General features: G+C 33.9%; 6 protein-coding genes and 3 long non-coding RNA genes across 13 annotated transcripts in view; 2 read left to right on the top strand and 7 right to left on the bottom strand.

Annotated features, from left to right (window-relative positions):
* Positions 1-127, bottom strand: part of LOC116020994 — a 957-nt gene extending 830 nt beyond the window's left edge. Inside the window, exon 1 of the mRNA XM_031261584.1 lies at positions 1-127. This exon is cut by the window's left edge and continues 830 nt beyond it. The gene's annotated coding sequence lies outside the window, so the exon portion shown is untranslated.
* An 8,384-nt stretch (positions 128-8,511) lies between these two features.
* On the bottom strand, positions 8,512-12,320 carry LOC116019947 (glucan endo-1,3-beta-glucosidase-like). The gene is made up of 3 exons (XM_031260347.1): positions 11,184-12,320; positions 9,380-9,653; positions 8,512-8,907 (listed from the first exon to the last, which is right to left on the bottom strand). Exons 1-3 carry the CDS (start codon positions 12,261-12,263, stop codon positions 8,879-8,881), a joined length of 1,383 nt encoding a protein of 460 aa, XP_031116207.1. The 5' UTR covers positions 12,264-12,320; the 3' UTR covers positions 8,512-8,878.
* Positions 12,321-21,185: 8,865 nt separating this feature from the next.
* LOC116018915 lies at positions 21,186-21,997 on the top strand. Its single transcript, XR_004098627.1, has 3 exons — positions 21,186-21,229; positions 21,316-21,392; positions 21,634-21,997. It is a non-coding gene; the product is annotated as an uncharacterized LOC116018915 (long non-coding RNA).
* A 3,625-nt stretch (positions 21,998-25,622) lies between these two features.
* LOC116020717 lies at positions 25,623-28,338 on the bottom strand. The gene is made up of 4 exons (XM_031261213.1): positions 28,219-28,338; positions 27,561-28,065; positions 26,625-26,841; positions 25,623-26,479 (listed from the first exon to the last, which is right to left on the bottom strand). Exons 2-4 carry the CDS (start codon positions 27,798-27,800, stop codon positions 25,992-25,994), a joined length of 945 nt encoding a protein of 314 aa, XP_031117073.1. The 5' UTR covers positions 27,801-28,065; positions 28,219-28,338; the 3' UTR covers positions 25,623-25,991.
* A 7,157-nt stretch (positions 28,339-35,495) lies between these two features.
* Positions 35,496-40,529, bottom strand: LOC116021207 (DNA replication complex GINS protein PSF2). Of its 2 annotated transcripts, none has more exons than XM_031261820.1 (9): positions 40,322-40,529; positions 38,339-38,592; positions 38,166-38,240; positions 37,946-38,060; positions 37,353-37,449; positions 37,244-37,274; positions 37,063-37,158; positions 36,089-36,238; positions 35,496-35,768 (listed from the first exon to the last, which is right to left on the bottom strand). In XM_031261820.1, the coding sequence occupies exons 3-9, from the start codon at positions 38,214-38,216 to the stop codon at positions 35,748-35,750; spliced, it is 561 nt and encodes a 186-aa protein (XP_031117680.1). In that variant the 5' UTR covers positions 38,217-38,240; positions 38,339-38,592; positions 40,322-40,529; the 3' UTR covers positions 35,496-35,747. The 2 variants fall into 2 exon arrangements, with proteins under 2 accessions (XP_031117680.1, XP_031117679.1); XM_031261819.1 differs by having other exon boundaries at positions 38,350-38,592.
* A 2,102-nt stretch (positions 40,530-42,631) lies between these two features.
* Positions 42,632-45,112, bottom strand: LOC116019308. The gene is made up of 2 exons (XR_004098693.1): positions 44,445-45,112; positions 42,632-43,404 (listed from the first exon to the last, which is right to left on the bottom strand). It is a non-coding gene; the product is annotated as an uncharacterized LOC116019308 (long non-coding RNA).
* Positions 45,113-50,393: 5,281 nt separating this feature from the next.
* On the bottom strand, positions 50,394-52,031 carry LOC116019278. Its single transcript, XR_004098684.1, has 2 exons — positions 51,385-52,031; positions 50,394-51,298 (listed from the first exon to the last, which is right to left on the bottom strand). It is a non-coding gene; the product is annotated as an uncharacterized LOC116019278 (long non-coding RNA).
* Positions 52,032-56,698: 4,667 nt separating this feature from the next.
* On the top strand, positions 56,699-61,126 carry LOC116021175 (protein INVOLVED IN DE NOVO 2-like). 4 transcript variants are annotated; one of them, XM_031261786.1, is made up of 8 exons: positions 56,699-56,980; positions 57,131-57,177; positions 57,939-58,415; positions 58,513-58,581; positions 58,858-59,075; positions 59,608-59,745; positions 59,841-60,053; positions 60,624-61,126. In XM_031261786.1, the coding sequence occupies exons 3-8, from the start codon at positions 57,947-57,949 to the stop codon at positions 60,858-60,860; spliced, it is 1,344 nt and encodes a 447-aa protein (XP_031117646.1). In that variant the 5' UTR covers positions 56,699-56,980; positions 57,131-57,177; positions 57,939-57,946; the 3' UTR covers positions 60,861-61,126. The 4 variants fall into 4 exon arrangements, with proteins under 4 accessions (XP_031117646.1, XP_031117644.1, XP_031117647.1 ...); XM_031261784.1 differs by having other exon boundaries at positions 56,699-57,004; XM_031261787.1 differs by having other exon boundaries at positions 56,702-57,004; positions 59,844-60,053.
* Positions 61,127-71,203: 10,077 nt separating this feature from the next.
* On the bottom strand, positions 71,204-71,986 carry LOC116018719. Its single transcript, XM_031258685.1, has 2 exons — positions 71,942-71,986; positions 71,204-71,803 (listed from the first exon to the last, which is right to left on the bottom strand). Exons 1-2 carry the CDS (start codon positions 71,983-71,985, stop codon positions 71,392-71,394), a joined length of 456 nt encoding a protein of 151 aa, XP_031114545.1. The 5' UTR covers position 71,986; the 3' UTR covers positions 71,204-71,391.
* Between the last annotated feature and the right edge of the window lie 103 nt (positions 71,987-72,089).

Raw genomic sequence — 72,089 nt, 5'->3', positions numbered from 1 at the left:
ACGGCGGCGGCAGGTGGCGGAAGCTCGACAATTACGAAGTGATGAAAAGAAAAAACGCCAATTTGAAGCTTTGGGGAGCAGTGATGACAACTAGAAATGGAAAAGGAAACTCCACTTTACATAAATTTCAAGATTATTTTTTATGCTTTATTAATCACATTAATAGGCCGTTATCATATACTCTAGTGCATTTAAAACTGTTTTTTCTTTTTCAAACATTTTTTTTTTTGAAAGATTTTTATACATATTTTTTAAAAATATATTTTGGTGACAACAACATAAAGTAGCAGTCTCTATTGGAGCCAACATCTTTGATGGCAAAAGTCTCGTATTAATGATGACACTAGCCTTTTTCAAACTTTTTTACTGTACTCCTCTTAAAAAGCAAAAGAGTAATATTTAATACTCCTCTCGTTTATATATATATTAGTATTTTCTATGCGCGATGATTTAACGAAACTAATTATACTGATTTCAATTATCAAACTTATAATGATCTTACTTTTCGAGATGATTCTAGTTTTTTTTTTTTTTAGTATTACTGACTTTATTACAATGCAATATCTCTTCGAGGCTATTCTAGTTTGTGAACTGTTAAGCATCTTGCTTAATTTGTTTTATCGGCCATTTAGTGAATTATCAATTGGTTCATGCTCTTGCCAAGGTAATTGACCATCAAGTTGACCAGAGTGTTTGGGTCCCACTCTTAAGTGTATTGCTCATCTTTTTTTTGAATACTATTGACTCTATTACAATGTAATATCTGTCCATACATACTTTCTCAACCAACTGAAACACAATGTGTATTTCTCATATTTTTAGTTAATGCAATCTTAATTTTAAGTTTACAAAATGATAGCAATGATATTTTTTTTACATTTAATTTTTATTTAAAGGATATTTTGAATGATCTCAGTCATTTGAACGTCTAGAATTTTGAATGATCACATAACAAATATTTTTATATTTATAAAAAGTAATTTTTGTTATCTCAATGAGGAAAATGACTTCTAGAAAATGACTTCTAGAAAATGAGTCATTTTCCGTGTTTGGATGTATCATGGAAAACTGTTTTTGTGTGTTTGGTTCATTTTTCGGAAAATGGGTGGAAAATGAGTAGAAATATATAATTATATATTTTTATTATTTTATTTAAAATATAAAAATATATAAACTAATAATATTTATTATAAATAAATTTATTAAACAAAAACAAAAACCAAAAAAAAAAAAAAACACAAGGCAGTCGACGCTGCTGCCGCTGATATGGTTTTCGGCGGAAACCAGAGCAGATCTGCTCAGGTTTCCGGCTAGGCCGGTGGCCGGAAACCAGAGCGGTCAGCGGACTGGTTTCCGGCGGAAACCAGTCCGCCGGACTGGAGAGAGACGGCGGCCAGGCCGTCCCTCTCTACGTACGTAGCCATTTTCCGGAAAAGTAGGTTAATTTTCCGTGGTCAACGGAAAATGATTTCCGTTGACCACATTTTCTGGATGCTCCCAAACACCAATAGACGAGTATATTTTAGATAGAAAAATTGTGAGTTTGGTCCCTGAGTAGTAATGATAGTGACGATTTCATTTTTAGTCCTTCAGTTATGAGCGAAGTAGCGCATTTGGTCCCCGGCCGTTAAAATTAATGGAAAAATTAAAAAAATTATTTAAAATTTGAGGGGTAAAGTAGGGAATTGACAGTTTATTCTCTTTCTGATCTCAAAACCAGTTTCACAATATTATTTTGCACTTCTTAGCCTCTTATTTCATGATTCTTCAATTCTAAAAACATTTCAATAATTTTAGTATGACTTGTTAGGAACCTAGTTCTCGTATAACAAACTTAAAATTTAGCACAAACAAAGAAACACTTGAACATTGTCTTCATGTATGTGAATCACACCATCCTAAAAGTTTATGATTTCTGTTATTAAACATCAAGGGTATCAAACCATAGCTTTTGAAATACAAGAAGATGTCAAATTTCTCAGGTTCTTTTTATGACAAATTCGCCAATGGAGTAACTTGAGATTTTTAGTGCATAAAATTCTTTCATAAGCTTTGCAGTAACTTAATCAAGAATCGTATATCATGATAATATATGAAAATTTTATTATATATATATCTATCACATCATCTGTCTTCTTAAAAACCAGAGTAATGAATGAGGAACCTAAGACTCAGTTATGAAAATTCTAAAAACGATTATTGACTAAACTACTACATACGAAATTATTATTTTTTACATACTAGAAATCTTAAGTTATTTCGTTGGTGAATTACTCATAAAAGCAACATCAGAAACTGACATCATTTTGAATCTCAAAAAGTTCTTGTTTGATTACATTTGTGGCTTAGTAATGATAAGGAATAATTTCCCCATGTGTTCAATATGTATATCAATATATGCAAAGTGTAATGTAAATTAGGCAAATGACTCTCAATTCATCCCTTTCATTAATTGTTCTTGAATCATAGAGAGAAGGGGGAGAGAGTATGCTTTCATCTAGAGAGAGGAAGAGAGAGGGGCCAAAAGCCCTTTATTCCTTAGATTAATGGCGGCTTTATATAGGCCTAAAATATTGACCGACTATAATACATTTGACCCGAATCGTTTGACTCTGACCCGGCTACAAAGCGAGGGCAATGACCGTAAAGGGAGGTCAAACTTGGGGAATATTACCTATCAAGTAGCCCCCCAGTTCGAGCCCTGACGTCGAGCTAATGAGGAAGGGTTTGGGCTGGAAAATCTAATTATACAGTCTTTGGCTTACGCCGGTTGCCTCGTTAAAACCCTTAGGCTAAGAAAAAACCCAGTGGGAAAAAATCTTAGCCAAGGAAAAAAGAGCACAACCTTAAGTGCCAATGAGGAAGAGTTCGGGCTGAAAAAAATGTGTCTGCAATTTCATCAGGTGCCTTCTTTAAATTGTGGGTCTTTTCAATTTGCTAAACATCGTCGGGTTAGTTTAAGTCCTAGAGTTCATAAACGAGCAAATGCTCATTTTGAGTTAGTTCATTCTAATGTATGGGGTCTTTATCGTGTTATGTCTAAATCTATATTTCAAACTATCAATATTTGTTATTTTTGTTGACGACTATTCTTGTATGACTTGGTTATATTTCATGAGAATTCAATCTGAATTGTTTCCTCAGTTTCGTGTTTTTTGTGGTGAGATAAAAACCCAATTTGATATCCATGTTCGTGTTTTGAGAAGTGATAATGTGAAAAAGTACTTTTATGATCCCTTTTCTTCTTATATGGTTGAACATGCTATTTTACACCAATCATCTTGAGTTGACACCTCCTCTCAAATAGACATTTATTGAAAACTGCTCGGGCTCTCATGTTTCAAATGTAGGTTCCCAAGCACTTTAGTGCTAATGTACTTTCTACTGTTTGTTTATTAATCAACAGTATACCATCTTCTGTGCTACATGGAAAAACACTTTATCATTGTCTCTTCCCACAAAAGGCTGTGTTTCCTATTCCACCAAAAACATTTGGATATACGTGTTTTGTAAGGGATGTTCGACCTCATGTTACGAAGTTAGACCCAAAATCACTAAAGTGCATTTTTTTTGGGATACTCACGTGTCAGAAAGGGATATAGGTGTTACTGTCCAACTACAAGATGATATTTAGTGTCTATTGATGTAACTTTTCATGAGGATGTTCTCTTCTCATCTCCTTCACCTTCTCATAATCAAGGGGAAGATGATGATATTCTCATCTATACAGTTACCACCACTTCCACTTCTGTACCTACTACAAGGCCTCCAATCACTCAAGTATATTTTCGTAAGCAACATTATGTTTTTCTAGAAACAGTTACCCTCAACCCAGAAACCTCTTTGGCTTCTATTCATAACACAATGCCCTCCTCATGTCCTGAGCCGGCTTCTTCGTCAGAAGATCCAGATGACTTGCCTATTACCCTTCGTAAAGGTAAAAGATCATATGCATATCTTGTTTCATCTTTTGTCCCTTATACTCACTTACCTCCTATATCATGTTCTTCTCTTACTTCTCTTGACGTCGTAACCACTCATAAAACTATCACACGAGCCTTATCTCACCCTGATTGGCGTACTGCAATGATTGAGGAAATGATGAATGCTTTAGACTTCAACGGTACATGGAACTTGGTGGATTTATGTGTAGGGAAGAATGCCTTTGGATGCAAATGAGTGTTTGCGTGAAGGTTAACCCTGATTGGTCAATGGCTCGATTGAAGGCTCGTCTAGTTGCTAAAGGGTATGGACAAACTTAAGGTATTGATTATCTTGACACGTTTTCTCTTGTTGCCAAATTGACCTCTGTCAAATTGCTTATTTCTATGGTTGTTGCGTCTGATTGGCCCTTACATCAACTAGACATTAAAAATACTTTTCTACATAGTGATCTTCAAAAAGAAGTCTATATGGAGCAACCACATGGATTTGTTGCTCAGGGCGAGTATGGTAAGGTTTGTGATGATGTATAAATGGGAGTGTAAAAGAGGGTGTAAAATGTCGTTCCGCTGAGGATTGGGGCTATGGCACGTATTGTGTGAATTATTAAATCCTAGGCACTAAAGTATTGGAATTCACTAGAATCCAAGGAAAATATGATTTAGGAATTAAAATAAAATAAAAGATGCAGATAAAATAAGGGATAAACTATATGATAAAAGAGTGGGGTCAGATTAGGGGTATTGCAATCTTGATGCTCTAACAATCTCAAAATTAGGGAAAAACAATTAACCAAGAGATTTATTGGCAATGCACTCAAGAATTCAAGTTAGCTACTTTCGTAATCAATAACAAGAATTAGGCTAAGATTGCCCCACTTTCATGATGCATCAATCATAACCTTAAACACAAAAGCATTATAAGCCCCAAAATTACCCCTATTCTCATAGTAGGAAAAATTGGGTTGAAATTGGTTAGGCTGAGTCTTTCACCCAACTTTCGTTGTGGATAATTCAACCCTTGGGACAATATAACACACAAACAATTCTTAATTTCATTAGGATAAAGAAAATAAGCATCAAAACAACTAAAATAAAGGGTGAATTATTGTACAAAATAGTAGATATTAGTTTGTCGACTTCGCAAATCTCTGTATGGCCTAAAGCAAAGCCCCCGTGCCTGGTTTGGGAAATTCAGTCAAGCGATTGAGAGGTTTGGCATGTTGAAGGGAAAATATGATCATTTTGTTTTTTATGATCATTTTGTTTTTTTTTATAAGCGCTCTAAAGTAGGTATATCCTATTAGTGGTTTATGTGGATGACATTGTCATCACAACAAGTGACACCGCTAGTATTGTATCTCTTAAAACGTTCCTTCATAATCAATTTCAGATTAAAGATCTTGTCACATTAAAGTACTCTGTTTATGTGTTCAAGCAATAATGAGTAAAAAAACTTATATATCTCCCCCAAAGGAAATATATACTTGATTTATTGGCAGAAACAAGAAAATTGGGAGCAAAGCCATGTAATACTCCAATGATTCCCAATTCACAGTTAATACCATAAGGAGAGTCATTTGATGATCCAGAGAGATACACGTGATTGGTTGGTAAGCTAAACTACCTGATTGTAACTCGTCATAATATTGCTTACTCAGTTTGTGTTGTAAGTCAGTTTATGGCATCTCCAACTAATTGAACATTGGAAAGCTGTAGAACAAATTTTGAACTACTTGAAAGGGGCTCCAGGGCATGGAATTGTATATAAGAAACGTGGAAATATGAAAATTGAGTGCTTTGCAGATGCAGATTATACGGGATCTAAGGAAGATCGGAGATCTACAACAGGATTTTGTGTCTACTTTGGTGGGAATTTGATCTCGTGGAAAGGCCAGCAAGAAGCAAATGTTGTGTCAAGGTCAAAGTGTAGAGTTAAGAGTATAGATCAATGACACAATCAACTTGTGAAATCTTGTGGATATATCACATTCTAAATGATATAGGGCTCAAGGGCTCTTATTCCTGCAAAGCCAATCCTACGGCTCTCCATATTGCAGTCAATCCTGTCTTCCATGAATGAACAAAACACATTGAAGTTGATTGTCATTTCGTTCATGAAAAGATACAAAAAGGCTTAATTTCTACAAGGTTTGTGAAGACAAGATAACTATTAGGAAATCTCTTTACAAAAAGCATTAAATGGAACCCGAATGAGTTATTTATGTAACAAGTTGGGCATGATCAATATTTATGCTTCAACTTAAGGGGGAGTGTTGCAGTATACAAAACCACCATGGAAACTATTATTGTATATGAAACTCCATGTTAGTTTCATCTCCCATAACAACAGTTTATAGGGTTTTGTATAATCTAGCATGTATATATATAGGGTAGTGTATTTCTCTGTATAATGAAATCTTAGAGAATCATTTTTCTCACTTTATTTTGTCTACATTTTATAAGGGTATTTTAGTCTTTATTCACTTTTTCACTTTCAATTCCCCATCATTCTATTCATCCTTATCGAACAATGTAATTTAAATATTCACTTCATTGTTTTCTCACGGAATTACAATTTATTTCTCTCTTAATTCCCTCATTCCAACCAAACGCTCTGTTATTAGCTAAGTGAATGCTTCTCGACCCATTGAAAACCATCTATCAACCTTCTTCGTATGAAGGGACACTTGCCCACCTTCCGCATAAGAAAGGACAATAAACTGCCATCCTAGCGAGAAAGACACTTAAATGAAGTGGAAATTTGGGCAATAAAGAGCATACTCGATATCAATCCAAATGGTTCGCTCCCCCTCTTTCTTTCCCATTAGCTATGGGAAAGATACAAGCTAGATTTTCTCTCTATATAAATTGTATTTTTATTGTATTTTCAACAAGCAATGCACATTGAGAATAGTAAGACTATTATCATTTAGCTCCATAGTGGTATAATTCTTCCAAGTTTTTTTCCTACTAAGAAAATACAATTGTATTGTGACCTTCATATTATTTGTTTCATTATTTTTAGTTATTGTTAATTGGATTATAGGCTCATAGTCCACCTATCCTAGTGGCACCCAATGTTCCAACAAAAGAGAGTAATTACGTCATACTTTTTTTAACGGTTGTTTTTTGAGTTGTTCCCTTTTGTTGATAAAAATAATAAAAAGAAAAAGAAAAAAGAAAAATAAAAAGAAAAAGAAAAATAGAAGAAAATTCAAGTTTACATTAAGTAAATAATAATAATAATAATAATAATAATAATAATAATAATAATAATAATAATAATAATAATAGTAGTAGTAGTAATAATAGTAATATTAATAATAATAGTAATAATAATAATAATAATAATAATAATAATAATAATAGTATGACTTAGATTCATGTAATAATAGGATAAATTTTGAATTAAATAATCAATTCAATCATAAAGTATTACATGGGTAATAATATACATAATAAATTAAATATTAGTTCAAAGTTGTCATTCTTTATCCATAATTAATAAATTAAATATGTCACGTACTAAAATCAGTTGTGTTGATGGATATAAATCAGAGATTGTGGGACAACATAAGATCGACAGCACCAAATGAATAATTAAGGTGGTTTTGTTGTTACGAGATTGGCATGTGACAACGTTAGTGGACCAAAGAAAGCGCTGTTTCAACTCCATGCCAACCAACGCATCCTTCTTTTTCATTATACCTGGCAAAGGTGGCAATAACATGTGGCAAAACACTGCACTAACGACACTTGTGAACATGGGATCAAGTAGAGCTTTTTCGTGTGCAACTTAGTCAAATTAATCAGACAATTAACTATATAATCACAAAATTTTAAATTTAGCTATTGGTATGAGCTTTTATTGACTTTTTTTAGTTTAAGTCGATTAACTATAGACAACAAAAATTTATTGACTTTTGTTAACTAGAGTCACCCAAAACGCAACTATGGGTTTCATTGTTATCGTACAAGTGAAAATCAACACTCCAATCTCCAGTGATAGGGTGGGAGTTCGACTACCACCAACATCTTGGAGCAAGACTCCCCAAACTAGAGTTTAAGCTCTTGGACTCCTTAAATAGATTGGAAATTAGACTCCCCAAGTTGATAAAAGTATGAAGATGGATCTCTTGTGCGTAAAATTAACGACATGAACTAATTGGGAAGTTACTTGAGGCGGCTCGTGATTGACCTTGTCAACTAGGATCACCCAAAGCGCAACGACAGACTTTATTGTTACAATACAAGTGAACATAGCACTTTAGCGATAGGTGGGAGTTCGACTACCACTAGCATCTTGGAGCAGAAATCCTTAGGCTAGAATTTGGGCTCCATAAATTGGAAATTAAACTCCCTAAGTTGATAAAAGTCTACCAGTAGCATCTTGAAGCAGAAATCCTTAGACTAGAATTTGGGCTCCCTAAATTGGAAATTAAACTCCTTAAGTTGATAAAAGTATGGAGATTAAACTTGCGATTTACTTCTATCAATTCTGTTCTGAAGGCTTAAAATTAGTTTGGTGTTAACTAAAAACATAATGTATCAAAAAAAACAGAGTGAGTAGACACAAAATCGCAGTAGGATTGTATACACGTCTCTATCTTCCTCAAGCGTACAACATAAAACGTCATTCAACAATATAATGAATATGCAAATTACAGTTATAAATTACGAGACAATGAAGGGTTCCAACTGATCTAACATCGTACACCACAACCACCGACATACTAGGATAAACCCACCATATGCATATCTGCATTTACACTACATACCCATCATCATCGGAGTATTGTATTGCATATAACCGACATCAATCGTTACAACATTAGTCCTGACAACAAATGGATAAATACTTCATTGTGTCATCAAACCTAATCCTCCAAACGTAGTTATTCCTCATCACTCTCACCTCCCCGCCCATGCATCCATCAAGATAGGTATTTGCAAGAACCGTGACCTGAAAAAAGGAAAAAAAAATCAAGAATCTATTTTAAGAAACTCCTGAATGAAACTAATTTTAAACATGGTTGCAGTAAGCGGTAGGCGCTAATCGGGCGGTAGAGGAGTACCTAGACGGCCTAGGCGGGTGATTATGCGGCTAACTAAAAAACCGTGTATATATATCATATTATATATATAATAATAATGAAAAAAATTAACATGGCCGAGCTGACCGAATTAACTTGATTAACTCAATACAATTCGGCCGAGTTAGGCATTAGGCAGCTGCCTAGGCGGTTGAGTCAGCCGAATTAGGCGCTAAGCAGGGCGCCTAGGCGAGCAACTAAATCAATTTTTGCAATAGTGATTTTAAAATCACTTAATATTATGAAAAATTAAATTGTAAATAACTTCAGTTTAACTGAATCCGACACATGAAATGGGATGGGGAGTATATAGTAAAAGATGGAATAGAGAGAATATATTACTTGGATTAGCGGAGGTTATGGCGGCGGTGCCGGAGAAGTCACATTGGAAGGGTTGACGGCCCTTTGTCTGGTAGAAAGTGTTCATAATGTAGGCGGCGTGAGAACGGACGGTGTTGGGGTTGAAGCACGCGCCGCCGGGTTGGATCGGCCGGCAATCCACGCCTTGGCTGCACACGTAGTTTATGTTGGCTTGGAGTTGCGCATCTGTTGCTCCGGCTTTTGGCGTGCAGAATTTGCCTGTTCGTCCCGGTGCTGGCTTTGGCTTTGGCTTAGGCTGCATCGAAATATAAATTAATTAATTAATTTAAAATATTAGTGAATTTTAATACTTATCTCAAACAACAACTACTAAGTCTTATCTAGTTTTTTTATCATGTGCCCATATTTTTCTATTTGATATAAATATAGAGTTATGAAGTTACCATATTATTATATATATAATAAAGTATACCTAAAATAATAAAAAGATTATAAATTCATCATATTATATTTATAAAGTACACCTAAAATTTTCAGAAAAACTACTCTAACCTACTCAAATTGGCACAGGTAGTTTGAATCTTAAGTTGAGCTTGAACAAACTTTTTTTTTTTATAAAAAGCGTTTTCAATTTTGCCAGACTAATCATCTACTTTTTTTTATCTGGGTTTTTGAATACTTAATCAATGGCTTAGATTTCACCAATTACGCAGTTGTGCACTTCGAATTTAAATCATTTATCTCAAGCATTTAATGGCAACAATGATGGAGTGATTTGATAATGTGTGTGTGTATATATATATATATATATATATATATATATAACTTTGTAGTAGGTAACAAAATAATTGGGAGTAGGGTGGTAGGTTACATTAATACACATATATTATATTATTAATGTGTATGGTTTTGAAGTGCGGCGAACACGGTTTCGTGGGCATGTGTAGTCAAAGCATGTTCAAGAATCAATATGACCGTTTTAAAGTAAAGAAAAGGGTGCGAAGATTTAGGCCAGAAAACAACATTCAAAGTAAAGCATCCAAGAATATCATAAAGTGCACATAAAGAAATCAATGGATCTCCAAAGAATAATAATAATAATAATAATAATAATAATAATAATAAAGATTTTTTATTGTCTTTAATATTACGAAATAAAAATTAATTTTGAAATACTTATGTCATGAACAACAAAATTTTCAAGAAATATTATTAAAATAAGAAAAAAAATTCAAATTAATCACAGAACTACCAAATTTAACATGTTCCTATCATTGTTGAAGTAACAATCATTCTATTAAAAATTTATTATTTTTAATTTATTTTAATAATTTCAAACAAAAACAAACAATCAAACAAAAGATAAACCTACCCTCCTTTCCCATCAGACAAAGAAAGCTCTTTGTCTAAGAGGCATGGAGACGAAGAAAGCTCTTAATCTCCGAGCCGAAGACAAAGATACAGAGGGTTGGGTTTTTTCTTCTAAAAAATATTTAAAATATTAAAATAAATTTTAAAAACGATAAATTTTTAATAAAATGATCGCCACTTGTAATGACGAGCGTGCAATGGTTCATTATCAAAGTTGTCATTTTCCAATCACGAGAATCTTGTAGGGCTCCATTTATATATCATATCATATATTCCAACCCGACCCATGTGCGCCACAACTGTACTTAGGTTCTATGTTCTATGAAACTAAACAGGGGGCATAGATCTCTAGTACCAATAACGTTAAAAATTGAAAATAAAATTATATAAAATTTGAGAAAAATGTATAAATAAATATTTAAAAAAAAAGGATTAAGTTCTATTTGAGTGTTACCTGGGGATTAGGATGAGGGCGAGGCTGGGGAAGAGCCGGAGTCGGCTGGCCTTTCAAGATGCCGACATTATAAACCGGGGTAAAATCCGGTCGGAAAAGCCCGAAGTTCCTCTCGGCTTTCGAACCGGGTTTGAGATTCTCATTAAACAAGGCGAAAATATAGGTCTCGATCTTGGACCGGGGCATCAACGGCGTACCTTTCCCGGAGGCGTATTTCCTCATCAACCCGCCGTTATACGACGCCGCATTCTCCACCGTACACTTGGGCTCGTACACCTCTCCGGCCGACGACCACCCCGTCTCCGCCGCGATTATCTTCACGTCCGGGTACCCGAGCCGCCGCATCGCCATAAAAACCGCGTCCAAGAGCATATCGAACATGTTTCCGTATGTCCGCTTGCTGAACCGGTCCACGTACCCCTTGTTCGGCCGGAATAACGCCAGATCCGCTTTATCCGGGGCGTACCCGAAGTACGGATACGGGTTAACCATAAACGGCCCGTTAGTCTCGCGGAGAAACTTGAGCATCGGGGCGAGAATCCCCACATCCCAGCCCGGCCTGAACCGGCCCATACTCGGCGGGTCGGCCCGCAACATTATCCCCAAAGAATGCGGGCTCGAAACCTTAATATCCTTAATCCCAGATTGAACCAGGGCATTATACAAGCTCCTCATAGCGGCGACGAGCCCGTTCATCATCTCCGGCGTGCCCCAGTGGAGAACCTCGTTCCCGACGGCGATTATATTAATCTTCGTGGCCGGGTAAAACGGCTTGATATTAGCGGCGACCCACTGAGCCGCATATCCACCGTCCTTCAACGGGATAATCTCGCCGTTGGGGACAGTGACGGTGACCAAAATTCCGGTGCCGGCGAACGCCCGGAGAATATCAGGATTCACGTCGAAAATCTTAATCCGGTCAATGACCGTTTTTTCCTTGAGAAATCTCGCGACATCCGCCGGCGGCGGGAGATTGTCGCCCAGGGTTCCATAGTTGACACCTATGGATCGGACGCCATGGAAGAAGAGAAAAGCAGAGACGAGAAAGAAGAGAGAGAACGGAGATGGCCGGAAAGACATCTCCACTATTTTTTTAAAGGATTAGATTATTATTATTATTAGTAATTAAGATGACGATAGAGATGTGTGTTGGGTCGTATATATAGAGGATTGGAAGTCAAAATTTGAGGTCTTAAGATGATGTCTCCGTTTTTTGTGAGATGTCGTTTTACTTTTCTGTTCCACAAACGTTAGCTGGAAAGTGCGCTGCTTCTCAATTACACGCTTTTGCGCTAATCCGCACAAAATTTTTCACACGTTTTTACCTATTAAATATTTAGTTGCCTAATTTGTCCTATTGATGAGAACTGAATATTGTATTGATTCAATTAAACGATTACAATGATGAGGAATAGGAGATATATATACAAGGGGAGTCTGTTTCTATGATCCATATTACCTCAGCACAAACATCAGCCAAGGCTTTATACTCAGCTTCCGTGGATGATCTTGCAACTGTCTTCTGTTTCTTGCACACCCAAGAGATAAGATTGGTGCCAAGAAACACGGCATACCCACTAGTAGATTTACGGTCCTCAGGACAACCAGCCCAGTCAGAATCAGAGAAAGCATGAAGCTCTTTAGAATTTGACTGAGTTATACGCAAGCCGAATGAGAGGGTGCCTTTGACATACCTGAGCACTCGTTTTAGCTGCTCCCAGTGAGACAATGTTGGAGCATGCATATGTTGACACAATTGATTGACCGCAAAGGATAAGTCTGGCCGTGTAATTGTGAGATACTAGAGAGCACCAGCCAAACTCCTGTATTTCGTTGGATCTTCATATGAATCTGAATTAAGCAATGGAGTTTTCGATGCAGAAATAGGAGTTGCGAGAGGTTTACAATCAGTCATTCCAGCCCGTTTCAAGATGTCTGACATGTACCGCTGTTGAGAAAGAATAACACCATTGCTAGTTTTGACTAGCTCAATTCCAAGAAAGAAACCAAGTTCACCAAGCTCTCTAATTTTGAAAGCAGTAGACAGTTTAGAGAGTAAATCAGACACTAGTAGCTCATCAGTCCCCATTACCAAAATGTCATCAACATATACTAAAAGATACACACATGCAGAACCACGAGAGTAATAGAATAATGACACATCAGTCTTTGAAGTTATAAACCCAATAGAGAGTAAAAAAAAAGTATGCAGCCGATTAAACCAAGCTCGTGGAGCTTGCTTTAAGCCATATAAGGAACGCTTCAACAGACAAACGTGATCAGGCAATTGAGCATCAGCATACCCGGGTGGTTGACACATATAAACAGTCTCAGCCAAACCACCATTCAAAAATGCATTGTGTACGTCAAGCTGCCTAACCACCCAACCTGAGGAAATAGCCAAACTCAAAAGCAATCTGACTGTAGTGGGTTTCACAACCGGACTAAAGGTGTCAAAAAAGTCCTGACCAGGAACTTGATTAAACCCTTTCGCCACAAGTCTCGCCTTATGCCTCTCTATTGAACCATCAGCTTTACGTTTAGTACGAAAAACCCACTTACACCCAATCACATTCATACTTGGGCGAGGAGGAACTAGAATCCAAGTCTGATTGTGCAAAAGTGCATTGAACTCCAGATCCATTGCCTCTCGCCATTCAGAAAATTTAACTGCCTGAGTGTAGCAAGTGGGCTCGGTAGGATAGGCCTGAGCAGAGAGAGCCAAAAGTGGAGCCACAGACCGACTCCTCGTAGCCATTGCATGGGAGCGAACAGTCGGACGTGTGGACTTGCCACGGGGTCGTCCTCTTTGACGAGTAGGAGCAGCAATGGTGGTGATAGGAGAACCAGCCTGAGCAGAATCAGCAAGAGAAGATGGCAATACCTGTAAAACCGATTCAGCCCACGGCTTCTGCACAGAGGGAGGAGATGGCACAGCAACCCTACTAACAAAGGGAAACACATTCTCGTCAAAGTGTACATGTCTGCAGATATAAATCTTATTAGTCGTTAAGTCCATGCATCTGTACCCCCTAAAAGACTCAGGATAACCTAAGAAGACACAAGGAGATGACCAATATGACATTTTGTGACGATTATAAGGACGCAAGTGAGGATAACAAAGACAACCAAACACACGAAGAAAAGAGTATGAGGGAGAAGATTTATGCAACAATAAATGAGGACTAGAATTCCGCAAAACACTAGATGGCATTCTATTAATCAAGTAAACAGTAGTTTCAAAAGCAAAGTCCCAAAAAACGAGATGGAACAGACGCACGAGCCATAAGAGTAAGACCAGTTTCGACAATATGCATGTGCTTCCTCTCAACACGACCATTCTGTTCACGAGTGTAGGCACAGGATTGTCTATGATTAATCCCTAACTGAAGAAGAACAGTATGTAACTTTTTGTATTCAGCTCCTAAGTCAGACTGAATAGCCTTAATTTTGCGATTAAATGACCGTTCAACTAAGGCACGAAACTTGTCAAAAATGGCATACAAGTCAGACTTCAATTTCATAGGATAATACCACGTGTAACGAGAATGGTCATCAACAAAAAGAACAAAATAACGATAACCAGAAGAAGACAAAACAGGAGCTGGTCCCTAAATATCAATATAAATCAAATCAAGAATATTCGAACTAACAGAGTCTACACGTGGCAAAGGGAAACGAGCAGACTTGCCCAATTGACACGTAGAACACAAAGAAGAAGTACAACGATTATTGCGACTAGAACCACTAACAGAACAAAAAGGAAGAATACGATCTAAGACTCGTTGATGAGGATGTCCCAAACGATCATGCCATACGGAAGAGGAAGCACAGGACGAGATAAACGCACGGGGACTGTTTTTCGGAATGGGCAGCGTGTAGAGACCACCGCAACTATTGCCGCGAAGAAGAATTGCCTTGGTTGCTATATCCTTCACAACAAAAAAGGATGGATGAAACTCAAAAAAGACTTTATTATCTTTTGCAAAGCGTTGCACAGATAAAAGAGAGGAAGACAAACCAGGAACATGTAAAATATCAGACATCCTAAATACTTTAGACGGGGTAGAAAAAGAAGCATGACCAGTATGACTAATAAGCAAACCTGTACCATCACCAACTCGAAGAGCATCACCACCAGTGTACTCTTCAGATGTAGAGAGCGCAGCAATATCAGGGGTCGTGTGATTTGTCGGCCCAGTGTCTGGAATCTAAAGATGTGAGTCAGACACAAGATTCGGCGCATCCTCAGCATATGTTAAATGAGCTTGGAGTCTACGGCCAATTAAAGAAAAGCAGGTTGGTGCAAAATGGCCATAATTGCCACATAATTGGCATTGAGGCTGCCAATCACCACCACGTCGCCCACGTGACCTGCCACCACCATGCGAGCCACGTCCACGCTGCACACCACCGCCCTGCTGCTGCTGCTGGTCGGCGAAAGCAGCACCGCCACGCGACGGAGTCCCACCGCGACGATTCGATCCACCTCCCCAAGACCGCGACCGACCTCCACTACCACGCTGGCCAACAAAAGCCGCAACTGCAGGGGCTGGAACACCGCCATAGCTATCACCGGTAGCGAACTCATGCGAGCCAAGGAGATCGGCGAGTTCGGGAAGACGCACCGGCTGACCTCGAACATTCAAAGAGGCTACGACAGAGTGATATTCTGGACGTAAACCCCTGAAAATATACATATTTTGATCCTCCAAAGGAACCGCACGGCCAGCAAGAGCTAGATCTTCCACCATAACTTGCGCACGAGCAATGTAGTCGACGGCGGAAGCATCACCTTGGCGTATTGTTTGCAGCTGTCCAAGAATATGCATAATCTGAGCTTGACTGGAAGAGGCGAGAGCTTGCTCAAGTGCCAACCAGAGATCACGCGACGTAGTGCAACCAATTGCGAGGTACATGACTTCCGACGAAAGTGAAAAGATTAACATGCTAAGGACCGCCTGATCTTGGCGCACCCATGGAGCATGTAGCGGGTTGGGTAGAGCAGCAGCAGCGGAGGAGCATTCAGAAACGGGAAGAAAACGATTAGGGCAAGAGTTCGTGCCATCAACGAAACCAATGAGGTCGTGCCCACGAAGAAACGGAATAACCTGCGTCCTCCAAAACAAGAAATTCTTGTTCGTTAGCTTAATGCTAACATAGTGATGCGCAGCAGACAGAGAAGCGGCTGCTGAAGAAACCGCAGGAGAAATAGCAGCATCAGAAACGGTCCGTTCGGAAGAATTAACAGAGCCGTCAGCCATTGGAAAATAAACCTAGGCTAGCTGATACCAGATGAGAACTGAATATTGTATTGATTCAATTAAACGATTACAATGATGAGGAATAGGAGATATATATACAAGGGGAGTCTCAGGTAGAGTAGAATAGCTAGTCCTAACGTGACTCAAACTCAGAGAGTCCTAATACTATTACTTCTATTTTTAACAATAATTTTTCTGCGTATTCCAGTTAGATAGATGCATGTGTTCATTTTTGGTAATTAATCACTTTTTGTAAGCTTGGTAATTTTTTTGTAAGCTTGGTAATTAATCACGTAGAATATAATGTAATTAATCTAAAATTGTACTGAGTAGTGTTGTCAAAGTGCGCTGCTTCTCATTACACGCTTTTGCGCTAATCGGCACAAAATTGTTCACATGTTTTTATCTATTAAACATAAGGGCATGTTTGGTTGGGAGGAAAAACACTTCCAAGGAAAATGTTTTCCTCCAAACCATGGAAAATGGCCACTTCCTACGTTTGGTTCATTGGAACTTCGTTTCCAATGGGAAGTGAGTTCCTCCAAAATGAGGAAAACAAATTCTGAGGTGATGTTAGGTATTTTATTTTCCAATGCACTTGGGAACAAAAAGGGAGGTTGTAGGACTATATTACCCTTGTATATCTCTCTTCATTACATACATATAAATAGCAAGTTCAAAGCATAGTAGTGGGCGCATATATGTCCTTTTACATATTATTCCTTATAAATCTAAATCCATCCAAACAGTGGAATCAATATTCCCAGTAACTTCTTTTCCACCAACCAAATAATAAAATCTATCTTCTTGGTAACTACTTTTCTATGGAATTTCACTTTCACTTCTCTTCAAATATTTTCCGCGAACCAAACGGGCCCTTAGTTACCTAATTTGTCCTATTACTTCTATTTTTAACAATAATTTTTTTGGGTATTCCAATTAGATAGATGCATGTGTTCATATTTGGTAATTAATCACATAGAATATAATGTAATTAATCTAAAATCATACTTATGAGTAGAGTTGTCAAAGTGGGTCGAAGCCGCAGTGGGACAGATTTGGGCTACAAAAAATTTGGCTCGCGAAACAGCGGGTCTAACGGGTTTGACCCAGTAAGGCCCGTGACTCGCACAGGCTGTAGGCCAGCCTAGAAATTTAGGCTTGCGGCGGGGACGAACCGACCCGCTTTTGACCGTACTACTTATGAGAAAACTAAACATTGATCTCAATCATCAAGCTAACCATATCTAATGGTTATAAATCAAGAAATTCAAACAAATGCTATTACTTTTTAATTTTAATAAATAACTTGAACATTAAACTATAGAATGCATCCAAATGTTATGTGAAAGTGCAATATGTAGTATTGCAAAGTCCACCTATAATGTTACAAAATACACTTTAAAGTAATATTACCAGCACTTTTCCACTTATATGAGTCAACTCAGTGCAGAGAAGATTAGTCTCAGTATAGTACGGAATTTAAATGTGTCTCTTATAATTACGGCCTACTTATAACACCTTGTGATCTAACAAAAAGAAAACACTTTAAAGTTCATGTAAAAATGCACTTTGCAACACTATAGCGTGGACTTTGCAAAATTACCACATCTAATTATTGTATTGTCAATGGTGGTGTGAAATTAATTTCCAAAGTCACAAAAATGTGCCAAACCCGGTTGCACCTACCCATGGGAGGGGTGGATTTGAGCCTCAGTGGAGGCGATATCGACTCTTTGTGCTTCATTTGGTTGAAAAAGTAACTATGAACAAATACTACATTGTAACAGAATCAATAGTACTAAAAAAATCACAAAAATGTTAATTTTTCCCTTTAAAAACTTAAAGTTCTTTTTCTCAAAAAATAATAATAATAATAATAATAAAAGGAAAAAAAAAAAACTTAAAGTTCTAATTGTTCGAATGCTATTTTTTGTAATTTTGCTTCGGTCGTAACATTCAATTTGCTTTAGTAGTTCTCCCAAAACATCTTTTATTCTTGTCTCAAGCTAAGCTTACTTTATTATCCTTGCATTCTAAACCTTCATTGCAAGGGAGGAATCTTTTTATAATAATTTTATATATCTTTCAGTATTTTTTAAGTTAATTTTTTTTTTAAAACTACTGACGAAGTAATATATGTTCCTATTGAAGTACAAAAAGTGGATATCGTTCCCACTAAATCTCGAACTCATGACTTTCTACATAGAAAAGTCACTTCGTGTCACTAAACCAAAAAGTCATTGGCAAAACAAGTAAACTTTAGTTTGTTTGTTTTGTTTTGTTATTTTAAACCTTTCTTTAGAAAGTTTTGAAAGAATTATATTTTATTTATATTTCTTTATAAAAGTTTCAACCGTTGTGAGGAAAAAAAATCACCTTTAGACAATCATAATTATTATTATCATTATTTTCAATTAGCAACTTTAGACATTCATAATTGGCCTTCTACCATACGTTTTACATTTTTGTAAAGGGCATATTTTATAAATATATTGTACCTTCCAATTTCACAAATTTAGTAACGCCGTTTATTATTAATTAAGGATTAAGAATATATTAAAATAACAAAAAAAAAAAAATTGAATCACCACCTTGGGGCCTTACAAATGCTAAATAGGTTTACGGGTTATTACACATGAGTGAGACTTACTCAATACACACCATTAAATAATGATTGTGAATTTCTGTCATCAAAAAAAAAAAAGAAAAAAAGATTGAGATATGATACATTCATTTATCAACAAATAAAAGCTTGCTACTTACTAAAGGGCTATGTTTGGCAAATCTAGCTGAAAAGGTAGCTGAAAGCTGAAAAGTAGCTGAAAACTGAAAAGCTATAAGTTCGAAGCTGAAATCTTAAGAGCTGTTAAGCTAGCTATTATGCTTAAAAGTGTTTGGTAAAATTAACTTTTTGATAAGCTGATGAATGTAAAAAGACTAAAAAGGACATCTTCATACAATTTAAATAATTTTAAATTTAAATAGGTTTGTTTATATATTAAAATATAAAATAATGAAATCAATATATTTAAATAAAATATAAAGTAAGAACATATATTTGAAAATATATAAAGTAAAAAAAAAATGTTTATAATTCATAAGTTTAGTTCATACAAAAATTAATGTTCAAACATAAATGTCAAACTGAAATTACTACCAAACATAATGAAAAGAAAATGTCAAAATGGTTTTAATTGAGAGGAGGGGTAAAGGATGTCATTTATTTAAAATAATAAGGATAAAGATGGAAAAAAGTTAAAAAGCTACTAACTTATTTTTGAAAAGCTACCCCAAGTAGCGTTTCAAAATAAGCTCTTATTTTAAGCTACTAGCTTATTTTGAGAACATTACCAAACAGAGCTTATAGCTTATTAGTAGCTTAAAATAAGCTATAAGCTCCTAAATAAGCTCTGCCAAACATAGCCATAGGAAGAGGAGATTCATGTTGTTTGAAGCATGTTTTTTTTTTCCTTCTTTTTTACCACATGTTTCTGAAGCAAGAGTACATTACAATCTACACAAATAGACCAATTATATTTATGTTAGGTGGAAAAACACTCTTAAAGAAATTCGTGTCATTTTATCTGAGCTATACCCTATAGGTATGTTATTTGAAAGCATGTTAGGACAATATAATGATTGATTTTTCATCATCATGATTTGAAAGGTAATAAAGGGTTTATTTATTAATGGATAAACTTTTTTCTAAAAGAAATAACAAATAAGAGAAAAGAAAACTAAAAGTATATTTATTTGTTTATTTTTTCAATTTGGGAATTAGAGAATGGAGAATGAAGAGTAAGAACTAGAAAACTACATTTTATGCAATAGTAATCCTTGTTACAAGGGTTGAGTTTTCTACTATTCAATAACTCATAATTCTCTTATGAAATTCAAGATTTAATAAAATACTTTACAAATTACAATAACCTCCGAATAAAAGGTGATAATGTAAATCTAACCTATTATACAACCCTTGAAAATTTATAGATAAAAAATCCGTAACCACAATCCATATTCTCGTTCCCTTTTTTAGATGAATTAACAACAAACTCAATGCACTTGATATTAACACCATCCCAAAAAAAAAATAGATTCAAGATTTCAAATTTCTCCAAAATTTGATTTGTACATAGTTTTGTGGATGTAATCCTATTGAGATTCAAGAAACCTATGTTTTTTTTTTCTTCCCTTAATACAGACATGAAAATGAAAATCGGATAAACAAATATTAGGAAAATATTTAAAATTTGTAGTTCATTAAAAATAAGTAATCTTAGACAATTAGGCTTCCATAGATTTGTAGAGATTATGGAAAAAATATGATTACTTGGAAAGAAAAGTTCAATTTGTGATTTTTCTTAAATACTATTGACTCTATTACAATATAAACACAAGCAGTACGAGCCAATACCCCCACCAGGAATTGAACCTATGACCTCTCACTTGGGAAGGACAGCCGCTTGACCACAAAACCTTTGGCTAATTTTTTTAATCTAATTTTTTTCCATTGCAATAATTGTGCAATATGAAGAAAATAAAATTATGTAAACATGAGGTTACTTTGTTTTAGAAAAATTAAATAAGCCCTTCTTGTAACACCCGTAAAAATTTAACCCAAAATTATTCCTTATGAAGTATTTTAATTATTTTCTCTCTCTTCCCTCCCCTGCTCCTACACGACATATACCCACACATTCCTCATTAGTCTTCATTTCATCTTCACTATTTCACTACAAGATTCATCTTCTAACATTGCTAAGCTAGAAGGAATCTATGGTAAGAACCTTCTCCTATTTCCATTCTCTTTCTTATTTTATGATATTTAAGATATTTCTTCTTCTTGGTGGGTTATTGGGTTGTAGATGATCAAGATATATGGTGATGAGATGCTAGGATGAGCTTCTAGGAAGATTTCTCTTGAATTTGCTAGCTTGAAAAGGTAAACCCATATCTACTAAAATACACCTTCTCAATGTCTATGCTACTGTATATCTTTTCTTGCTCCTAAGCACATTTTTTGTTGCAAAATCTATGAAATATGATTTATTCGGTGTTATCTTGTATCGTAAAAATATCTATACTAGTACCTTTGAAATATTGATGAAGGAAATGGATTTTTGGCTTGAAAATGTAAATGATGGAAGGGTTGTTTGATTCTGGAAATTCCTATGTTGTGCTAGTAATATGTTCTGCTGCTGTTGTTGGTTTGCTCTTGTGGGACTGAGCAAAGGGTCTAGGAGACCCGTGGCCCAGACTTCTCAGTTGTGAAAGGCGAGGGATGGCGGGCAAGGTGTGCCTATTACTCTCTGCCGCTGTCTTCGTTCGATATTGGGTGTCGGGCCACCCTAGCCCGCCACTCAGGACCATTGGTTATGTTGATGTTCTATTTCTTTCCAATTTTGAAATTTTCATCGTATTCTAGTGTGTAATCCGCCTTGAATATGATTTGATATAAAATACTATGAGTTGGTATTCTCTGTAAGTGAATGATGTTTTCTTTAACCAAAACCCTATTTTAAATACATATAATCTATATTCTTTAAACCCCTACCCTATTTTAACTATCAATTAGTCTATACTTACCTGAAAGATTTGGAAAACCATTCTGTAAATATACGAATATTTTGGAAAGGTCTTACACCCTGATATCTTGTATTTTGAGTTATGAATAATCTATTCGGGATGTCTCATAGCTATATATGTTGGATACTATATATTTTAAATGCTTTGAAGAATATGCCTTGAAATAAATTGATTTGGAGGATATCTTGATGTTTGGCCGGTGTTGGAGGTTGAGTTGTGATTCTATTGGATTGGTTTGATATTGATTGAGCTCCGGCTCCATCTGATTATTTGCGAGTAACCTGGTAGAAATATATCCTGGTTGCTAGAGCTAGTAACTATCCGTTGGGCATGGAATCCCAATAGAGGTTGTGCACACTTAAGGTTTTAGATCTGTTTCTTACAAGTATTGATACTGGTATGGCTATTCCAATTGATGTTGAGATTGATATTGAGATTGACTGTTGAGATTGGATTGATATTGGATTGATCACTGAAACTTGACTTCTCCACACATGTGCCTTTATTGATATATTTGATTTGATATAGATATCTCCCCTTATATACTATCATGATATATCGATTTTGAGAAAGGATTTTGATCACTTATACGATATGATATGACTTGGAAAATCTATTGTTATAATTGTGTGGCATATTCTTCTTACACTTGACTGTGTTTATACTTACGCTATGATTTGATATTATTCTAGTTGAGTTGCTAATCCTTTCAGGTACCTTCTATAAGTTTGAGTCTTGTTCCAAAATTATTTATTGTGTGAGTTACCTTTGACTACTCATTATTGTCTTTGCTATGTATTCATATCTCAATTCAGAATCTCTCATTGGAGTCTATGGTATGTATAACAGGTACTTATGTGTCAAAGTCTCTTTTAATCACTAAAACTTTTTGAAAACTATATAAGTATATGTTTTGCATGGTGAAGTGGGGTTTTGCTTAGCATCATAGTTGCAGTAGGCGCTAGATGATAGTCGAGCGGTAGACTAGCGCCTAGCGCTTAGGCAATGACCTATAAAAACAAAATTAACTCGGCCAAGTTAGGCACTAGGCGGTCGCTTAGGGAGCAATTCGCCTCGGCCTTGGGGCACCTAGCATGTAATCCTAGTTGACCATTATTCGCTAGCATTATTCGCTAGCGTTCAACTCAATTTTCTGGTTTGGAGTAGACGTTCGAGAGCGTCGAGTTGATGCGTTGTCTTAGTTTTTACTCTTTAACTTTGTATGGACCTAGTGACCTAGTTGTTGTGGACTATGAGTTAAGTTTGTATTTTTGAGCACTATTGCAAAAATCCCTCGCCTAGGTCGCCTAGCGCCTAACTCGGCCGACTAGGCCGAATTTGGCTGAGTTAATTCGCCCAACTTGACAGAGTTAGCCGAGCTAACTCGAGCGAGTCAGTCTTGTTAATTTTTTAATTATATATATATATATATATATATATATATATATATATATATAGCGTTATCTAGTCTGACGACAGACTAGCGTCTAGCGCCTACTGCAACTATGTTTTTGAGTTTAGTCTCGCTCTTGACTTTTGAACTATGGATGGATGGATTGTTGTAGTTGCCTTAGCAGTTAGGCTTTAGGTGGGCCTAGTCATGACGTGATCACACCCCGAGATATGCTAATGTTCTAGCTTCCGCTGTTTTGAATCCTTTTTAAGAATTAAGTATTATGGTTATTTCCCTTTTAATAATGGATTATTGTATTAGAAATTTGAGGGTGTTACATTTTCACTTTTGAATAAAAAGTAATTAACCCCTCAAACTTTAAAATATTTCAATTAAGTACCTTAATTAGTTATTTTGATGCATCAATACTCATATTAAAAATCTCATTTTCTTAATGCATCGCCACCTCAACGCCGTTGTCATGTTCGCCACAACTTTCTAAAATATGCCTTCCTCGAATATGAGGAAGGTGAAGTGGTGGTGACCTTCCTCATTCAAATAAGGCAACGACCTTTAGATTTGAAGAAGGCCACAATATATATATGGTTTTAGTAGGCGCTAATCGAGCGTCCAAGTAGCGCCTATCTAGCGCTTAGGCAGAATCTAGGTAGCGCTATGAGGGTACAAAAAAACAATAACAGACTTGCAGTTTGACAATTTTAATGAGACTATTTTCAATATTTAATCAAATAGCACATCCTAACAAATGAAATAATGATAATTCATAAGACATAACATCATAGCAATATTAAAAACTAAAAATATACAAATATGAAATACTCAAATTCTTCAATCAACCATAGATTCAAAGTAGCAAACTATCAAAAAAAAAATAATAATGAATCATTATGCATCTCGCATGACGGTATCTATTTCAGCTTTGACTAATAAAATTTGGGTTCATATTTTATTTATGCATCTTTATGAATCATTTGTGAATTGTATACTACTAGTGTGTAAAAGGATCTGGTAATACTGATTACTACGTATTAATTAATGAAGTATGAAATAAATCAAATAAATGAATAATTATTATGGAGTAATTAATAAATTGGATTATAAAATCAATGAATAAATTCGATTAACTAATAAAAGAAATTAAAGATTTAAAGTTTAAACTCCAACGACTGGTCAAAATCGAAATAACTCGATCAAAATCGACCGACTCGGACGAGTTGGCCGAAATCAGTCGAATTGACTGACTAGGCCGATTTGGCCGCCTACCGATTTTTTTTCGCCTAATAGTGAAAACGGAACGGTCTAGGGGCACCTAACGCCTTGACCGATTTTTACAACAGTGTTGGAATATAATCCAAACTCAAAAAAAAAACATATAAGATTGTATTGGAATATTGATACAAATCAACATGATCATGAATTCATGATTGATTCTAATTCCATTTTGGGCCGCACCCGCAAGAAGGGTTTGTTAGTGGGGTTCGTTCTGGCACTCCATCCATTATTAAAGATTTAAAGGGTTCCATTAATTTATTTATAAAAAATAAAAATAAATAAATAAATAAATAAAAAGAGAATCCAAAATTTAAAGCGATGATTATGGGAGGAGCAAATTATTTTGTGAACCATTAATACAATATATATTTTTAATATACTAAAAGTACATTATTTTCAATCTCCTCTCTTGTTTATAGGGCATTCACACTCATTTTCCCACTATCTTTCAATTTTGTGAATTCATCTCATCTACATCACTATCTAATCTTCTCTCATATCTTCTCTCCAATCTTTCTCCCTTTTCCTATCTTTTTTGTGGACTCATCTTCAGCACATCATCTATTATTCTATCCACTTCTCTATAATTAATAATTTCAAATTTTAATTTTAAACAAAATTAATTTAAATAACGAAATAAAATATTGAGAATCAAATTTTAAATACTATATATACAAACAATTAATTAAATAAAAAATTATAACAATAATAAAAGATGGCCTGTGTTTTGCCCTTATCCCTTTATTATAGAATTGATATTTGTTATAATAATACATATAATATGAACGTAAATGTTGGATCTCATCGCTTAACCACAGAGTACTTTCATTTAACCATAAGCCACAACGTCATGTCGTCACGTCTCAGATCGAGTAGGGACTGAATTTGATCGACCCGGCCTACACACAACAGTAAAATATCATTAAAAATAAAGAATGAATTTTACTTGGTACAATTTTATATTATTATGTTTCATTTATTGAAAGAACAACATCGTTTGGAATGGTATTACTTCGTACAACTTTTTTTTTATACTGCTCTGTATAAGAACTCTCACACAGGAAAAAAAAAAAAAAAAAAAAACCCCCCCAAAAAAAATAGTAAAAGTGGAAAACTATAGCAAAAATTGTGGTATGAAAACTCAACGTGATATGGGACTACAAAAAAAGAATCCCACATCATAAACCAAAATTGTTGTTGTCGTGTTCTGATAGCAGCAGCAAGGTTCCCAACCAGTAATACTGATACTTCTTCCATGGATGCTGCGTCTCAGAGAGCCCGGAAGGGATGCCTCGACCTCTCGAGATTCATCATCCGGTTGTCACTGTTGATCGGCCTGAACACTCGCTTTAAATCGATCTCGGACTGAAGTGCAGATTTCAGCTGCTTCAAGTGCAAAAGGCATTGCACATGGTGATGGATGCCGGCTGTCTGGCTGATGTTTGGGTGGTCGGGATAGAATTTTCGTTTATAGGGAGACCCCCACTTTGCTTGAAGGTAAGCGTACGATCTCCAGGGAGGGAGAGGCATTGAGTTCTGCTTCAGGGATGATTTAGCAGCTTCCACCATGACTTCGAGGAACTGTTTCAGTCTCGTTATATAGCCCACGTACACAACGGGGAGAGAGTTCAGTATTCTGTCATAGGATTGAACCGCTCTAGCGATTTCAAAGTGGCTGTGAAAGTTGATATCAATTATCACACGTTCAGAGCCACCAGCATCATCATATTTAATCACGTCCACGTATTCATAATCCCCTGGTTATAACGAAAGCCAGTTAGTCTAGAAGTAAATCCAGATACCGAGCAAAAATTCTATTCCAATTTAGACAGACGGTCGCAAACTAATCAAAGTTGGAAGCAGTTTCATTGACATAGACGAGAGAGTTGTAAGGAAGTATACCTGCAGGAACCTTGCCATTGCCCTGCCACTTCGAAGAACAAACACCAGCATCATAACCCAAAAGCCTCAAGAGCTTCACAAGAGAATATTTGATGCAGCTAGCCTTGCAAGGGCCCGATTTGACAGCGTGGAGGTCGGTGTCATTTATGGATATCAAAAGTGAACTCACCAGCGAGAGCAGGTCACTCTCGTATTGATCCACGGCCAACTTGATATACTGCACACGGACGAAGAATCAGGCAATGAAATGGAGCATTTTGGTTCTTTTAAACAAGAAGTAAATCAGGGAAAGAAAAATACTACCCTTGCAAAACGAATTTCGTAACTCCTACTATGTCTTACCTAAATGAAAATAAACCTATAATCATACAACACTAAAGATTACAAAGTCTAAAATCCAAAACACCAAATTCAGGTTAACCTCCAAATCCTCCAATCCCATGAACTGTAACATGGAAAAAGAAGCAGCTTTGAGTTTTCTCAGTTTCATTCTCCCAAGGGTGTGATTGGAAACCTGGAAAATGACTTCCTAAAAATATTTTCCCGAAAATGAGTCATTTCCAGAAAACATTTTCATTTCCCGTGTTTGGTTGCAGTTCAGAAAACTGTCTTGGTATGTTTAGATCATTTTCTAGAAAATGAGTAGAATTGGATCATTTCAGCTTCCTTTCTTGAATCCTATGGAGGGGCAGAAAAATGTTGCACTATATGTATATCCACATGATGAAGTGGCAGAAAATTCAAGTCAAATACAAAAAGCAATCAACCAAAAGACTCAAAATCTTAAGCATAAAATCAATAAGCTACACAACAATTGATTTGAATATGAATATATTGGCATCACAATAAAAATTATTTTAGGAAAGAACTAAAGAACATAAAAAATGAAAATTTCAATTCACAAAAGGATGGGATAAAGATAGATAAGTTACTTACGGATAATTTGTCGGCGAGGTGAGGAAGATCGGAGAAACTGGAATCGCTATCGCTGCTACTCCTCGAATCTGTACCGATGCTTCCATTCTCCAGAAAATCCCTCACCATCGCCGCCAAATCACTATCGCTTTCGTGGCTGAACGCATCCCCCACCGGTCCCGGACCTCCGACATCGCCACCCCCGTGACCGCCCAGTCTCAACCACGCGTCCCCGGACGAAGCGCACACCCTACAGTCCATTGCAAAACCAGCACCACCAAAATCTTCTCTTCGTTTCTCTCTCTCTCACTTTTGGGCGTCAATTCGCCATTTTTTTCCACGAAATTTAAACCAAACCAAAAAACAAACCCTTATTTCTCCAAAAAAAAAAAAAAACTGCACGAAATCACGAATCCAATATATCTCCAAAAATTCCAATTCCAAACGAACAACAACTGGGAAACAAAAAAGTTCCTTCGGATGCAAAAATTGGCTCAATCAATCGAATTCAAAGTAGCGAAATTTTCTGTAGGCATGAAAAAAATCGAAACATTAGGCCGTAGAAAACCCTAATTCAAGAGGAAACAGAATCAAATTAGCAGAATTTCACCCCCCACCCCCCGTAACAAAAATTTTCGACATGCAAACCCAATTAAAATCAAAGGAAGCATTGAATTACCGCAGCAGAGGAACAAAAAAAAATTATAAAAATGAAAATTGAATGATCCAGAGGGGTGAGAAGAAATGGGAGAAAATTTCTGATTTTCTTCAACTCCCAGAGGATGAAGAGGAGGAGGAGGGGGGAGAGGAGTTCAAATAGAAATGGAGACGGGCACCTGTGAAATTACCAAAACACCCCTCCCCTTTTCCGTAATGCCCAAGTAAGTTTTTCACTTTTCACGGGATCCGCGGGGAGACATCGGAAAGCGGATAGGGATGAAATATGATATAATAATTAATAAATGTTGTGACGTAATAAATAATTATTTCATCACCACATTAATAATAATAATAATTTTTTTTTGCAACAATAACAACAATAATAATAATAATTATTATTATTATTATTATTATTATTATTATTATTAATCATAAGGACAATAACATATATTAATACAATTAACTTCATTTCAAAAGAGCCATTGACATAAATAAAAAAAAATAAAAAAATTATATTGTGCTTGCAAACAATTTGGTCCATCTCGACGGGAGGGGAAATCACCTCATGTCATCCCATCTTGTCTCAATATTTGATTGATGTTCATATTTACTACAGTAATATTAATTTTGATTAAATTTTAGTTGATAAATCGTTAACACACGTATAAAAATATTAATGATTTATCACTTATTTTCAAATCATACAAATTGTTCATACTTCTAGTTTAATTTATTTTATAATGATATATGATTTCTTAAAATAAATATTACAAATAATTCTGCATTCTTATATTACCCTTAATAAAAGTAAACTACTGTTAAAAAATCTATATTATGGGTAAAATAGAAACAAAAATAATTTTTTTTTTGCACTTTACTTAAAATGTGTATCTATAATAATTTTTTGTGACAGAGCTATTGCCATAATTTTTTATAATCATACAACTCAATTATTCGTCAATGATTATTCGGGTAAATCAACTAATATCTATTTAATTAACCCTAATTATTATAGGGTTCATTTGATAAACTTTAAGCTAATATATTATAGTTACTATTTATGATTATAAAATGTTAATCATGTATAGGTCACTTTTATTTATTATACTAGTTGTCAACACTTCTCGGTCAAACATATCACACCGAGTCTTTTTAGTACAGTTTATCTATCTATCATGTATGTGTTGTGATGTATTACACATACCTGAATTTATTAGTGTACATCATCAATTAGTGGTTACAGTTTCTCACATCACCAAAAAAAATTATAAAACTATAAGTTGTACGTCATATTTGTTAAACATCTTTAAAAATGAATTAGAGTTATTGTCACTTTTCGCGTCCACATGTTTGGTGATATTTCAATTATTGTTACACAAGTATAAAATGTTGTTACTATAGACAAAATTTTACTAAATTTCTCACAAATCGCAACTGAGAAAATATATATATATATATATATATATATATAAACGCTATGATTATGCACCTTGTTGTCTACACATTCATCAACAATAAAAATTTTGCTCTTTTTTATATATAGAATTAGAATAATTATGTTGATGAAGGTGTAGGCAAGAAGCAGCATAATCATAGTTTGACGATACTAATAGATAATAAATAATAATAATAATAAAAATAAAGGTTCAATTATTGGAAAACAGCTTATCCTGGTTGTTAGCCAAGTTGCTCGGTTTACGTATCCCAAACGGTCCCTTTGATAAAGCAATACTTTCATAGGAGACACAATAAAGAATTATTGCAGAAAACGACACATCAACAAAAAAAAAAAATAGAGAAAATTATACTTTTTATCCTAAAATTATAGTATAATTGTAGTTAGTCACTAAGTGTTGGACGTGTTCACTTTCTTCTTAAGTTATAATTGGCGTTGCATTTTCTGTTCCTTTACTTACAAAATATTAGGGAATAAATTTGCAAATTTAGTATAATTTAAGATGAAAGTAAGAATAAAAAGACGAAAAGTACAACTTCAATAATAAATTAAGACGAATTTTACAATTATGCTATAATTTAGGAACAAAAAATATAATTTTGTAGAAAAAAGTCAATTACATATGATCAATCTATTTTATTTTATTTTATATATTGCCCCCAAGATTTTACCTATATGATTTCTTATGCAATTATGAAGCCGTAACATAGTGTTTGTTTGGTGGAATAGAGGGAGAATAAAATAGCATTTTATCTACTATACTAACAAGAGCCAAAGAGAGTTAGGCCTAAAATGGGTAGAAAAAATGGCGGTCAAATTATTTAATCAAATAGATGATTCAGATGAATTATTTAATCAAATAGATGGTTAAGATAATTCAGATTAATATTATTAATAAAGATTACCTAATTTAACCTTACTTTTATGATTATCCTAATAAAGATTACCTAATTTAACCTTACTTTTATGATTATCCGTTAAAAGATTACCTAATTTAACCTTACTTTTATGATTATCCGTTAAATTTTCCGTTAAATATTATATTCTCCGTTAATATTCCGTTAACTTTTAACTTACCCATTAATTTGCCAAAGGCCTTGTGGTCAAGCGGCACCCGGTGTACACTCCCATGTGGAAGGGAGTGGGTTCGAGCCTCAGTGGAGGCATCTGTTGACTCTTTGTGTACTACATTGTAATCGAGACAGTAGAACTCAAAAAAAAAAAAAAAAAACTTACCTATTAATTTCTATAAGAAAGGTCTTAGGTTCGAACCTCATCTCAATCAAATTTGACATAATTAAATTTCTCACTCTATTTTACTCTTATTAAATTAAATAAATTAGTAGCTATATATGTATTTCTTTAATTTAGAATTATGTGTATATTGTCTTTATTTTCTCTCATGCAAAGATTCTTTACATTCAAATTTATCAATTGATATTCATTACATTGTCCATTATCTTATTTTTACAATATCTTGTAATTAAATATCAAAGTTATAATACAAAATAATATTATATATTTATTTACCAAGTATTTTATTAATACTATGAAATTTTTTTAAAAAATAATTTGAAACTAATTATATTAACTACTTGGGGATTGATTGACAAAAAGAGTACTCAAATAATAACCCAACAAATTGAAGTGGAATCACTCTATTTTACTCTTATTGAATTAAATAAATTAGTAGTTACACCAAAAAATTATACATATATATTTCTTTAATACCATGAAAAAAATAAAAAAGAATAGTTTGAAACTAATCATATTAATTACTTGGGGGATTTGTTGACAATGAAAGTACTCAAATAACCCATTACCCAGCAAATTGAAGCGATAAACTACCTTTTAATATCTTTGGAATACATAATATTTTAAAATTTCAAATTTTTATTAATTTATTTAATCTTTTTTCTTAAACTAGGGATTTCTTTATCCACAATAACTCATTCAACAATAATGGTTGAACCAAATGAACCCCAAGCAGAACACCTAAAGGAAAGTCCATAGCTCCTATATCATAATCTCATTGCATGACGTTGTCATCTATGCTACCAACAATATCCGAATTGCAAATAACACACTACCAACAAAAAGGAAGAGAACAAATAGTAAAGATGAAGACAATGACAATGTTACTTAAAAGAGAATTAAGAACCATTTAGAAAAATTTCAAATTAAAAGTAGTATTTATTTAGACTATCATTTTTAGACCAGATATTTAGACTATCGATTTTACAAGGTTGCAAACATTTATTTTAGTAATAATTATAATGCATTTTCTATATTATCTTGGATCTTGGATTCATATACTTTAAGTTAGATATTTAAATAAAAAATTCGACATTCAATTACCAATGTATAAACTTCTCCTATATAATCTTGCATTGATATACTTTCAAATATTTATTTAAATATAAACATTGGGCATTAACCCATTCGCGCAATGCGCGTATAAAACTAGTTATAGAAATAAATGTGATGGGGATTTCCTTCAAAAAAAACAAAATGTGATGGGGATATTTATGAATGGACTTAATATCGCTTATGCAAGGAAGACTAGTCGTTCATACAAGTGAAATGGAAAAGCAATTACGGAGTATTTTATTAGCTCCAAGGTGGTTAGGTGTCAGATTTCACATTGTATATATTTTTAAAATAATTTTTGATATATATATATATATATATATATATATATATATATAACGGATCATATGCGAAGGAGTCCCATGTAAAAAGAAATAAAGTTAAATCTTAGCTAATGATCAAATTCAGATCAATTGTCTAGAATGTAAGAAAATTATTTTTTAAAAAAAATTGGCAATTTGATAATTTTTGTGCATAAGTGCATTTTTTTGTCGATCAGTGCATTAGCTTTTTGCACATTGTTATGCATTGCAGTGCACATTGTTGTGTCTTCCTGTGCATATTTGTAAAAGGCTTGTTCAGTAGACCCGTTGCTAAGTGCATATTTTTTGTCTTTGGATGTATTATTTTTACATTCGAGTGCACATTGTTGTGGCTTGTAGTGCACATTGTTAACAGGCAAGTTTAACAGGTTCAACATACCGTTGCTAAGTCCCATGAAAGAGGAAAGGAAACATGTTCAAGAAACGGCTTTAATAATCTCATGAAGATTAATGAGCATTTTGCGTTTTCCAGTACACATTGTTGAGCCTTCTAGGATTTGAACAGAAAACAAAGACTATAGATTAGAAGCGTAATTTTCTTTTAGAATTATTGATCTGGGCATATCAACACATCAGATTTATCCGCATGTTTTACTTGAGGCTCTCTTCGCACCTAATCCTAGGCCTATATATATGGAGAAGAGGAAAATCGCAATCTGATAAATCTCATTTTCTATGTAATAATTTATAAATCACACAGAAAAGATAAATTACACTAATGACCTTATCATCATGTTTCCAAGTTAAATTAGTCAAATTTATTGCCTTCGTATGCATATTATATATATTACTTAAATCTGTCATATGTACTATTTATACCATGCACAATGACATTAATTTGAAGACATTTTTCTATATTAATTCGTAATATTGTCAAATAAAAAAAATAAAAAAGTAAAGACAGCGTTACAAAATGTTTTGTATTAAATTACAATTTTAAAAAAAATTACAAAAATTGTTATGAATTCACATAACAGCGGTTTACATAATTTTTATGTACATAACCCAATCAATGGGGAATACCAATAATTTGCATTTATAAATTTTATAATTCATTTGCACATGTCAGACGCATTAATCATTAAATGATCCATCAAAATAATTTATTTTTTTAAAAAAATAAAAAACAGATTTATATGAGGTATAAATAATCAGGTATAAATCTCGAAGACAGAAGAATATACTATGTTGTTCTGGAAGTGTAATTCTATATGAGATCACATGGGATGTTGCAGGCAGTTTTGCTGGCACATTCATATTAGAAGGAGAAAATTGTAATTTAAACGTATCATATGTATGTCAAGTATTAATCTCACCCCTAAATTATTAGTGATGTAAATGTTGTCTTTCAATTTTCAAAATATGATATATATTACTCCTCCCCTAATAGGAAGAAGGAGAAATATTGTTGTCGGTGAAAGGAGAACAAACGAATAAAGAAAAATGGAAGAAAAAAATGTGGTCTTCGAACAGGGAAAACGACGAGTAACCGCATTTACACCACTAATAATTCAAGAGATGGGCATATATTTCACGTTTTGAAATTTGAGGGGTAACATTTACACCACTAATAATTTATGGGTAGAATTGATAATTGGTATATTTGTGAGGGATAAATTACTATTTTCCCTATTAGAATATTCAACCTCCCAAAAAAAGGTAACATTATTTGATTTATTTTTAATTGTTGAATCTATCTTAACTAATTTAATATTAGCTGATTATTTTTTTTAATACTTTCATTGTTAATTTATTTTAAACAGTCAATTTATATAAAACATTGTGGTGTTTATGATAAATTATATTATTTATAAAGAAATTCAACAAAGACTGTTATAAGTAGCATTTTTAATTTAAAAAAAAAAGAATCTAATCATTGTAAAAGCGGACTTCGAAAAGGTCAATTCTATTTTAAAATCTAATTTAAAATACATTAAAATTAAAATAATCACAATGAATGAATGAAATCCCATACTATTTTTTTAAAAATTAAAAAATGCATTCTTTAAAAAAATTAACAATTACACGTTCATATTTTACTTGTCATGTTTATTATTCACTACTAGTCAAACCAATTCTTCTTTATTTATTTTCCTTTATGTTTTATTAATTATTTTTAAATTTAATTTTTTGTATTTTTTTTGTATTAAACAATACTTTTAATATAATTTCTAAATATATAAATTTTATATACTAATAACAAACTTAATACAAATCGAATCCAATCAAGTTTCGTTAACCAAACCAGATACATAAAATTGGATGGAGGAATAATATTTATACATATTTTTGAAAAATTACAAATAGAATTATTATTATTATTATTATTTGTTCATGACTTACATTTTCTTGTTTGGTTTATTTCGACATTTTTTGGAAGTTTTTGCAAAAAAATATCACAATTCAGAAATGACATAACAGCTCAGATAATAGCATGGACCACATTTCTTGGAAGTTTCAACTTCATCTGCATATGTCAATGTCACTCACATTATTAAATTTCTCGATAATGGAGTGTACGCGTAAGAGTTATCGCATCAACAAGACAAATAATTTGAAAACATTAATATCGAGTAGTTAATACTCAATTTAATCTTTAATTCTAATCGCGGACAAAGATGGACAAAGATAGACTCAGTTAAGTAAAATCATCAAAGTCCATAACCTAATTAAACACAAAAAGTCATATCTAAATCGAAAAATACACTATGACCCTATTTGGTAATATAGTTAGCTTATCAACCAATTTTATTTGACTACTATTAACTATTTTACTTGGTTAAACAATCAATATGAATTTTTTATTAATTAACTTTTTGTAAAAGCTTATTGCTCCAAAATGCTAAAATTCAAAAAGTTGCTCAAAACAATTTTTTCGATCAACTTTTTGAGAAAATCATTTTGCATGTAATCAGCTATCAACTAACAGCTAACAACTAATTTACAAACACTTTTCTACAACCAGCTAATGTTATCAATTAGCCAAACCCACTAACCTAATCAATTAACAGTTATTTACTAAACCCTCCATAATGGAAGACTAAATTAGATATTAAATCATACAATTTCCAAAAGAGGGGAAAAAAGCATGTCTTCCTCTTTTACTGTTAAAAAATGTGTAAAAAATTAAATGTGTCATTATGAGAATCTAAAAAATATAAAGCTCTCTGGAATATAAGTTAAATAAAATTGATCTGTCATAATGTAACATCAGTTCCATAGTATTCAATTTCTTCACTACCAGAACCTAAAAACATAATACAGAAGTAGGAAAATAAATGGGTGCTGCAAAGTGCAAACAAACTCACATGATAGCATTACTTTCCTTGCTGGCTTTTTATCAACAGTGCAGAAGAGGTTGGCAAGAACATGATGATTTGGATATCATGTTGGAATGCATCATCTAGGTTTAGTAACCCTCTGGATGTCAGAGAAGAGTGTGTTAAAAGTGGTAAAAGAGAAACCTATTATGCCAAGTAGAAAGTGTAGGGATGACGGGATGGCAATTTCACCTGAACCGGACAGGGAGCTTAATTCCCCTCCCCGATGAGGTTAGGGATAGGAGTTCCCCATCCTCGAAATTTCCTTGCAGGAACGAAGATGGGATGGGAACGAATTCTTTCCCCCCCCCGAAGGGAGCAGGGAATATGTCCCCGCCCCGCCCTCCTTGCCTTGTTGCCATTCATAATAAGAGGACAGCTAAAGAACAAGAAACCATACAACACACGAAAAGTACTTACAGTTGGTGCATTGATTGGCCGGCGCTGTCTGCTGGGCACACCATTTGATTCCTGTATCAACTCTGGACTGCTTAGCTTATAGAATGTCTGCAATGCTGTTGTAACAAATGGGCGCACCACATTTGCTTCCATTGCTGATAGATTTTTAAGCTGCAAATGTAGTTCATTCAGTGTGATAGTGAGAAAGGTTAATAAACAAAACTCTTTGCATATTTTTTTTGTTTGATGGCGAGGGAAACCCCACAACCCTTTTGGGAGTAGTTAAACCCCGACTTGTGACCCTAGTTGGCAAAAGATCACAAGGAAGTAAATCAATCTAGGTTACCAATAGCTAACCAGCTCAAACCAAGAGGGCAAGGATTCGAACTCGTGACCTTGAGGTTACAAGTGTGGATGGATCTCTTGCCATCTTAGCTGGAGTTACCTCTACTGTTTGCATCTTTGCATTGCAGAATATTGTCCCAACACGAAAAATAAACCCTTTTTCCTTTAACACCTTTGAATATCCATTGCAGTAAAAGCTAGCAACTAGCTCAAAACAAATCATATTGTGTGAGATATGATTTCAAAATAATAATAATAAAGTGAAGTGCTATCAGGAGCATTTCTAGCCAAAAGATCCATTCCTAGCCAATAATACGTTCTTATCATCTTCACTTCATCCAACGTTATTTTAGAAATGCAGCACATATATGTAACTTCTTGGAGTGTAAAAGAACAAAAGTAAACTAGGATTTATGAATTCCCTATCACTATACCACCAAGACTAAATTCATCAATCAAACAAGAGCTGCAGTCATGGTTGCACCATTATTGCATCCTTACAGAAAATGGATAACAATAATAACTCCGCATTTGAATCATAGTAAGGGCAAAATATGTTCCAAAGAAAAGTTTGCCACTCTTACATGTAAGTTCAAAGAATTTCATTTAACAAGATAACAAAGAAAGATCTTTGTGGAGTAAAAGTATACCCTCAATGCAGAAGTGCGCTCCTTGGATATAATCTCCAAGCCAGTCCCTATCTTGTGGAATCTTACATCCTTGATATCCTCAATTAGAGACCTCACCTATTGAAAACATCTACTTAAAATTCTAGGAAAATTGAATGTGTAAAATATCAAAGTTCATGTTGAGACTAAGGAGTGGACTAACCATATAGACATCTGGTATGTCCTCGCGGGCACTACATCACCATATATTGACATCAGTAACTGAGAAGATCAACTAAGAAGAATGAAAATGACTGCAATATGTTTCTTACTGATCAAAAAGAATCCTCGAGATTTCAACATAATGAAATGGTAATGACTGGAACCCTTCAGAATCCCTCTCTGCTTCCAAGACCTGAGTTAACTTCTCTAAGTGATAGCATAAAAATTAGTATCAAATAAGCAAAACCCTCAACTATAGAAAATAATCCATACAAATTTACAAACGAGAAAGGAATGAAACTATAGAAATGTTTATATAAAGTTCTAAACTATATACATAACAAAGAATTCTACATAACAAAGAATTCTCTGGATATCATCCAAAACAATCAATGGTTGATTTTAGATACTAATAAATCACACCTCAAATAACAATCATATAGTTCCATGAGAAGAAGCCTTAATTATTGAACTCTCTAGCTTCTAAATCATTATAACAATGACCAAAGTATATACATAACACAAAATTCAATGAACATCATCCAAAACAATCAATGGCTGATTTTAGATACTAACCCATCACACCTCAAATAACAATAATATAATTCCATGAGAAGAAACCTTAATTATTGAACTCTCTGGCTTCTAAATCATTACAATAATTACCAAATTTGAGTTTGATTGAGAGTAGCCTTTCACTCACCAACTGACATCCATTCAGGAGGTCTGATAGTGCATTTCCCTCTCTTCTTCAGGGCCACTGCCAGCCACAGCGGAACCTGTATGGCTATTTGGGGGCGAAAAGGGCCAAAATCTCCCTGTCAATTACACAAATTGAAATTACAGGTTTTGAGATATGGATATGAATAATTGAAGAATAAACAAACTAAAATGATGTGAAAATGGAAAGAGGAAATGAATACGCAGATCAAATTTAGGGGTTCCATTCTCATGTTGGGCACAATTTCAATCATTTCATCCTCCGCAAGAAACTCCAACTGCAGGATTTAACAAGAAATTAATGCAATGACTTTCGGAAATTAATCAAATTTCAAGATATTTTTTTTTTAAGAACAAAACAAAATTTGATTCACACATTTACAGAACCTCAGCAGCTGAAATGGCAGATGCCTGTGGATCCGATTGACTGGCCATTGTTTTTTTTTAATGTGATGATACAAAGTTTTAGTCTTTGAGTGCGTTTGAAGGGAACGGACTGCTGTGAGAATGGTGTGGGCGACTGGATGAGCCCTAGTTTTCTGTCTTCTTTTTTGGCGGGAAAACTCAGGTGGGTTAGCAAACGGTCAGTTTTTTTTGGCGGGAAAACTGGAAAATCGATTTATAACCGACCTGAAATCAAACAAAATAAACGATATAAAAACTGAACAGAAATACATTATTCCAAAATTAATACTTAAAAATTGTAATTATGGGAATACTAACCTTACTGTATCACTCTTATACACTTATACTTAGGGGTGGGCATTTCGGTTTTCAGTTCGGTTTTTTTCGGTTTCGGTTTCGGTTTTTCGGTTTTGAAAAAATTAAACCATTCGGTTTAACATTAGCGTTCAGTTCGGTTTTAGACCCCTAAATGTGAACATTTCCTAAGTTTTTGAACATACTACCAAATAATACATACTCACACAATCAAAATCCAAAATCTAAACATTCGATAATGAAATAGCAATTCAAAGTTTCAAATACAATCAACATATCCAAAGTTTAACACCACAATAACAATTCAAAGTTCAAATAACAATTTTTTTGTCCATTCTGCTAGGTAACTCTGTTCATTCTTCAGTTGCATTAGTCTTTGACTGTTTTGTCACACTTTTAACCACTTCTATTGTTTCCTATTAGTTAATTGTATTCTTTCACAAGACCCAAACTAGATGTGCATACCAAACATATTATCATCCAACAAATAGATGCTAACTCATAAATCTTTAAGAAACTAATGATGCTGCACAAGCTGAAAACCGAAAAATAAAGGTAGCTCAAAACTTCATTAACCCTGGACCATGAACATAATAAGCCAGTGAACATCAATTCCAAATTCCATATAACTAGATATAGTGCTACTGAGGGCTTGTTTATTGTTTCTTTGAGATTTTTATTTTCCACTTTAACTACAAACAATCATCATATATAACTGACCAGGAGAGTGGGTTAATGCAATCAAAACATCACATTATGACAGTAGAGCTGAGCAATTGGAAAATGTAGGATTGTGCAAGTGTGTCTCCGAGCACTATTATATCTTCTAGATCTCATGTTTCACTCACAGAGGAATACTGTTTTCTATAAGTAGGAATACTCAAAGTTTTACCATTGAACAAACAATCACCTGGGATTTCGGCTAACTTGACCAAAAACAGCTGTTTTTAGCCTTTCAGAATACAATCTCAAATTTCTTTAGAAAAATTTAGGTCTTTACTTGAATTATCACCGGCATAAATCAAGTTAGAGAACATCAAGTAGTTACTGATTTGCACGTAACTGAAAATTAATTTTAAATCAACCTATCATGAGAATATAGTTAAAAGTCTGATTATACAAGTCATCCTAATATTAAAAAATAAATTGATAAATTATATAAATATTGAAGCTTTATCATTACATAATTCATTTCCAGAAATCATTATTAATTTTTCCAGCATAAAAATGATAATCAGACCTTAAAATGTGCATTATGTCGTTTCCCTTCTTTCCTTTCCTGCATTATGTCGTTGAACTTTCACTGGAATTATTCCAGTGAACTGGAATTTGAGTTCCAGTACTGGAATTCAATTCCAGTTTACTGGACAATTTTTATTTCGCAAATTAACAATAAAAACTAATGGAAACTCAAATAGCTAGATATTATATCCTTAAATTCAAGAACCCTAAATCAAAATGGAAAAATTAAAAAATTTTCAAAATCCTAGAACAAGAAGTCAAGAACAATTAAAAACTCCAAATGAAAAACTAAAACATCAAAATCTGATCCTTAAGGCCTAAAATCAAGAACCTAATGCGTAAGTCAAGGCGGTCAAGCTATAGGATATTAACTAGAAAAAGACTAAGGGAAGTTTACCTCGGCCATCAATGAGTTTAGACTTTAGAAGCTGACCAGCCGGTCGGAGAAGAGAGGTCAGAGTCGGAGATTTGCCTGCGACGTGCGTGAGGTCGGAGTCGGAGAGCTGCGTGCGTGAAGCCGAGAACTGCGTGGGAGTTGTGAGTTGGGACACTGCTCTGCGACCTTGGATTGACTGCAGACTGCCTTAGCCGGTTAGCCCTTAGGGTTTGCTAATATTTGCTATAATTAATTTTATAGATATATATATATATATATATATTTTTTTTTTCTTTTTAAAAAATCGGTTTTCGGTTCGACGGACCAATCGATACCTGCACATTTGGGACCGAACGGTTTTTCGGTCCATAACCGAACCGAACCGACTTGCCCAGGCCTACTTATTATACTACTATACTAGTAAAAATTCCATAGCAATTCAACATTATTTAGTTATTTATGCCCCCATTCCAGCAATAAAAATTCAACATTATTGGCATACTGCATACACAGGTTTAAAATAGCAGATTCGCAGGGATGAAATTCATTTGAAATTTAATATGTAAAAATTTTACCTAGAGTGTCTATTGCAACTTGATTGGTGTCTGCTGACGATGGCAACGGGGCGGGACGGGGGCAGGGAATGGGGTCCTGTCCCCGAAATTTCTCCCCATTCCCTATTCCCCATTCCCCGTCCCACGGGGATTTTTTTATGAATTATGGCAATTAAAAAAAGAGACTAATGTTATGAAAATTTTATATTTTTAAGGCTTGAATCCTTAAACAAAGTCCAAATTCAAAATATATAGATTAATAAAATTAAAATATCCAAACTCTAAAATTGCTACAAATATCCAAAGTTTCAACTTTCAAACATAAATACATAATCTTAAAATATTCAAACACTTTAAATTGTTTCAAACTCCTCCAAAATCCAAATATAAGCACATAACAAATACCATAAAATACTTCATAAAATGGATTAGCAGCAAATACCATCTTGGTTAACAAATACCATAAAAATTAGACACACAAAGTTACCCAGAAAAAGAATGCTTTCAGATACACTTCTATAAATTGCAAACTTAACATAAATTGCAAACTTAAATTGCCGTGAGAAAATGAATTAGCAACAAATGAGCAAATGAACAAATGTGGCAGCAAATTAGAAAATGAATTAGCAACAAATGAGCAAATGAACAAAATGAAATTGCAAACTGACCTAGGCAGAGTGGCAGACGAATGGCGACCAGAGACAGAGCTGCAGCGACCAGACTGCCGGAGGGAGGTTGGACGGCGAGGCGAGGGAGTCGGACGGAAAATGAATTAGCAACAAATGAGCAAAATGACCTAGGCAGAGTGGCGGCGAGGAGACCGAGCTGCAGCGACCAGACTGCCGGAGGGAGGTCGGACGGCGAGGCGAGGGAGTCGGACGGAAAATGAGCAAAATGACCTAGGCAGAGTGGCGGCGAGGAGACCGTCTGGGTCGCGGTTACGTGAGAGGAATCAGAGTAAGAGCTGGTTAAGTTTTAAGTTATAATTTATATATATCTTCACTTGTGAGAATTGAACTCAAGTTCTTCTGGAATTCTTTTCCACAAAGAGTGCTCATTTGCCACTTGAGCTACCCCATTGGGTTATCTCTATCTCTATCTCTATATATATTAAAGCAAAAATGAAGTTGGCCAAAATTTTTCCCCCAAAATGAATTTGGCAAAGGAATATCTTGGAAATTGTGTATATATCTTATCCTATCATAACAATTTCTATTTTAAGGAATATCTTGAAAGTTGTGTATATATCCGATCATATCCTTTCCCTCAAAAAAAAAAATCCTATCATATCCTAATAATTTATATTTTGGTTCATTTCATTTTTTTTCCACTTGAATTTATTTTTCACTTTATCTTTTTGTACAAATAAAAATAATTTATAAAAAATATATCATTAAAAAGAATTAATTAATATCTTTTAAATGACATCCATATTGATATATTTTTTATTTTTTATTTTTAAATAAATCTATAAGTAAATAAAGTCATTACTTTTGTGTAATATTTATATATACATAAAGCTTTGTTTTATTAATCTCTCATCTCTTATCTCTATATGCATGCATTTATACATATGCATATAAAGGTATTTATCTCTATATATAAAATAACAACAAGAACAGCTTTAAATGCAGTTTTGGCCAACTTCCCGCCCAGTGTGAAACGGTGCCGTTTGGGGCTTCAACTTAGTATCATAAGCACCGTTTAATGCATATAGGCTAAAGAGTTACTTTTTTGTATTACCTATGCATGTATTTAATGCCTTTGAAACTTCTGATTAATAAAAAGCACAATATTCGAATAAATATGGGAAAACGAATCGTTTGCAATTTTTTAATTACAAATTTGAAGTGATTGACATCTAATTAAAGTGATTGACATCTAATTAAATAACGTAATCTGATGCTTCATTGTTCCAAAGCTTGCCTTTTCGTTTTTCTATAAGGCTCCTGATGCAATTCAACCTCTATATAAAGAGGTCAAATGATTTCTAGAGTCTCTGAATCGACAATGAATAACACTCCGCACCAAAAATGTCTTCTCAATAAGCCAAGGATATCATTCAACTACACACCAAAAGAGCAATAAGGGTTAGATTAGTTAGAACATATGAAGAAACAAAAGTTAGGGCAGGCGAAAAAATGAAAAGTAAAGAATGTTTATTTCACGATGAGGTAAATTCAGTTTACCATTTCTGTATTGTTGTTTTATGATATAATCTGTTTTTTTTTTTTTTTTTTTTTTTTTTTTTTTTTGTGTGTGTGTGTGTGTGTGTGTCTTCTATGTATATGGGTGTGGCATTGAATGAATCCGAAAAATTTAGCATTAAAAATTCATACCTGCAAAGTGTATGTAAAAATGTAAGGTTGAATTTTATAAATGATTTGGACAGGGAGGGGAGGATGCTACATTGAACAAAGAAACCTGGTTGCAATTTGCTGCAAGAAAAAACACATTTCTGCAAATAGAGGTAAATCCAAATGCATACCTAATTTCAATCCTTTCAATTATGGTTACTAAACTCTAATTATTTCAGTGTATGCTGAAAAACTGCAAAGCATATAATATATTGTTAGTTGTAATTTTTTATAGAAGTCTTTCAATAGTATAAACACATTATAAACACATTATGTTTTAAAAGTACAAAAGTAATGGCCTATGTTGTCTACTATAAAGGTAATGGCCTATATCTTACATATGCAGGGCAAATGAGTTTGCACATGGGTGTTTTTTGTTCATATTCTGTTTGAACTATTTTTCAGGTACTGGACAACATTGAGCAAGGATTGATTCTACAGCAGGACATGGTCTAATGACATTGAATTACAACTTTGAAAAATTTGTATGTTTGTTCCAAAATTTTAATATCAGTGTCAGTACCCATGAGAAACAAGCCAATTCTAATTTTAATTCTACATTACATGAATTAAACATTTGAAGAGTACCTGGAATACTTCGTAGAGTAACGAATATTGTTGTTATTACTTACATTTTTAAAACATACCTCTTAAGGTGAAATGAATTAAATTTATCATTTAACTTCAAGCTTACCAGTATTAGAACCTTAGTTGTCAAAAGTCACATAACTTTAACAGTTTGAATTTCTCAAAGTCACTGAAACCATTAACAGTTATGAACATGCACACTGAATTGAAAGCAAGAATCTTAAACTCAAATAAATTAATCAAAGTCACTGAGACCACTATCAGTTATGAACCTGCACACTGAATTGAAATCAAGAATCTATACATCTAATTCAGTAAAGACAATGAAACACAAGTTTAAGCTTATTAAACTTAACTATCTTATAATAGATAATTTACAATAATCAAAGGCTAACTTAACTGCGATGTAGAATACATAAATCATAGTACTGAGTTTGCAGATTAAAAAATACACATTCACTTAACTGTAATTCAAGAACAACTTTAACCTCTCATTCAAGGTATCAAATAAAATTTAGCTATATGTTCAAATAAAATTTCAAGTTTCGCATTCAAGGTAAAATCGTCAAATTAATTCATTACTATTTACTATGAACTGAAAACGCTAAATCCTTTTAGCAATGTATAAAAAACATAAAATTTTACCTCTAAATTGGAAATAATGTCAAAGAAACTCTCACACTGATTCATGTATGATAACAAAATGAGTTTTCACCATATCTCAACCAGTTCTTCGGAGTACATTAGCTGCAAAATCGCTGTCTGCAAAAACACTGTTAGAAAAAAATAATGATAGGCAGTAACATAGAAAACCGAGATCTAACATTAGCATCGATCGTCAATTGAAACCTTAGAAACAGTAAAAAAAAAAAAAAAAAATGCCTGCGATTTCCATTTCGAAAAACCAGGTACAGATCTCAGTTGAATATCCCTTGACTGAGAACATCGATCTGGGAATCGTAGTGATCTTGGTAACACGGATAGACCGAGAACACCGATCTTGAAATCACAGTCATCTTTGTGAACCAAATCACCGAAATGAAAATCGCAGAGTCCTTATTAACACCGATAACACCGTCGCGTAGGTAAGATGAACAAAGAACAAAGCGATTTAAGAACAAAGATCGCAGAAAATCACTAAAGAAATCGATTATACACTAATAGCATCTACATGGTAGGTTTGAGAGATGACGGAGAGAACAACGAGACTGAGCTAGGTTTGAGAGATGACGGAGAACCAGTACATAGCGAGTGAGTGTAGACTGTAGAGAGACTCAGAGAAGTGGCAGTCAAAGAAAGATCTAGATTCACTGTGGATGAACATGCTTTCCAGATTAACTAATTATTCTCAAAAAAAAAAAAAAACTAATTATATACTATATATATATATATATTATAATGGTAATGTATACTACAAAAGGATATACGTATAGTAGTATATACTTAGATTAGTATATATTATGTTAAAAATAATTAATTTTTTAAATATAAATGTAAATTTATATAATTATTCATAGAGTGATTAATTATACATTGTACATTACTGTGATCATTATATTAAATCCATTATGTTTTTACTATACTGATTGTAATTCATGTATTATAGGGAATGTTGTCTAGAATCAAGATATATATTTGTTAATTTCAACAAATAATGTTGGTTATTGGTTTTTTTTTTTTTTTCAAAAAATGAGGAAATGATATGTAAGGAAAAGTTGAAGAAATAATAAATTTGTTTAATCAAATTTTAGAAACTTTTATTGCATTACAATACCTTCAAATAACTTCGATTACCTAATAGCATTAGTTATATTCGCGCATCGCGCGGGTACAATACTAGTATTAATATATATGATTTGTTTTTTTAGAGATAGATGGATGGCATATTATCTGAGAGAAGACAAATTCCGCACAAGGAGTTTGCGGCGTTGCAATGAAATTTTGAAATTCAAACTTTTTGGAGTGTTTAGAAATTTTCTATTTACACCGTTTATTTAAACCGTTTAGCGCATTGACAAATTGTAATTGTAGATCAAATTTTAAAGAAAATTATATTTATTGTTATTCTTTCTTCTCTCTTTTTCAATGTATCTCATGTGTTTTAAATTGTATGTAATAAGATTCATATATAGTAGTATATCTCATAAAAGTGAAGAGTGCTCTAGCAAATGTAGGGTCTCTAATAGCAATATTAGATTTGACAGTGATCTTATTGTAGAAGATTTGTTGGTATATCAAAATCTTTGCTTACAATTGTTGAACCTTCTGTCAAGAAGTCAATATTGCATTAAATTCAGGTTATATTATTTATATTTAAATTCATTTAAATATATGTGTGTTATTTGAATTAAAAATATGTGTGTGAGTGTGAAGTGATATTTTATATTTTTTTAGGTGCGTGAGAGAAGAAAACTACTTTATTGATTAGTGCTAATCATATTGAGCAGAACTTCCAAGATACATCATCAGTTTATTGTGCTTCCATTATAGGAGACGAAAATATTATGACATCTATTCTGTTTACAATTATAGGTTATTTTGTTTACAATTTATTTATGGGTTTGTAAAGTGGTATGATCCCTCAATGTGCCCTAGGTCAAAGAGGATTAAACTTGGGCTATTGGCGAGAATTAAAAAGAATAAAGAAGAAATAGCAAAGTTAAAATCTAAGTTGAGAAGTGTACCAAGAGGGGGAAGATAGTGAAATGAAAGATATGCATAGGAGTAGAAAATGTATTTCCATTATGTTGTTTATTATAGTTACTATTATTGTAGTGTTAATTTGTTTTTTACAAGAATTTTAGGGAACAGTGAGATTTAGGTGTAGGCAATAATGTGTATATGCTCCCATAAAAATAATATAGTGTTATGAAATATTAATTATAACTGTGATATTAATAAGAAATTGAGAATCTTAAACTAAAGATGAAGAACACTGAAATGGAGAAGGAGGAAGAAGCATTTGTATTGATGTTTCTGGGATGGATGATTTACAGGGGAGTGATGGGGTATTTATATTACCCGGAAATGAATAAATAAATATATTGTATACTGTAGATGACCTCATGGCTGACATAGCATTGCTGGATTTGTTAAAGCCTGAAAAGGCTTAGCTGCCCCTATGGTCACGGGATCAAATCCTGTAGCTCCTAGCTTTTGTCTGCATCTTGAATTAGCTCTTCAACCATTATATACAACTAAATGTTCTCCAAGCATTCTTCAATAGTAGTAGCAGCAAAATAGATTGAGTCTTGAGCTTTAAACAATAGGTCCAAGGTTCAAATCATAGCTTCGACATCCACCATTTTCTTTTTATTTCATAACACTCCCCCTTGGATGTCCAAAGGATGAACACTATATTGCCTCGTTAAAAACCTTACCAAAGAAAAACCCGGTGGGAATAAAAACTTTGAATAAGGGAAAAATAGTACAATATATGCTCCCCCTGATAAAGACATTATTGAAGATCAAGTTCGTGTGCTCCTCCTTGTTTCTGAAGACTTTTTAGATGATGCCATACTAGTTAATAATGTTCTCCATTGGCCATCATCTTATTATACTCATGCCTCATTAAAAACTTCGCTAGAAAAACCCTGTGGGAAAAACCTAGCCGAGGGAAAAAGAGTACATGGTATGTTTAATTATGTATTACACTGGTTGCCTCATTAAAAACCTTACGCTAAGAAAACCCAGTGGAAAAAAAAAAAAACTTAGCTAAGGGAAAAAGAGTACATGGTATGTTTAATTATGTATTACACTGGTTGCCTCATTAAAAACCTTACGCTAAGAAAACCCAGTGGAAAAAAAAAAAAACTTAGCTAAGGGAAAAAGAGTACAACCATATCCCCAACATAAACTTCAGAGCATAATATTCGTGATTCATTATGCTCCCCCTGAAGATAACATTCTTCAAATCCCTTATTTTAAACTTCAAAATATAGAGGGATTTTGTGAACAATCATGTTCAACTATCAATGGAGAAAATATATTTCATAATAATTGCGTGACTCTTTTTAGAGCTCACGTGGGTATAATACTGACATTATCATGTCTAGTCAATTTTCATAATATACCCATAACATTATTCTTATTGTCCACTTATAGAACGATGGTGTAAATTATAGTACAACCAGTTTTTGGGACTTGGCATCATGGGATCTAATAATAATAGCCAATACCCAAGTAGCCCATTATATATTGGTTTGTCTAAGTAGCCAACCAGAATCATTTATGGGTTAACTGGTGTATAAATTTCTTTTCAAGGAAATACTCGATCTTTCAAGTCGAGATAATATTAAGCTTTCACATACAAGCTTTTCATTTCAAATCTCGTCTTTAGACATGAGCTAACATCATTAAGCTCTTTATATATTTCATTGATGTTTATACCATCAATATTGACTGAGATAATAAGTTCATTAGTGACTCTTTATTAAACACAAAATGGCACATATTATCCCTTCTTCACGAGGATAATAACTTCATTCGCCACTCTTTAAAGAGTACATAATGTCACATAATATATTTATATTCCTTCTTCAGAAGGGAATAATACTCAGTCTGTTTCACGTCATATATATAGACCTTAAAATCCATTATGGATTTCCAAATATACTGTCCAATGACCCATATTTATGCGGTCATGACATTCATCATATATTATCCAATGACCCATCTTATGCGGTCATGATATTCATTAACTGCATATTATTCACTGCCAATGATATAATCAGCGAAACTTATTGCCATCCATTTATAACGAGAATATGGAAGAGTATATCAATTATGGGTATCTGTGTAAACCCATGAGCTCCAAGCCTTGCCTTTTATCACATCATTATTCTCTTTTGTACCAACACCTATTCAACGGTGTGTACACATAATATAGAGAATAGCGAGCTGAGCTATTTGCCTTCCTTAATTGCTCATTTTATTTATCAATTAATCAAGGCATTTCTTATGCCTAATTCTGGCCAGATTGAGCAATTATAAAGGCAATTGAGTTGTCGACAACATTTTCATAATTTTCTCCCATATCCATAATAATTATGGCAATTTCAAAATCAACCAGATGATAAACATTTCCCATCAATATTCAAATCTAGTCGTGTCGCATCCCAGTATTAATTATTTGGTGCACCACTGGGTATTTCGTCCTTTGACGAATGTCTCTTTTAGACATCATTGATAGAAATATCAATAGATATATATTTGGCAGGAATAAATAATCTACTGAACATTGAGTTCAGTCAATCTAGTATGTGGATTTTTGAAGATCTTTTCATTTTATGAAATTTTCTCGGCATTCAAATTTTCAAAAATAATTTAGGCACAAATCTCCCCCTAATGCCGTGAAAATGATCTTCATGCAGTCAGCGTATCAAATGATCTTTTATCATGGGCTCTAGGTTTTTATACAATACATGGATATTTATAATCAACATGTATACCTAGCTTTATTTAATAGCCCGTAGAGATACGCAATGATGTGATAATAAAATAGACTGCATATTAATAAAACACAGATTTGGGAAATGTACAATTTTTACCACGTACTAGATGTAAAGGAGAGTATTCATTTTATGCAGTATGTCAGATTTTGATTAAAACAGTAGTATATCAATCTTTATCTCCCCAATATATAATTTCTATTTAAGCATGCTTTATATGGGAGACTACTGTTTGACATATATACTATGTCCAATAATATTACTTCAAATCTGACATTTCAATATTTAGCGCAAAGTGACCCAATTGCTCATGTTATAATAATTTGGGTCTTTAAATCGCAACATCTTATATACTCAAGCGTATATGCAATCATATAATATATATATATATATATATATATATATATATATATATATATATATATAATAGATAAAGCAAATACATAATTTAAAAGCAATAATTTAGCAAACCAAAGTGAAATAAGAAGTAAGGCATATATGATTTCATAAAGTGCCAAAATAGAATTAATCAAAATTAAAGCAATTAAAGTGAAAGTCACTTCACTTTTATAATAGGATGCCAGGCTAATCTATTTTCTCAATTTATGAGAAATCATTTTCATAATTATCATCACATATTCAGGATGATATAATTAGCCTTGCCAAATCTTAAAATCATTTAAATCAGTAAACTTTTAGTTTACAATAAGATTGGCTTCAATGGCATTCATTATAGTGCAATATAAACATGAGGAAAGACAGGGAATTTTCCAATACACATTTCTTCCCTGATATTGCCTTTATAATTCAGGGGAATTATCAATTCCTTTATTTTATAGTCTCAACATGACATTCGTCATTACAAACATTCAAATTCAATAAATTTCTATGAGACTTTGGAGGGAACAACGCAATACAATAATTTTTAATAAATTTGTTCCTCCAGGCAATAATATATTGGCTCATTCAGAGCTTTCAATCATTTCGTACTACTAAACATTGTAGTAACAAATTCCTCATTCTTTTCAATGTCAGAAACACTTTGCACTTTTAATCATTGTATGTGTGGTTGCACTACAACACATACGTTTTTCTCATTTNATTGTCACATAATATTCATAGCATTCACCATACAATATGGTAATTTTAAAATACTTATCATAGTATTCCACATTTCAAATGCTCTCAAAATTAAATCATCAATTGGATGTAAATACATAGATCATATATACTTTTATCATGCCATAGTGATAATTTTAGGAAATATAATCATGTCAAATATTTGACTAGTGCACATAATAATCATTTGCACATAACTATTATCATATGAATATAAATGGCATGAATAATATTTTATCATATTAAAATATGAAGGGGCAAACCTTATGAGTATGGTCAAGATTTCCCATATAAACCCAAAGATCGGCGTGTTCAATCCTACACTGAATTCCTTCTTCTTTTTCCCTAAAAACACGGTAAAAAACTCTCCTCTTTTGTATTTGTCTTTACCCGAAACAAGACCATAGCATTGCACATGAAGACATACACATAGGACAAATTCTCACAAGGCTCAAGAATTCCCCATTTATTATTATTATTCTTCTTTTACTATTTGTCTTTCCAATTATTCCTCCACATTTAATAATAATAATAATAACAATACTTGGCTTCAATTCACGTGGCCACCATCAACCCATTATAATTTTAAAAACCCATTTGGCCATTTGCTATGAAACTTTATCAGATTTTAAGACTACATGTTTTCTTGAGCATTGTAATTTATTGTCCTCATGCTTGATATGTCCTCGGCTGCAATTCTTTTAACCTTAATATATACGGAGTAATATGTAATAGTAGAGAGAGGAGGAAACCAGCAAACCATATTCCAGTACATCCATACACCGTGCAGAGACAGAGATTCCAGCACGGCAACAGAAGAACACTGGATTCCCTCTGGCCGGCGGTGGCGTGCGTCGGGGTGATACTGGCCGGCTTTGGAGTTGGCGTTGGCCTGGTTAGTTCGCAGGCAGCTCGCCGGAGTTTGGTCATCTGCGCTAGAGTGAGAACATAAAAATATTTTAGTTCGAAAATATTGAGGAAAATAAATCTCCCTGGTACGATGTCGGATCCTCAACTGGCGAAGTTGGAGCAGCTAGGTGGTGGTATTGTCGATCCGCCGATCGACGAACCACGACCTACCGCCTGTCACTGCGGTAGGCAGCCGACGGTGGTGACATCTCTGGTCTCATCTCGCAAGTTTGACGGAGGTGGTGCAGCTGGTGGAGTTAAGGTACGTAGCGTAGGGGATGGACTGGGCCACGGTTTACTGAGCTGTATAGACTTTGCCGTCCCGGCAAAACAAAGCGTGTGCCTGGTTTGTCGCGCATAGAGCCATGGATCCGATTGGTGAGCTATGGCGCTGAGGTCTTCGTCCAAACGGACGGTAATCACGGTATAGACATAGCAAAGTGCGTGAGAGAATATGGTGGCTTAGGAGGTGCATAGAAGAGATGGCTAAAGAGCAACTCGTGCTGATAACATGTTATGAAATATTAATTATAACTGTGATATTAATAAGAAATTGAGAATCTTAAACTAAAGATGAAGAACACTGAAATGGAGAAGGAGGAAGAAGCATTTGTATTGATGTTTCTGGGATGGATGATTTACAGGGGAGTGATGGGGTATTTATATTACCCGGAAATGAATAAATAAATATATTGTATACTGTAGATGACCTCATGGCTGACATAGCATTGCTGGATTTGTTAAAGCCTGAAAAGGCTTAGCTGCCCCTATGGTCACAGGATCAAATCCTGTAGCTCCTAGCTTTTGTCTGCATCTTGAATTAGCTCTTCAACCATTATATACAACTAAATGTTCTCCAAGCATTCTTCAATAGTAGTAGCAGCAAAATGGATTGAGTCTTGAGCTTTAAACAATAGGTCCAAGGTTCAAATCATAGCTTGGACATCCACCATTTTCTTTTTATTTCATAACATATAGTTTATTATTTTTAATAATTACCTACCTTAAATATCAATTCTTATTTTAATTACAAATATTTATATTCATAATTTTTATGGGAGCAAATCAACATTAATAAGAATTATTTCCCGAGTATACTTCCATATACGTTTCGTGCACCTGCTCGATATCAGGTCAGAGTTTTTTTTTTTTTTTTTTTTCTTCCTGGCTGCAGATTTGCTGTGTTTATGGATTCTGTCTGTTACCATTTTGAATCTCGTATAAACTGGTGTCCTTTAGAAAATATTTTATTCCCGAAGGGTCAGGGCATGTACATGAGCCTAATAACCCTTCAAGGCTTCAACATATGGGAGGTCAGTCTAGATACCCAATGAATAGCTATAGCTTTCCTTCTCCCGACCCTTTTCTCTCTTGCAGAATGAATCAAGAGATTCTTGCCATTTATCAAATTTCTCATCTCTAATCAATAAATTCATACATTTTCTTATTATTCTGTACATAAATGATTGATGCGTATATATATTGGATCAATTTGCTTCTACAAACATAATTTTTTTTGAATACTATTGACTCTGTTACAAACATAATTATTAAATAACAAAAATTTATAAATGAATGCATATCATATTTCATTTCTATATATTCAAAAAAATCATATTTCATTTCTATATATGAAATTTAATAACATTAATAGTTTTTAACAACATAGCATAATTTTAATGTTTTAAATATTTGATTCGTGCATCGCATAGGTGACATAATAGTAAATGAACAACAAAAACATTTATGAATTAACATCATTCTTCCTTATATTGTAAAATATATATAATAACTTTAATTCTTTGTAACAATACAACATTAAATATATATTTCCAAATTTCAGTCCGTGCATCGCACGGGTAGAATACTAGTATATATATAAATATAAATTTATAACATGGATTCGGGGACGGGCAGGTAATGCTCTTCCCGTTCCCAGCGGGAATGAGAAATTCCCTCATCCCCGTCCTTGAGGTGAGGACCGGTTTTTCCCATCGAGATGGGGATTGGTTTTCCCCGTCGAGATATATATCAGTTATCAGTCACAGATTGAAATCGAGAGTAAATAACCGCTAAATAATAAAAATATCAAATAATTGAAAATCTTTTAAAATTAATAATAGAAACTGACTAAAAATTGTTTTTTTTTTCAAGTGATTAACCGCTAATTTGCTCAGTATTAGGCGATTAATCTTTTAAACTGACTGAAATCGATTATTAGTTATTGAGCGATTAACCGCTAATTTGATAACCCTTAGTTAGGGTTGGATTGAAACTCAAAATTTTGATTTTTGCAAGTTATTTGTTTTTTTTCTTTGAGTATTTGATTGTCCGAAGTCCGAACATAAAGAAAATACTCATTTTAGTCCAATAAAGAATAATAATTATGTTGACAAAAACTGCCTTATAAGCTTTTGGGATTATTCTATCATATTCGGCTCTTTCTCTCTTGATGGTATCAATGCGCTGATTTGCCATTTGTCCATTTACTATTTGGAATGGATCAAACTTATCCAGTTGAAATAGAGGTAGATAAGAGTTTGACAAATTATACCATGGACCAAAATCTACATTGCATTGTGCATTCTATTCGAAAATAACTTTCAGATTATGTGTATGTAATTAACATATGTTGACATGCAGTTAACATTTAAAAGTAATTTACTAATATTATGCAGAATGTCGCTTGAGATCCTGAAAGGTGAAAAGTAACTTCTCGAATTTGAATTTATCGTGACATTCACTACTTTTTAGTATCATCATATTTCTCAGATAACCACTACAATTCTGATTTTGACAATTCGTCAACCCTTTGACTATTTGGCCAACTCAACTATTCGGGTCTTCTAGTGTTCAACTTTTCAAGGTCTTCTAAAAGAGGTAAGTGGAAATGTGGGCTAGTCAAGGATGCTCGAGGCAAAATTGATAGCCTAATAAACAATGAACGAACTATATGCATTGATCTGAACTCTTAAGCTAGGGGTAATGGGTTAAAGTGGTAGGTCATGACCGAAGGATGAATCACCAAAGACTGGACTGGACGGTCAAGCACAACAGAAACAACCAATAGTCTATAAGTAGCAAGGGCGGCTAATGGGGTGGCAAAATCGTAACCATGTTGCCCCGTAGGTGTAGCTACGAAAGGATCTAAGGTGGTTGAATTTTTAGCTACCTGGGCGAAAAGGTTAGAGGGTGGCAGTTAGGGTAGATGGTAATGGGGCAAGGAAGTTGTCGTCGTCTAAGGCAATCCAAGGGGTAGCAAAGCCGTGTGGTGGCTTTCAATGGTGGTTGTTGTAAAACATAGTGGTGAGGAGCGGTGGCGCTAGTGGCGGCCAGTTGACAGCTGTTGGCCAATTTGATAGGCAGGGATGGTGTTTAGGGAATTGGGATGTCATTGCTACTTGAGAAAAAGAGGTGTCTTTTGGTCACTTAGGATTTGTGATGGTGAGCTTGTGAATTATGATAGACTATTTAGGGGTTTAAGGATTAAACAATGGAACATTTGAGTGTGATAAGGGGTCATTATAGTATAATTTAGAGGCAATTAGGAATCACAAAGACTAGAAGAAAGACCAAAGAGTTAGTAACAAACATGAAATGAAAATGAGTGGTTTTCAATCATTCTTGGACAACTTTTGAAATTCAAATTATGAGCCTAAAGTCGTGGGTTTGATGACTTTGATCCCAACTACTTTTTTCAATTGTCATAGATGACTAGAAGAAGTGGAGGAATCGTGATAGGATCCGCGTAAAGGCTCAAGTTGGTTGAGGGTGGATTGGAAGTTGGGTCAAGGGATTGGGCAAATTAGGCAAGTCAGGAAATTTTGTGTGAGCTTTTTGAAAATGGAGAAAAATAAAAATCTGAAAAGGCACGATAGACTCATTGTGGGATTTTTGCTCAAGTTTTTTTCGCCTGATGTAGGAAAGAGAAGAAGGATAAAGAAGGGAAAAAAATTGCACTTTTTTGTGACTAAGTTATAGGGTAATTGTATAATTCGTCCCTAAGTATTGGTTATGCTCACTTTTAGTCCCTAAATTATCATTGGCTTACAAAAAGTGTAACACCAATGATAACTTAGTGATAGAGTTGTCAATGCGGGCCTCAAAGGGGCAACCCCACCCCGCCCCTTAGGCCCGTGAGGATAGATAGGGGCCGCCTTTTTTTTTTTTTTTTGGTAACTATATTAATTATTAATTATTATCCCCACCAAACTAATAAATCTAAAAACAACTACTCAAATATATTACCCCTTATAACATACATACATAGTTACAAAAAAGTCTACAAATCATTAAAAATTACTCAAATTAGTCCATCACAATGGAAGAAAATATGTCATTGAATCATTCATATAATTATATATACACCGGAAGAAAATATGTCATTCATATAATCTAATAATCATATATACACTGGAAGAAAATATCACTGGTGATTAATTAAATTAAATTACCTGGTGGTGGGTCGATGGGCGGTGGGTGGTGGTTCAGTGAATCAGTGGTTCAATGCCTCACTACTGGAGTGCCGCTGCGAGTGGGCTGCGTCACTGCTCCGCCTGCCTGCTCGGAGTGCTTGGCTGCTCGTTGTCGCTGGGGAGAAGAGACAAAGAGACGGAAGACGGAAGAGTGAATGAGTGATTAGGATTTAGGGGTTTAGCTATTTAGGGCTTTTCTCTAAAAAAAAAAAAAAAAACATTTAGGGAGGTGTGTGTAATCAGTTAACTGTTCAGTTAATCAAATCATTTTAAGCAAAATTTTTAAAGGTTTAACTGTTAATTGATTCGAACTTTGTATTACCGAATTAATTGAATTGAATTTTTTTTCGATTAATCAGTCAGTTAATCTTTTAACCCAAACTTTTTAAGCTAAACTTTTAAATCTTTAAAATAATACCTATAGTAATAAATTCAATTAAAATAATACCTATAATAATAAATCTATAACAAAAATATACAAACACAATACCACAATAACCCTACAAACATAAAAGCATAGATTATAAAGTCCAAAAATCCACATATATATATATATATATATATATATATATATATATATATATATATATATATATATATATATAATTATTTATATATATTTTTAAAATTTCGATTACCCGTTCATTTAAGTCAATTAAGCGATAGTTTCAAACAGAATTAACCGTTAACCAAAAGTTTGTAAATCCTTTGACTATTAACCGAACTGAAGTTTTTCGGTTAAAGAACGATTAATCGAAATTCTTCGGTTCAATCGATTAATTGAACTTTACACACCCTTATTTGTGAATGTAGCTGACTATTGACATAGCGGGATAGACTAACCTAACAGGTTAAGACTGTTTTGTTGGGTCTTCATCCAAGATAGAATATGATCTCTCTTCCCTCTTCCCTCCCTACACTCCATATAAAAAACCCTTTGTTGGGATGCTGCTATCATTTACGGAGTATAAGTAAATTAGGAGGGGGAAAAATAACATTACTAAAAAATAAAATGGTTTAACATTACAGCACAAATTGTACACTAAACCACAAAATTCATCAATTCAAAATTTACAAACCCTTTTTACGGCGGAATCCGGCGTTGACTGGCCGGAATTTGGACGGGAAGGAGCGATTTGTTGGATCGTACCTGCACACAATAAATGTATTACGAGACATTACCAGCATCCGCGCCCAACATCCGGACATAAAGTTGGATCAAATTACAGTAATGGCATTACTTTCTTCATCAGTACAGCTTCTTACTTTGTCTTCTCTCTCACCTTCTGAAAAATACCTAATTTTGCTCTTGCTCTGCGCCATCACCGTTTCTCTAATTTATCACTTCCTTTTTTTGGTCAATTTTGTTGTTCCCAAGATTTTCTGTTTCTGGGCTTTGATCGTGCGGTTATCTGCTGCTTGAAGGTGAGATTTTGTGGTTTTGCATTTCACTTTTGACCAGACAGTGATTTATTGTTTTCTTGAACAATTTGTTTTGTTATGGGGAGATATACAGATTATGTGTAGATTAAAATACTCTGAACAGAAGAGGAGAAGAAGAGTGGTTACTGATGGGGGTGGAGTGGGGGTGTTTTTCAGCTGTAGACTAGAATTTGGGGGTAATGCAATCTCTTTGAGGAATTGATAGTTTATACAAGAGAAAAGGAAGCAATCTTTACAGAAATGTGAACTTATTCAAGTTGGAAAACAGTGTTTCTGGGGAATTCATAGATTATTACTATGTATCTGGTTATCCCCAAAACCCAGTATTCAATAGCTTATTTATACAGGAAGTGAAGTGATCGTTTTTAAGTAGTATTTGACTGCCTAGTTAACTGATTTCATGGTTACTTAATAGTATATCAAGATTCAAGATGAGGCTGCTCTAATGTAGTCTCAAATCCAGTAAGTGTGCTAGTTTTGTAGCATTGTGGGGTTGGGACTTGTGTGCTATTTCTTGATTGTGGACTGATCATTAATTCATGATCAACACATTGTTATCTTTCTTCTCCAAAAATTTTACTGCTTGATGCAGTTGTGTTTGTTAAAGTTCAAAGCTTTTCTTTACTAATTTTGTTTGATTGTGTAAATTAGATGTATTCCACTACAAGTAGCTTCTGTATAAAACTATAAATTATAGATTGACATTGAATTAACATATACATAAATATGTTTTCTTGAATCAGTTTGTAGAATGCCTCCAAAACTTGACATTGCTTGGGATCATGCCACACCAGTTGGTGGTAACCGAAAAGTTGCACAATGTAATTACTGTGGAAAGATTATACATGGTATTACAAGATTAAAACAACACATTGCTCATGTACCAGGAAGGTCAGAAGCATGTCCAAATGCTCCAGAAATAGTTTCACAAATGCTGAAGAAACATATTACTCGGGGTAGAAATGAGAGAGAAAGAAATAGTCAAGCAGAAACTCTTGATGATGCTTTTGAAATGGAATCATATAAGCATTTGGATGATTTTTTTAGTGATGATGACAGTGATACTAATGTTGATTATGCTGACTATGAGGGATTGTCGGAGTTGGAAAAGTTGCAACTTAAGCAAGCCATGGAAGAGAGCCGTCACACAGCTCGTAAGGAGGAAGAGGAACGTAAAAAATTTGCTTTGGCAGTTTATTCAATCAAGACACCCTCAACTGGTATTTATATTTCATTCAGGATTATAACTAGAAATAATATTTGACCCCATAAATTCATATTTACATCTTCCATCTTGCTTTTTTTTTTTCACCTTAGGTAATGATAGTGCTGGTCCTTCAAGTAAATCAAAATCCGGAACAAAGCGTGCACGCTCTTGCAGCAACAGTATGTTTAACATTCTAGTAAAGCTGATAAATTATATTATGTCTTCTTATATAATATATTCTCTTATAAGAGCTATATCATCTGTTAAATGTCAAAGTATTAGTTTTATTGTCTTTATATGCTAGCCTTACTATTATAGTTATATAGATCATTCTGATCACTGATGAGTTATTCAGTGTGATAAAATTTCCATACATTTGTCATTTTGATGGTACAACTGCGTTTATCTTGCAAAAAAAAGTCTGTCTTTAAGTCTTAACTATCTCATTTATTCAGGAATGGATAAAACACAAATTTTTGAGCTGCAAATTGAAGAACTGAAAAAGGAATTAGATTTTCAAAAACAAAAGGTGAATGATGTTGAACAAGAAAATGAGAAGCTGAAGAAGGACTTGTTGCATATGCAAGAAGAACTTGAGCGCCAGTCTAAAATGGCTGATGAAAAGAATCCAGATGTCCATGAACTCAAAGCATTACTGCTTCAGAAGGAAACGGTAAGCTAATCAATTGCTACTTGTGCTTGGTAGTTGCATTGAGAGAGCAAGTTTTAGTAGAACATTGTCCATCTTATCATTTATTCCTAATGTTATTTAAGTTAATTGATATATACAGAATATTTATCTTTGCAAAGATCAGTGACTATTGTTTCTTCACCCTGTTTCAAGGGGTCCTAGTAAAGGAAGATTTTTGGACCCGTTCCATTCCTGATACTAAAGATGTTTCTTAATGATTCCTTTAATATCAATAGAACTTGTATCCTCATCATGGCATCTTTGCATTTTATGTAAGATAATATGTCTTGTAGTATTTTCAAGAAGCATGGAGGATAGATTGACGTGGTCATAGATTGGAGTTGTATTTTTCAGTTGATAATTGAATATGATGCACTATGGAATTTGATAGGAATGTAATGTTTTAAAGTTGAAGTCCCATTTCTTTATCAGGAAGCTTCTTATCCTGTGTCGTTAAGATAAACTTTTTACGAAGATGGCATTTCCATCTCTTTTTATACCATTTTAAGTTCAGGAGATCAATGAATTGAAAAAAACACTAGCTGACAAAGAAGATGATCTTCATGATGCGGAAGATCTAAACCAGACTCTTATACTGAAGGAGCATATGAGTAATACTGAACTGCAGGAAGCCCGCAAAGAATTGATCAGTGTAAGTCTTTCCATACACAATTTTATAGGCTGCATATGCGTGAAACATAGATATCAGCTATACCTTAGATAAGTATATTACCTGCTGTTCTCAAGCAGGTGTGGCCTGATCTTATGGGTAGAACTGAAGTTGGTGTAAGGAGGATGGGTGAAGTTGATCAGGAACCTTTTCAAACCGTGTGTTTACGTAGATTTGGTCGGCAAGATTGGGAGGTGAAAGCTACAGAACTGAACTCTCTGTGGCAGGAGAAGGTGAACAACCCCAACTGGCACCCTTTCAAAAAAATTCACAAAGATGGAAAATGGCAGGTATGCTTCTTTTTGTCTTCTCTTTACTGACTTTCTCAGAGTTACTTGACTCGATGGTTTAGCTGCATGTAGTAGATAGCACCGTATCAAGATAGACATCATAAAACGTTATTCCGCTACTTTTTTTAAGAAAACAAACAAATATATTTTACTGATTATGAGAGTTTCTTAGAATATTTTCACAGTAAACATTTGGTAGCTTCATATTATTGATCCCATTTCTTAATGGAGAAAACATAGATGGCGGGATGCCTGTGATAACCCCTTTCAATCTCCAAATGCATATACATGTACAAAGGTCTTCTGCAATTCTCATCTTTGAAAACCATCCATTAGTCTTGGCTTTATGATTCCTACCCCATCTCTAAATATTATTGTAACACTACTTTTACCAGTCATGCTCTAACTAGGAATATCTCTAGTATCCCTTAAATACATCCCTTCATGTGTTATGTAAATATACATTGATCAATAATAAAATTCGCTCTAGAAATTCTTGTTCTCATCTTGGCCTCATTTCAAGAACCTTGATATTCTATTTCCCCATATGGTTTATCTGCTTATATGCAGGAAATAATCGATGAAGACGACAAAACCCTGAGAGAACTGAAATATCAATGGGGCGAAGCGCCTTACAAAGCGGTCACTGCTGCCCTGCTGGATTTGAACGAATACAATCCAAGCGGACGATACGTACTTCAAGAACTGTGGAACTTTCAGGCTAGAAAGAAGGCCACTTTACAAGAAGCAGTCCAATGCATGATTCAGCAGTTAAAGGCTCTCAAGACTTCCAGACATGTACGTTGATCAATCCCAACATGTAACCCAAACCAAAGTGTATTAGCTACATGTAAATATTAGCATGAGTTTCAAGGGATATTTAAGGTTTTGTTGAGTTAAGCACTTTAGGGTGGTCAATTGTCTCTATGTTTTGTGAACATTCTACTTATGGAGTAATGTATCATGGAGATATTGATGTAGTTTAACTGAGTACTCGCACTTAGTATCCCGACAAGTTTTACTTTATTTTCAATTTTTCATACCATCAATCGAAAATGATATATGTACACTCATCTGTCACATGCTATCAATAGTTTTTCAATATTGTAAAATTTTCTTGAATTATTTTAAAATTTTGTGTTTTTTTTTCATTATTTATATGAATCTTTAATGATACTCTGTATTTCTTTTATCCTTGTAAGCATGGAGATCACTAGTTTTTTTTTTTGAGTTTTTTTATGGGGTCAAAGTTGAGGTAGAAGAAGGAGAGGAGGTGAGTTCCCACAAGATAAAGTTTTTCTTGTGGGATTCAGTAAGGAAAAAATAAAATAAAATAAAATTTGGTGGGTCTAGCATAAACTTATGTGTTTTTTTTTCCTCTTAACAATATTTGATATTTCCCTATCCTCCTTCGAAGAAGGTGAAGAAAGATAGGAGGGCTTTGGAGCGGTGGCTATGCCATTTTTATTTGCGTATATCCACGAACAGAGGATAATCTAGGATGAAGACGTATTACCATGATATAGTACATTTAGTAATGTCCACATATATTTATTCACAACAATTATATGTTTGATAGTAAATTATAATTGAAGGAATACACACACGTATATAGGAAAAGGAACATATGAGAACTTGTTTCCAAGATAAAATTAAGAACCAAACTTAGTCGTCTATATGGTCATATCTAACGGTTCTAGACCAAAGAGGGAAAAAAATCGTCGTGAAATTTTGATAATTTTCTCAAAGTTTAAAAGTGCACTTTTCAAGACTATATTGTGCACTTTCAAATACTATACTATGCATTTTTTGTCAGTTTAAAAATGCAGTACACTTAGAACACCTTTTCATGTTAAGTTCATGGTTTGGTTTAGTGTATCACTTTTAAGTTTGGTTTATTAGTCGATTTCAAAAAAAAAAAAAAAGTTTGGCTTATTAGTTCACTTTTTATTGCTTAAGGTTTAGTATTTACAGTTACGTTTAAGATTTAGATTTTTTTTAGAAAGGTTTTAGGGTTTATCCAGAAATGCACTATATACAATTAAAAATTAAATTAAGTTAAAAATCATAATGCCACCACATTTATTTATCAAATTGCATAAGATCCATTATATTTTTCTACATTGACATGTGAGATTGAAGAAAAATATTTATTAATTGAAGTGAATGCTACTTTATTTTCTTCTCTTGGACTAGTTGAACCTTGATATTCTTGTACGAAGTAAGAATATCCACCACCTACTTTATTAATAGAGAAGCTTCCCATGATGCTTGACAAGTGTGTAGACTTGGTTGCCCTCTATATCCACCATCTATGTATCCCCTTCGGCCTTCACCCACACAGCTACCTCACATCCCCTTTTGTACTTCGTACGCCCTCCTATGCCATGCACCACCCATGACCATGACCATGCCTGCGGATATACCCCCGCGGGTTAGGGTGTCGGAGGCATTTCGCCATTGTGGCCGCGCCACAACCAAGGGAGCCCGATGAGCTCCATCATTGGCCATGTGACAACTGGTTGGGGGTGGTTCCACCCCCCCCCCCCCCCCATAGTGGTTCGCACCCCTTTTCCCCTTTAACATGCCACCATGTCTTCCTTACCGCCTCTTTAGGCCACCATGCCTTCCTTAACGACTTTCTTGGGCCATCATGTCATCTTTACCATTTCCTTAGGCCACCATGCCTTCCTTACCACTTTCTTGAGCCACTATGCTTACCACTCGTTGGCCACCATGTCTTCCATACAATCTCCTTGGACCACCATGACTTATTACGTTGCCCATCATGTCTTACTTATCACATCCTTGCCTTGGGCTGCTATGTCTCCTTCACCACCACCACCACCCCCGCATTGCCTTGGGTCGCCATGCCTCTTTCACCCCTATTGCATTGGACTGTCATGCCTCTTTCACATCATTGGATGAGCTCAGATCAATGGCTGAAAATCAATGAAAAAAATATGGTGGCATTTTTATAATTTTCATGCACCAAGTATATTTCTGTGGTACGCTAAGTGCTAGGTTTGACAATGGGTCAGAGAGGGCTACATCATATCCCTCACCCGACCCACCTTATTTTCTCCACCCACCCCCACCCCACCGATGCGGGCGCCCACTACAAGTACCTATCACTTATCATCTTATTATTTTAAAAAAAATAATATTTAAATTACTTACATATAATAAAATAATAAAATTCATTAGTTATACTAAAGCATAAAATGATATAAATATTTAAATATAATAACTAAGTTATTATTTTTTAAAAATAAATTTAGTAGTTTAAATATATAAATAGTAAAAAGTTACACGGAGTTGTAGAAATTTTTATAAATTACTACATACTAGTACTTATTTGACTATTTTATACACACACATGGTGGGTCAGGTGAGGTTCTAGACGGGTTTTGTACATAGAACCTGAATCCAACCCGACCCATCGCAGGCTTACATTTTTAAGACCCACCCTGACTCACCACCCTCTATCACCCAAAAAAATCTGACCCATGGGAGATGAATTCAGGTGAATATCTGCAGGGCGGATTGAAATTATGTCATCCCTACTAAGTGCTGATTTGTGGTGCACTAAGTCTTTCTTAGCATTTTTGTATCACCCAGAATGAATGGGTGATCTGTAAAGTCTTTCTGAAAAATAAAATGGAAATTTATGTGGTAAACTGCTGCGAAGAATTGAGACCTTCAATAATGATGCATCCATTGTTACTGGTCATATTGCAGACAATACAATCTCTTGCCATGGCTTCAAAGACTATAAATGTAAGCAAAAGCCAATTAATAGCCGCAGATCTGGAGGTGAAAAAATCACTTTATGTCACTAAACCACAAGATCATTAGCAAGCAAGTATAGTTTAGACATTTGTTAACTTTATAATAATGATGATGCATCAAACTATGTTTTATTTTTGACAATAACAACTTGTATACATAATTGAACCATTTTTCTATATAGTTAGCAGATGGCATCTCTATGATGCAAAAAGTGGCATTAAGCATGTTCTAGGAGGCTTTCAAGATCAACAATTCAATTTGGATGTAGAGAATGGTATGCATTCAAGTTCTATAACCACAATCACAACTACCTCAACACTTCGGGTAGGCACGGGTTGAGTTCATGTTCAACCTGCATCTAAATACGTTATACGAAAATTTTTGGCCCTTGTATTTTTAAATATGAAGACCGAACTGAGAATTAACAGGCTCTTTTTGGGTATATCATGTCGGGTGTATTTCACGTTCAGGTAATTAACCCAAAAGTATAAATCTTTTAAAAAATTTCTGAAATTCTAAATGGTTTGAGTTATACAAGTATTGGAAATAAAGTACTAAGAACCCCTATTACATCAAAATGCATTGAGAAAATAAATAAAGAAAATAAAATTCTAAAATAAACGTAAAAGATCTAAATTAATAATCACAACCAAAAACTTTAATAACATTACAACAATTTAATGATCTAATAAAATAATTATTACAAACATAGAGTATAAATAACCAAAAAAAAAAAACAAAAACAAAACAAAAAGATAGTGAAAATGCTTGGCAAGGTGAGTCAAAGTTGTTCATGGTTGCCTCACACTGCCGCTAGTAAGACTCGGTTCCTGGTCCTTGTTACCAAACTTCACCATTCTGACCAGTTGAACTGCCCATGCGGATAATCTGTCATTTTTTGGTAGAACAATTCATGGATATATTTGAACCAATCTCACAGTTATTTGAAGAGAGAAATGGTGTGGCAAAATAAATGTAATATTAGATTGATTTGCAAATTCCAGTAGTAGCATTGCAGTATAAACAAACTATCCAAAAAGTAGGAAAAAGCATAAAGTACATACTAAAACATAAAGTACATTATTCTAATTCATAAAATATATTATTTTATTATAGAAATTCCATTATTCTAACACATGAAATATATTATACATTATTCTAACTCATAAAATACATTATCTTACCCCAGAATTTTTATTATTCTAATTAACACATAAAGTATATTATTCTAACTCATAAAATACATTATCTTACCTCAAAATGTTCATTATTGTTAACACGTGTGCTGAACAAAAAAAAATATAACATCAAAATAACGTCATTTTGGATCGTGGTCTACATAGTTATGTGAATCACTATCCACACAATAATTTTCCTTAAGCAACTAAGCCAAAATATCTTTTACCAATACAATGCTTACAATATTTAAATGAGATCAGGGGAGAAAAGATCACTTAAATCAACCTTAATGCACATGAATTTGGCTAGATCTACTTATTTACAAATAAAAATTGTTTTGTTTTGCTAGATTTCCATATTGAAAATATGATAAATGTTAAAAATTTAAAATGACAGGAATAATATATAATTAATGGAGAACCAGAGATGAAAACACCCGAATTCATATTCAAAATCTCACTCACACACATATAAACAAATATACAAATATACAATAATACCACAAAAAAAAAAAAACCCAACAACAACAACATAACAAACTTCAATATTTATACTCACCTTATCTCCTTTGAAATGTAAGTAATAGCCTATAGTAGATAAGATTCTTTACTTTCAGAGTGTCAATCAAGGGCTCAAAACTCACTGAACATTGCATGAGATCAAACACACAAATTATATAAACACTATTTAGCTCCTATATTAGAACATATAATAAAAAATCAAATTGCAGCAACCATTTTAATACAATAATAGATATATTCATCAATATCAAAAATTCACAAAATTCAAGAATTAAGAATTTAGCAGTAGATTAATAAATTCATAAATTCAAGCATTATGACTAATAGTTTATTCATAATAAATTTATAAAATTCATAAAAGCCATAAATTCAAGAAAGTTTAAACAGAATTTTTCTTTTCTGCAAAATTTAAGACTTCAAAATTAAAGTATATTCATATATAATCACAATCACATTTTCACAATTCCAAATTTCATATACATATTGATGGTTTTATTGGGACCACGTCCACCATAAATCGAGTAGAACAATATTGAATGAAATAGGAAACTAATAATATTAATTAATATACATTATTCATTGTTTTCTTTTTACACTATCTTGTAATTAAATATCAAAGTTATACTAAAAAATAATTTTATATATTTATTTACCAAGTATTATGTAAATAAATAATAGGGAGCTAGTAAATAAATAAATAATGAAATAATGAGCCAACAAGTAAATAGTAGTAAAGAATACCCAACTACGTTGCCACTACTAAAAATAATTTTATATATTTATTTACCAAGTATTATGTAAATAAATAATAGGGGGCTAGTAAATAAATAAATAATGAAATAATGAGCCAACAAGTAAATAGTAAAGAATACCCAACTATGTTGCCACTAAGACTTGAATCCAGGCACACCAGCAAAAGGAAGGGAGACCTGACCACTCAGCTAAGAAGTGAATCGTAATATGAGGGATGATCTACTTGGACCAGACCCCCCTTTTATACTGTTGTCTGTTGATGGATCCCCTGGCACCTTCCACACTTGTAAGACATCAAAATGACGCCAACTCCCTACCAGACACGCGTCCCACGTCTTCTCGCCACGAAAGCCCCCGCCATCCACGTACCAGAGTGTCCGGTCAAACCCCCAAGGAATAGGGTGTGAAAGACACGCGCGGACACGCACCCGGGCGTTACCGCCCGGATGCCGTGGGGCACAGCGGCCCCGAGTTGCGATCCCCCACGGCGCCCCCCTCTGGGGCAGTGCTGGCGAGTGGCACCCCTGCTCCTCCGTCAATCAACTTCCTGGCTTGCACCCCTCCTCTGTTGGGACTATCTTGAGTCTAAACGGTTTCTTATCTGCTTCAAGAGATTGGACAATGATAATTACATGATACTTATCCATATAAAACATCTTCTCAAGTCTTTCATTTCAAATTGCATCTAGTGTGAGCAAAATTTGTTTACCAAAAATAAATACTTGGTTATGCTAACTAGTAAAAAAATCTTCTAGATTTTGATAAATTGGTGTGCCCTCCCTAGATCTAGGGTTTCATGTGAAGAAAGGAAACATACTATATTTCCCTAACTACTATTTATATACTATCCATATATTTCAGGTATCCAGTTCGATTCTAACATTTTAAACGTCAGACCCAAACTTAATAGCTACCCTTCAACAAATCAATAATGGGGTTGGACCCAATCAGGTCAAAACAATCGGGGTTAACCCAAAATCTGCCCAACCCTACTCGAGATAGTACTAGTTTGTATGTAAGAGTGGGGTAAGGTTGTGGTAAGACACTACTAGGTTGTGGATAAAAGTGAGTATTATATACAAATACAAGTTTTGAAGAGATACAATAAGTTGGAAGCTAGAGAGATACTTGAAGGAAGATGGAGTCGATGTGAACTTAATGGTGTCTGACTTTATGATACTAAGTCCAATTTTAAAATAAATAAATAATCAATTTAAATCCTTTTGTTTCTTATTACATATGTTTATACATTTTTTAAAAAAATTTAAATTGACCTCATCAAAATATATAGAATTATGGTTATATTAAGCAATTAAAAACAAGACTAATTTTTGCATAACATTTTTTTCTCTATTCTTATAAATTTTAATTGTGATTTAAAAATTATGTATTAGCATTATTATTCACACCTATATATATAGCATTTGCCTTATTAGTGAACATATAGGATTTGCTTGAAACAATATATGAGATTTGATCATATAAAATATTGTAAGAATGCTTATAATGACTTTGAATATTCTATAGAAAAAACCTCATAAAATGTTTTTCCTTGATAAAATAAGATAAAATACATACTTGGAGCTAGGTAAACTTATTGTTTAAGTCTTCGATTTTCTTAGTTATTCTTGTACTGAAATGATTTAATTTTTTAAATTTAAAATGATCAATGAATGAAAGAGAGCTAAGATACTTATACCAATTCTTATCATCCTCATTATATAATCTTTTTTTTTTCATAATTTAGTTTAAAATTAAATTTGTTGCATTTGTTGAAAAACTTTAAAATTATTCATAATAATAATAATAATAATAATACATAAATATACAAGAAGTTGCTACATTGTATACAATTAAAAATTATAGTGAAGAACATCGTAATTGAAGAGCTGCCAAATGAGTAGATTCCATCCTATTCTCTATTTGTGTGCAAGTCATTAGTGTCTCTATGAAATGGGTAGATAGAAATATTTCTGATTTTTTAAAATGAAGAAGAATAATATTAAACTAGTACATTGCCCCAATAAATTTAAATATTAACTTTGTCACTGCCTTCAACCCCACCCCATTACCTTAGGCTGTCATGCCACTTTCACCCCTTTGCCTTGAGCATCCCTTGTCTCTTTTTCTCTTTTAAATTCAACGGCTTCACTATTTTTAGACCAAAACCTTCATAATAAAAAGAAAATGTTATTTTTTCTGTATTTTTTTTAATATTTTTCTTTTATGATGTAACTTATAGTCATTGGGTGTCATAAATTGGTTGAATTCATTTATTTTTAATTAAACATAAAGTAATTAATTAGGTATTATCATGTAAGAGGAAAATAAGATTAAAAATTTTAAAAGAGGTATGTTGCATTACTCATAATAAAATGTGCTTTGCGGTCCTAGAGCCCATCATAATCCTATCTCTAGACTCACTCGACATAAAAATTAGAGGTTGTGAGACACAGACAAATAGGGAGTATTGAGGAATCTGATCCGTCGGTACTCTCAGCTCAACGGAGATAACGATGCCGCAAGTCCCCTCGTTTCTTTCGGCAACTTCTACGCCTTTCTGCATCTTTATTTATCTATTTGTTTTAGTTTTTTATTTAATAAAAAAATTGTACTTTCCCTTTCCGTAACTGACACCGTCAAAACTCAAAATCCCATAAGTCTCTTTCCACTCTGTTTTTGGAAGTGCACACTAGTCGATTCAGAAGAAGAGTTTGAGCTTGGAATAATTATGGCAAAATTTACTGTGCATCATGGTCTATGTAGTATCATGAATCATGAAGAATGAATTATTTTAATTATACTTCAGTTTAATTTGATTATATTGATATTTTTTTTTTAATTTTATGGCATCTCAATAAGTCATGAATTAACAAGTTATTGAACAAACTCAAATTAAGTTTTACCTGCAAGCGACACAAGCTTACAACCTAGTTGTACTAGACATATTTTATTCTGTTCAAAATTTGATATATTGATTTATTACAATTTTAATGAGAAATTTATTCTGAGTGAAGTCCACTAGTATTTTTTTGATGCGTAAATAGTGTTCAATATTTTGTTTAGTTTGTGCTCGATCAATTAAACATGGCTAGCCATTGCTAACGCATGGGTGGATGGTGGTAAACACGGATGAGTCGTTCATGTTGCCTAATGAGCCCACGGGATGTGGGAGGAGTAATGAGAGATCACAGAGGAGAATGGGTGGCTGGCTTTAGCTGCATGATGAGAACGAGCCATATTGTCGAAGGGGAAGCTTGGGCAGTGTACAAGGCGCTACAATGAGTCTAGGAGAGGAAAATTATGAGGGTGTGGCCAAGGTTGCGGTTAGGAAGAGCTGTGACTGGATTGAATTTGGGAGACCCTCGAGCGATGTTGTTGGAAGCCTTGAGAAGGACAGAACTGATGTCGTACTATATATGAGCTTCAAGAGAATTACGAGAATTGGGCACTAGCCTGGTTTTGGGGTCCCCCTTCCCATATCTAAAAAAACATGGCTAATTATTGTATCATTGAAAAAAATATTTCTAACTCTCTAGCACTCCAAGATAAAATTATGATTGATTATTAGATGTCTTGATTTTTTTGTTTATTGTTTGCGGATCCAAGGCCAATGTTTTAGGAATATATATACATACATATATATATATATGTGTGTGCGCGCGCGCACACTTCTTATATTTGACTCTTTTTTTTTTGTGACAATTTAGAGTACAATTAACATTTTCCTTTTTGTGAGATTATTTTATTAGGAGCACGGACCCGCTGGATTTATGTTTATATATATATATATAAAAGAAAACATGATATGTTCAGATAATCAGATTGCTTCTTTTCTTAGTAATCAAGACATGAAATGTACGGATAATAATGATACTTTGGGTAGAGAAATATGTTTCTAATTACTTTAAAAACTTTTGATAATATATAAAAAAGATTTGCAAGAACAGTTTAAAAAATGGCACTTTTGTATCACACAAGAAATCCCGCCGGAAGCATAAAGTTGAAGCATTCATATTTTATTTATTTATTTAGTTTTAATTTTATATATTAAATATAGAGACAAAGCCACTATTATTTATTTATTTATAAATTAATTACCAAAATAATCTATGATTATAGCGAAAAACTAATTTGGTCTTTGATTTCTTTTTTTTCTTTTTTTGCCTAATTAAGTCTTCAAGTTTAAAAATCTTAACCAATTTAGTCCTTCGTTTATTTAGCCACCATACGTCCGTTTATTCGGGACCAAATTGGTAAGTTTGATGTCAATGGGTCATTTCGATAATCACATGCACTATTTTCTCTCTTATTAAACTAAGGAGTTAATTATCGAAATAGTCTCTTGATTATAACAAAATTACCAATTTGGTCATAAGTGAACGGATATCACGGCTAAACAATGGAGGACGTACGACGACCAAATTGGTTAAACTTTTCAAAGTTAAGGACTTAATTAGCCAAAAAAAAAAAAATTCAACGATCAAATTGGTAATTTTATTATAGCCAACTGAGCCAAGTGATCATTTCGGTAATTAGTTAATTATTTATTTATTTACTATTTTTTGAATCAAATGTGAGGAATCAACTCAACTCAAGCATCATTTTAGATGTGCCTTTCAGTAATTGTTTTGAATCAAATGTGGCACTTTTGCTCAGGTAATCAAATGTGCCTTAAGCTTTATCCATTCTCCAAAATATTGATCTCAAAAATATTAATTAATATTTAAATATTTGAGAAAATATAAGGACTTATCTCAAATATATTATGCTATTGTTATGTTTAGTTTCATACTCCAATCACAATGATAATACTTCAAATTCACACATGTGATTTGACTAAATCTTATCAAATAATTAAATTAAGAGCGAATTCTTTTTTTGGCCCTACGGTTATTGGCGATTTCCTATTTTAGTCCACTTTAATTATTTTTGCCACATTGAGACCACATTTATTAAACGTGTTCCACATTTGGTCTAGCGTTAAGTTTTCCGTCTAATGGCCGTTTGTGGCAAGGCTAATTTTGTCTTTTTACGCCGGTCTCATCTCTTTACCCTTTCTTCGCATCCGAGACTATGTTTGACTAAGGAATTCACTCGGTCATAGGCCATTTTGGGCGCGATAGACCATCATTGGAGGTGATTAAAGCAGAGTTGTGTGCGAACCTTCGTATTGTGGGCGAGATGTCTGTTGGATCGCTAGATGCAAGAACTATTCTGGTTCGATTGACCTCGGATGAAGATTGGAGGAAATTACTGATGAGAAATCGTGCTGTAATTGCCGGAGCGAATGTGTGGTTCACTAGATAGTCGCCGGATTGGAGGCCATGGCAAGACTCACCTTTGATTGTATGGATTCGTCGTCCCCCGAATCTCCCATTACATTTATTTGATTTTGGTGTGTTGAGAAGGATCTGCGATCCGATTGGGGAGGCTCTGGCCCTGGGCACGGCATCAGAGAGGCGATCTAGGCCGAATGTTGTGTCGGTGAGGGTGGAGATTGACCTGCGTAAACCTCTGTTAAAGAGAATCTGGATTGAGATTGGGGGGGATGGAAAAGGTTTCTGGCAGCGTGTTGATTATTATTATGTGCCAAATTATTGTACTGCTTGTAGTAGAATTGGGCATGAATTGAGTACTTACAGGAAGCAGGTGAACGTGGAGATTGATGAGCATGCTTTGAGCATGACAAAGAGACGAGACTGGCGTAAAAAGATGAAATTAGTCCGGTCACAGATGGCTATTAGACGGAAAATTTAACGCTGGACCAAATGTGGAACACGTTTAATAA

The sequence above is a fragment of the Ipomoea triloba genome, chromosome 5 (assembly GCF_003576645.1).
Source record: "Ipomoea triloba cultivar NCNSP0323 chromosome 5, ASM357664v1".
Lineage (NCBI taxonomy): Eukaryota > Viridiplantae > Streptophyta > Magnoliopsida > Solanales > Convolvulaceae > Ipomoea > Ipomoea triloba.
The sequence above is the reverse complement of the archived record's forward strand: the minus strand, read 5'-3'. Positions and strand labels throughout refer to the sequence as shown.

What these genes read in the sequence shown, in the direction of transcription:
- LOC116021175 (XM_031261786.1), top strand. Translation starts at nt 57,947, where the DNA reads ATGCCTCCAAAACTTGACATTGCTTGGGATCATGCCACACCAGTTGGT. An exon ending in AATCAAGACACCCTCAACTG is followed by an intron (nt 58,416 to 58,512) that starts GTATTTATATTT and finishes TTTTCACCTTAG; the next exon opens with GTAATGATAGTGCTGGTCCT. An exon ending in CCCGCAAAGAATTGATCAGT is followed by an intron (nt 59,746 to 59,840) that starts GTAAGTCTTTCC and finishes GCTGTTCTCAAG; the next exon opens with CAGGTGTGGCCTGATCTTAT.
- LOC116021207 (XM_031261819.1), bottom strand. Translation starts at nt 38,397, where the DNA reads ATGGCCAGTCAATCGGATCCACAGGCATCTGCCATTTCAGCTGCTGAG. An exon ending in CTGCCATTTCAGCTGCTGAG is followed by an intron (nt 38,241 to 38,349) that starts GTTCTGTAAATG and finishes TAAATCCTGCAG; the next exon opens with TTGGAGTTTCTTGCGGAGGA. An exon ending in GGCCAATCAATGCACCAACT is followed by an intron (nt 35,769 to 36,088) that starts GTAAGTACTTTT and finishes TCTGACATCCAG; the next exon opens with AGGGTTACTAAACCTAGATG.
- LOC116018719 (XM_031258685.1), bottom strand. Translation starts at nt 71,985, where the DNA reads ATGCTCAAAGCATGCTCATCAATCTCCACGTTCACCTGCTTCCT. An exon ending in TCCACGTTCACCTGCTTCCT is followed by an intron (nt 71,804 to 71,941) that starts GTAAGTACTCAA and finishes AGGTTTACGCAG; the next exon opens with GTCAATCTCCACCCTCACCG.
- LOC116020717 (XM_031261213.1), bottom strand. Translation starts at nt 27,800, where the DNA reads ATGGACTGTAGGGTGTGCGCTTCGTCCGGGGACGCGTGGTTGAGACTG. An exon ending in ACCTCGCCGACAAATTATCC is followed by an intron (nt 26,842 to 27,560) that starts GTAAGTAACTTA and finishes GTCCGTGTGCAG; the next exon opens with TATATCAAGTTGGCCGTGGA. An exon ending in CAATGGCAAGGTTCCTGCAG is followed by an intron (nt 26,480 to 26,624) that starts GTATACTTCCTT and finishes CGTTATAACCAG; the next exon opens with GGGATTATGAATACGTGGAC.
- LOC116019947 (XM_031260347.1), bottom strand. Translation starts at nt 12,263, where the DNA reads ATGTCTTTCCGGCCATCTCCGTTCTCTCTCTTCTTTCTCGTCTCTGCT. An exon ending in GCCCTCATCCTAATCCCCAG is followed by an intron (nt 9,654 to 11,183) that starts GTAACACTCAAA and finishes ATTTCGATGCAG; the next exon opens with CCTAAGCCAAAGCCAAAGCC. An exon ending in CATAACCTCCGCTAATCCAA is followed by an intron (nt 8,908 to 9,379) that starts GTAATATATTCT and finishes TCCTTTTTTCAG; the next exon opens with GTCACGGTTCTTGCAAATAC.